The sequence below is a fragment of the Dipodomys merriami genome, unplaced genomic scaffold (genome assembly GCF_024711535.1).
Source record: "Dipodomys merriami isolate MVZ:Mamm:240054 unplaced genomic scaffold, mDipMer1.0.p SCAF_2, whole genome shotgun sequence".
NCBI classification, from domain to species: domain Eukaryota; kingdom Metazoa; phylum Chordata; class Mammalia; order Rodentia; family Heteromyidae; genus Dipodomys; species Dipodomys merriami.
The window spans coordinates 90,059,684-90,131,772 of record NW_027203381.1 but is presented as its reverse complement, the minus strand read 5'-3'; the positions used below and the strand labels follow the sequence as shown (position 1 = coordinate 90,131,772).

The 72,089-nt window shown below is 34.9% G+C and overlaps 6 protein-coding genes across 9 annotated transcripts; 5 read left to right on the top strand and 1 right to left on the bottom strand.

The window, feature by feature from the left end:
- Positions 1 to 2,517: 2,517 nt before the first annotated feature.
- Positions 2,518 to 3,465, top strand: LOC138831865 (olfactory receptor 5K1-like). Its single transcript, XM_070028882.1, has one exon. It carries the CDS (start codon positions 2,518 to 2,520, stop codon positions 3,463 to 3,465), a length of 948 nt encoding a protein of 315 aa, XP_069884983.1.
- A 5,747-nt stretch (positions 3,466 to 9,212) lies between these two features.
- Positions 9,213 to 10,151, top strand: LOC138831864 (olfactory receptor 5K3-like). Its single transcript, XM_070028881.1, has one exon. The coding sequence runs from the start codon at positions 9,213 to 9,215 to the stop codon at positions 10,149 to 10,151; it is 939 nt and encodes a 312-aa protein (XP_069884982.1).
- Positions 10,152 to 17,009: 6,858 nt separating this feature from the next.
- On the top strand, positions 17,010 to 17,948 carry LOC138831863 (olfactory receptor 5K3-like). The gene has a single exon (XM_070028880.1). The coding sequence runs from the start codon at positions 17,010 to 17,012 to the stop codon at positions 17,946 to 17,948; it is 939 nt and encodes a 312-aa protein (XP_069884981.1).
- Positions 17,949 to 24,856: 6,908 nt separating this feature from the next.
- On the top strand, positions 24,857 to 25,804 carry LOC138831862 (olfactory receptor 5K3-like). The gene has a single exon (XM_070028879.1). The coding sequence runs from the start codon at positions 24,857 to 24,859 to the stop codon at positions 25,802 to 25,804; it is 948 nt and encodes a 315-aa protein (XP_069884980.1).
- Positions 25,805 to 50,108: 24,304 nt separating this feature from the next.
- LOC138831698 (olfactory receptor 5K1-like) lies at positions 50,109 to 51,032 on the top strand. The gene has a single exon (XM_070028746.1). It carries the CDS (start codon positions 50,109 to 50,111, stop codon positions 51,030 to 51,032), a length of 924 nt encoding a protein of 307 aa, XP_069884847.1.
- Positions 51,033 to 62,273: 11,241 nt separating this feature from the next.
- Cldnd1 (claudin domain containing 1) lies at positions 62,274 to 68,931 on the bottom strand. Of its 4 annotated transcripts, XM_070030404.1 has the most exons (6): positions 68,852 to 68,911; positions 67,666 to 67,716; positions 67,128 to 67,437; positions 65,041 to 65,151; positions 63,795 to 63,932; positions 62,274 to 63,650 (listed from the first exon to the last, which is right to left on the bottom strand). In XM_070030404.1, the coding sequence occupies exons 3-6, from the start codon at positions 67,417 to 67,419 to the stop codon at positions 63,430 to 63,432; spliced, it is 762 nt and encodes a 253-aa protein (XP_069886505.1). In that variant the 5' UTR covers positions 67,420 to 67,437; positions 67,666 to 67,716; positions 68,852 to 68,911; the 3' UTR covers positions 62,274 to 63,429. The 4 variants fall into 4 exon arrangements, with proteins under 4 accessions (XP_069886505.1, XP_069886502.1, XP_069886504.1 ...); XM_070030401.1 differs by lacking the exon at positions 67,666 to 67,716 and having other exon boundaries at positions 68,852 to 68,931; XM_070030403.1 differs by lacking the exon at positions 67,666 to 67,716 and having other exon boundaries at positions 67,128 to 67,432; positions 68,852 to 68,892.
- Positions 68,932 to 72,089: the final 3,158 nt, after the last annotated feature.

Genomic DNA, 72,089 nt, shown 5'->3' with positions numbered 1-72,089 from the left:
CTTCATCACTTCAGCTTGCAGAATGATCTCTCTCAGAATTATCCAAAAACAAACCTGAAGACATTTATAAGAATAAGAAAATGATTTCTACATATTTAACAATAAACTAGTGCAAATTTAATCAAAGAAAATTACAATGTTGACTTTTGGTTCCTTTTCTAAAAAATAAATCTTAGAATTGTCCTGAACTTAGAAGATACAATCCATAAACCAGAAAATGGAATTGGTGTGTGTTAGAACACAACTTTATTACAGAGTATTGTGCCTGACTATGCCCCTACAAAGAGGAAGTGATGGCATTTGTTAGAAAGACAGAAAGGAAGAAAGAAGGAAGAAAGCAAGCAGCAAGGAAGAGGAAGGAAGGAAGGAAGGAAGGACCAGGAAGGAAGGAAAAAAAACTGAGAAAGAAAGAGTGAAAGAGAGAGAGAGGAAGTTGACGGGTAAAAGTCAGGATCGAGAAGAGTGATGAAGGAGAGGAGAGGAAAGAAGAAGAGAAGAAAGGAGAGGAGAAAGAAAGAAGACAGATAGGAAAAGATAGAAGAAAGACAAGAAAGAACGAAGCAAGACATAAACGAAAGCAAAGCTATGAAGGCAGAAAGAAGTTGCAAGAAAGCAGGAAGAGGAAGCAAGGACGGAAGGAAAGCTAGCAATAGAAGACGAAAACAGGCTGGCAGCAGTGTCTCACTATACTTATCCTAGCTACTCAAGAGGGTGAGGTCTGCGGAATGGAATTCACAAACGTCAGCATGCAAACCCATGAAGACCTTGTTTCAATAAACTACAGAAAGCAGAATGGAGCTGTGACTGAATTGTTAGTCCAAACTTGAGCAAAAAAACGCACAGGACAATTCCCAGGTCCTTAAGCCCAACCCCAAGAAACCAGAACCCACTCCAGAGAGAGAGAGAGAGAGAGAAGAGAGAGAGGAGAGATGAAGAAGAGGAGCGAAGGTGAGAGAAGAGAAGAGAGAAGAGAGAGATAGTGAGAGAGAGAGAGGAGAGAGAGAGAGAGAGATTATAGTACATGGACTGACTCAGTACTTATAAAAATGGGGTCAAAGTGCAGAAATAGAGCAGAGGGGAAATATATGAGCATTTATTTCTCTAGCTTCCAAAGTAATATATCTTTAAGATGAATAATACCCCTTACAGTTTCTTTAACTTATATTATATCTTCAATACTTATTATAACACGTAGTCTAAAAATTGTTTCTTTTAAAGTTATTGTATTAATAAGTGATATACAGAGAGGTTACAGTTGTATAAATCGAATAGAGTACATTTCTTTTTCAACAATGTCACTTCTTCCCTCTTTCCCAGTTTTTCCCTTCTTTCCCCCACACAAGTTATATAGTTCATTCTCAACATAGTGTCTAGTGAGTACCAGTGCTGCATTTCTTTACCCATTATCCCTCCATTTCGGTGGCTTCCCTTATCCTCCCAAAGACAAATAAACAAGACAAAAAGCAAACAATACAAAAACAGCAACAAAGAAAGAAACCTCTGTTTCCATTTCATGGAGTTCATTTCCATGGATATTATGTTATATGATCAGATGCACATAGGCATTGTGCCTTTGTGTTTCTCTCCTATGAGTATCCTCCTTTGTGGGAGTGGAGGTATGGCTCAAGTGGTAGAGTGACAGCCTTGAGCAGAAAAAGACAAGCAAGTGTGGGATGCCCTGGGTTCAAGTCCCGGTACTGGCACACACATGCACATACCCCCTCCAAAACAAACAGACAGACAAACAGTATCCTCCTTTGTTCTCAGTGTGTGATTGCCTAGAGTCCTGTATAATTTACCATGTCCCTCTGTCCCCACACATTTTAGATCTAGCTTCTGCAGATGCAAAATGTCTTCTTAACTCAGAGAATATATAAAAATGGTAAACTCTGTAAAATAAAAGAGATAATAATTATGTCTAGAAAAGTTGAATATAAATTTGTCTTAGAGAATCTTCTTAAAAATGACAGTGTAATTATTTGGGAAAAGCAAACCAATTTTGTTTTCCTATATATTTATATTGTACTTTCACAAGGTTATAAAAGTGCACTTTGGGGAGCTGGGAAGGTAGCTCAGTGGTAGAGAGCTTGCCTTGCATGTATGAGTCCCTGGGTTCGATTCCTCAGCACCACATAAGCAGAAAAAGGCAGAAGTGGTGCTGTGGTTCAAGTGGTAGAGAGCTAGCCTTGAGCTGTGAGGGACAGCGCCCAGCCCGAGTTCAGGCCCCATGACCAACAACAACAAAAACAAAAAGTACCTTTTTGCTCTTTAAGCATCTTCTCAGGAATTTTCAAAGGTACCTTTGTGAAATTTAACTGTCACACTTGGAAACCATTGATACACTAAGACAACAAGTATTCAAGAAATATCTTTAGTTGTATTCCAATAAACCAGAGGATGTTGGAGGAGGGGGCAAGCAAAAAAAAAACTCTGTCATAAAAAGGAAATCGAGTAAAAGATATATATCCTTCAATTAGATTTTATGTCTTCCTACCTCCTGTCTTTAAAAACTAGGTCATGATGTCGCCAGAGAGAAACCACACCTCCACAACCGAGTTCATCCTCATCGGATTCACAGATCAGCCACACCTGAAGACCCTGATGTTCATCGTGTTCTTTGCCATCTATCTGGTCACCATGGTGGGGAATCTTGGATTGGTGGCCTTGATTTACATGGAACGCCGTCTTCACACACCAATGTACATCTTCCTGGGAAACCTGGCTCTCATGGATTCCTGTTGCTCCTGTGCCATTACTCCAAAGATGTTGGAGGACTTGATTTCAAAGGAAAGAACGATCTCTCTCTATGAATGCATGGCTCAGTTTTATTTTCTTTGTCTTGCTGAAACTGTAGACTGCTTTCTTCTGGCAGCAATGGCCTATGACCGCTACGTGGCCATTTGCAACCCATTGCAGTACCACACAAGGATGTCCAAGAAACTCTGCACACTCATGACCACCGGAGCCTATATAATTGGAAACCTGCATTCCATTGTTCACGTGGGGTTACTGTTTAGATTAACATTTTGTGGGTTCAATCAAATCAATCACTTTTTTTGTGATGTCCTTCCCTTATACAGACTCTCCTGTGTTGATCCTTATATTAATGACTTGATGATACTTATCTTGGCAGGTTTAATTCAAATCTTTACTTTGACAGTAGTCATAATATCATATTTTTATATTCTTTTCACTATATTCACAATGAAATCCAAGGGGGGTAGAAGCAAAGCCTTATCCACCTGCTCCTCCCACTTCCTCTCTGTGTCAATGTTCTATGGCTCTCTGCTCTTTGTGTATGTTCAGCCAAATTCAGTTAATGAAGGGGATAAAGACATAGCTGTTGCTGTTTTTTATACTCTAATAATTCCTCTGTTAAATCCTTTCATTTATAGTCTTAGAAATAAAGAAGTAACCAATGTTATAAGAAGAATAACAAACAATAAAAGATTTTTGACATTCTGAAATAAGTATGGTAGTTCTTGGAAAAGTGATTACAATTCACAAATACTTTTGCCTAAATGACATACAAGGACAAAGTAGAAAATTCTACTATTCAAATAGTAACTTACTAAAGCATGATAATATTTTAGTTTAATTCTACAAGAAGAGATTTTGCTCAAATACACTCAGAAATTTTTCTGAGTTGCAATTTTTGAAATAGTCATAAAATCCAAGGAATAAGAGTTTGTATATATAGAGGTAGCTGATTAAATTCTTAACATTGAAATGCAATCTTAAAGTCTCAGACACATTAGAAATTTTTAGATATTAATCTGATGTTAAAAAACAATATCCATGGTAAGTAAAGTGTATGCTCCAATTAGATTTCCATCTTGACTTTAGTATAGGAAATAGTTTTTATAATTTATATATATAAATGATATATATTATATATAATATAATATATTATAAATTTTTATATATATATATATATATTGGGTTTGGATATGAAATTTCTTACAACCTATTTTCATGTGGCTATCAAAATAAAAATCAACTTTAGCACTTAAACAAGTTTACAGATGAGCAAACAAAAAACAATGGGTAGAATGAATTCTCTCTCCTCATCATATAATCAATAGATCTCAACATTTATGTTTGCATCTGGTAAATGGTAACTGCCACATTCTTATCTCTTAATACTTCTTATATTTGTGATCCTTTATGTTCTAATGCCCATACACTAATTTAATTTCAAATAACTTTTCAGTTGTATATGTTATGATTTTTCAATATTATTAAGAAATTAAACACTTTATCATCTCTGCAAACCTACTTAAAATTTACAATTCACCAACAAAAAATAAAGATGATGCTCTTTAACTGTACTTGGGGCATTAGGATTAAATAAATGATGGCCATAAATATGATATCATACAATGTTTGGTAAAAGCATGGAAATTCATAGTGAAGTAGAAGAGACAGACACAGACAGGGTAGAGATTCAAGAGAAACATGGATCACTTACATTTTACCTGACATTAATTTCAAAATTTGGAGAAGCCAGAAAATCATGTAGTTAACTAATTTTAAACAAGATTAAAAACTGTCATACAGTTGATGACCTCATGACAATCTAGAAATAACTATTCCAACAAACATTCAAAGAGCAAAGGCATTTCCATACATAATCATGGTAGCATTATAATTATTGCCAAGAAATTTGACATCATCTAATACATACTTCATGTATTTGAGTGTATGTCCCTGCCAGTACAAAGCCATGAAGTTAAGGCTCTTTGATGCTCAGCTTTCTTGCTCATGGCTGGTGCTTTACCACTGCAGTCCAACTGCATTTGGAACTGGATCCTCATTGACTTTTCTCCCTGATCTGGCTTCAAACTCCAGCCTCCTAAGTAGCTACAATTACAGGTATAAGCCAACAATTCCCGCTTCTCTGTTGTTTTGTTTGATATTTTGCTCTTTTTAAATTTTTATTTTATTGTAAAGATGCTGTACAGAGGGGTCACCGTTACATGAGTAAGGCAATGACTACATTTCTTGTTGAGCATTGTTACTCCTCCTTTGTTGTTCTCTCACTATCCCTTCCCTCCTCCATCTCCCTCATTCCTCCTCCCTCCCCGAAGTTGTATAGTTCATTTCCAGTATAGTCTCTTGTGGGTATTATTGTTGCAATAGGCCATCCTGTGTCTGTGTTTCAGCATTTTGTTATTCCCCTTCCCCTCCCCAAATTAGACAAATATATATATATATATGTATATGTATATTTGTATATATATGTATATATATGTATATATATACAAGATGCAGGGTATCAAAATCAAGTACAATCACAGCTGGGGAAATAGCATAGAGGAAGAACATACAAAGGAAACAAAAAAATCACATAGTACATTAAAAACAACAACAACAACAGGCTTGGAAGGTGGCTCAGTGGTAGAGTGTTTGCCTTGCACGCATGAGGCTTTGGGTTCGATTCCTTGGCACCACATAAGCAGAAAAAGCTGGAAGTGGTGTTATGGCTCAAGTGGTAGAGTGTTAGCCTTGAGCTGAAGAGCTGAGCTGAGGGACAGCGCCCATGCCCAGAGTTCAGGCCCACAACCACCCAAAAAAGAAAGGAAGGAAGGAAGGAAGGAAGGAAGGAAGGAAGGAAGGAAGGAAGGAAGGAAGGAAGGAAGGAAGGAAGGAAGACCAACCTCTTGTGTCCATATCTTGAAGTTCATTTCACTTAGCATCATCTTATACTTAGTATCTTATCTTATAGCTTTTGAGCTTTTCTGCTTGTCTTGTAAGATTATCCTAGATGTATACTAGTTATGGCAAATAAGGGAAACCATGGAACCTATATTTCTTTGGGTCTGGCTTACTTCACTTAATATCATTTTTTTCAAGTCTTTCCATTTCCTAACAAATGGGGTGGTGTTATTCTTTCTGATGGAGGCATAGAATTCATATATATAGATATATAGATATATATATACATATAGATATATACATTCCACTATTCCACTATATATATATATATATATATATATATATATATTTTCATCTACTGAGGGGCTTGTTCAACCACTCAGAAAAGCAATATGGATGGAGGTACCTCAAAACACTACAAATAGAGCTCCCCTCTGACCCAGCAATCCCACTTCTGGGTATTTTGCCCTTTTAAAATTAAACTCTCTATCATTTTGTTCATTCTTTGAACAAATTGGATCCTAGTGGGTTTTTTTTTACCAGAAATATGCATTGTCAATGTTTTTTCATAGCCCATGTATTATCTTCCTAAGAAGAGAAAACCTCTGAATTGGTTTTTACAGATGTTTTCCATTTTAGTCTATCAAGCTTATCAATTCTTTCTTTAATACATTGTATTTTTCTTTAATATATTGTTTTCTATAATATATTATTATGAAAGCATGAATGAAACTTATGAGCATACAGATGAACTACTACCTTTAAAAATTAAGGTAATCTGGTCTAAGCATAACAGTCCAGAGAAAAATGCCAGTAATATACATTACAGACAAAATAAATCACATTTTGACTAAGTATTTTGTACACAGAAATGAATTGAATTCACATAATGAAGAAGTTAAGGAAACTGACTGAACCTAACATACCTGTACTTCTCTCTACAAGTATTAGTAGTTTAAATAAGCTACATTAACTCTACTTGATCCAGTGAACTGTCAAACTATCCTGAGATTTTATATATTTTATATATTTATGTTTTTATGTATAGAATATGAGGAAACAGAAAAAAACAATAATAATGCTAATACTAATAATAGCAATAATACTAAATAGGTCTAGGCACTGGTGGCTCATGCCCATAATCCTAACTTCTAACATGGGTAGGATCAGAGGATCATATTTCAAGGCTATCCAAAGCAGGAAAGCTCATGAGACTCTTATCTCCAATTAACCATAAAAATAAAATAAAAACCAGAAGTGGATTTGAGGTTACGCATTATCCTGCCCATGTAATTGTAACTCCTCTGTACAGTATGTTCACAAATAAAGTAAAATTAAATTTTAAAAAAAGAAAATAAAAAGACTAGCACTGTGTGGAGAAAAAAAAAAAAAAAAGATTTGAGGATAGTGTTCAGTCCCTGACTTAAAGCCCCAAAACCAGCACAAACAATAGGCAGATAGATAAGATGGGAGACAGGTAGGTAGATAGGAGTTGTATCAGTAGCAGCTGTTGAAGACAAATCAACGTAATGACTTCAACCAAACTCATTATCACAGGGTAGCCTTAATCCATGTAGTTCGAATTATTCAGGAATGCATATCTCCATAGAAATACACTAATGTAAGTGCAGGCAATTCCCTGAAGGATTTGATTGAACACTCTACCATATTAGTGACATGATTACTAACACTGACCTATGGGTCAGTGAGATTTTCATTTCTGTAATCCCAAGTGCATTAAGATGCAGGTTATGTATATATATAAATATAAATATATATAAAACAAACTTCTGACACCATCATCACAGTGCAAATAAGAAACTCTCTTCTCATGAAACCTAGGTAAGAAATGTCCTTTAATGTTTCCTTTCGTTATTTGGCATTTTTCATCATTCCTAAATTATTACCCTTTCTTTCTTCTTAACTCTTCTCAAAATTGAGTATCATGTGTTTCTGAGATACAACAATACAGTTCATCTGATTTTCTGAATTAAATATAAAATTTCAAATTGTACAAATAAAATATAAAAATGGATGTTAAATAATTCAGGCACATGCATTAAAAGTAATTTTGATTTAGCTAGTGAAATTTGTGGTTTATATTTAAAATTTTATGCAAAAATATGTTACTTTCTTCCTTTTGATCTTTTAATTATGGAAATTTAAACCATAGAATGTATGTGATCAGATTGCTAAGTAAATATACAGCAATAGATCACCTAGTTAATACTATGAAACAACATTATAAAGTGAAGTAAAATGCAAATTTAAAATTCTACTAGGATATAAATGTTTTTCTCTTTTTTTCAAGTGTTAAAAAAATCAAATAAAAGCCAGCCTGCTTTTATTAGTTTTTTTTTTACTTTTAGATATAATAAGGATTATCTTCTACATATTTCATAGGAAATAGAAAAAGGTACACAGAATAATCAAGATATATTTTAAAATTATAAAATTTCTTAAGATGATTGTATTTTCCCCTAAAATCTCTCCCAATATTACTAATTAAACTTTGCAGTATGAAACATGTCTGTAATGAATATTAATTAAATAAACAAAGGTTACCCATTTCTGCTCAATAGAGGAATATAGGATTAGAATGATTTCTGTCTTCTCTCTGAAGCATGCTTTACTATTATCATTGTGTGTGTGTGTGTGTGTGTGTGTGTGTGAGAGAGAGAGAGAGAGAGAGAGAGAGAGAGAGAGAGAGAGAGAGAGAGAGAGAGAGAGAGAGAGAGAGAGAGAGTATGTTTCAGGGCATTTTGCTTGCTACATAAGTATTTATTACTGAGCTACATGATCATCTCCCCTTTAGTATTTTACAGGTCCTATCTCAGAAATAGGTAAAAACAAGATATTACTAGGGTAGATCAAAGGGAGGGAGTAGATGAAAGAAGAAAGGAAGGGTAGGGAAATGCAGTCAAGGTATTTAAGGTATATTTGTAAAAATGGAACTAAAAAAATTAAAAGGTGGGTAGGGGGGTGAGAGTAAAGAAGTCAGTGACTGATAATAATTTGATAATAATCTAAGGTCACTTGATTTCATTAAACAAGTATCTATAATTAGTAGATTACTAATACATTAATTTTAGCATATATAATTTAGTATGTATTGTTTATGTTAACAAGTTTTAGCATACTTCCTAAAATGCTCCATTGTTTGAATATATAGAAGTAGTCCTCTAGGAAAATAAGATACATAATTCTAGAAAACTGGACTTAAATTTGTCCTAAAAATCTTTTTAAATCTTTTTAAAACTGACAATGAAATAATTTGAGAAGAGTGAGCCTCTTATCCTTAACTGTATAAAATGCAACGTTTCTACTTTAAGCATTCACCCTGGAATAACTATAAATTTTAACAGTGACAGCTAGAGTTCATTGGTAATTACACTAAAAGAAGAAATGTCCAGGAAGTACAGAAAGCTATATTCTATAGAAGGCAGGAGATGCTTAAAAAAGAAAATTCTGAGCTGTTATAAAAACATTTGTAAATGAAGGAAAATTATATCTTAAGTAAAATCATATCTCTCTTGAATCTTATCTCACAGAGTATGACTGAGGACAACAATTCCTCCACAACTGAATTCATCCTCATAGGATTCACAGATCAGCCACACCTGAAGACCCTGCTGTTCATTGTGTTCTTTGCCATCTACCTGGTCACCATGGTGGGGAATCTTGGATTGGTGGCCTTGATTTACATGGAACGCCGTCTTCACACACCAATGTACATCTTTCTGGGAAACCTGGCTCTCATGGATTCCTGTTGCTCCTGTGCCATTACTCCAAAGATGTTGGAGAATTTCTTTTCTGCAGACAAAAGGATTTCCTTTCTTGAATGCATGGCACAGTTTTATTTTCTTTGTCTTGCTGAAACTGTAGACTGCTTTCTTCTGGCAGCAATGGCCTATGACCGCTATGTGGCAATTTGCAGCCCACTGCAGTATCACACCAAAATGTCCAAGAAACTTTGCATTCAGATGACCACAGGAACCTACATAATTGCAAATCTGCATTCTATTGTTCAAGTAGGATTACTGTTTGGGTTAATTTTCTGTGGGTCTAATCAAATCAATCACTTTTTTTGTGATAATCTTCCCTTATACAAACTCTCCTGTGTTGATCCTTACATTAACAATTTGATTAGACTTCTTTTGGCAGGGTTAATTCAAATTGTTACTATTACAGTACTCGTAGTATCATATTTCTATATTCTTTTCACTATATTCACAATGAAATCCAAGGGGGGAAGAAGCAAAGCCTTATCTACCTGCTCCTCCCACTTCCTCTCCGTTTCAATGTTCTATGGCTCTCTGCTCTTTGTGTATGTTCAGCCACATTCGGTTAATGAAGGGGATAAAGACAAAGCTGGTGCGGTGTTTTATACTCTAATAATTCCTCTGTTAAATCCTTTCATTTATAGTCTTAGAAATAAAGAAGTAATCAATGCTATAAAAAGAATAATGAACAATAGCTTTTTTCTGAAGTAAGTATCGTCACCCTTAAAAAAGTGATTTCAATGTGAAAATACTGTTGCCTAAAGTGACATAGACAGAGAAAGTAGAAAAATTGTAATCAAATACTAACTTATTAAAACATGATGACCTTTGAGACTAATTAGTACTAAAAGAAGGGATTTTGCTCAAATATACTTGAAAATCGTGGGTAGTAAGACATACCTGCAATAAAGTAAGGAATATTTTTGTAAAAAATTTGAAATATTCATCAAAATCAAAGTTTGTATATATAAGCTTGTGCATATATATTTGTATATATGTGCATGTATATATATAAATAAATAACTGATAAATTTCTCAACATTGAAGCATAATCTTAAAGTCTCAGAAACATTAGAAATGTTTAATACTATGCATGGTAATTGAATTGTATGACCCAACTGGATGTTCATCTTGACTTTACAACATCTGGGAAGAGTTGTTTTAGAAGAAGCATTTATTAAAAAATTATCTCACTATCTGAAAGTTATGGTGATTGAATAGATAATTAGTCTATTTTCACATAGCAATCTGAATGAAAATCAAACTGTAGGCAGACACATCACTCAAACAAGGGCAAAAATGAGGAAACCACACCCACACACAGACACACAGACTCAAAATTGCTAGAATGAACCCTCCTACAGCATCAAATAATCAAGAGATCTTACTATTTGTGCTTGCTTTGCAAAAGCGTGGTATTTGTGACTGATAAATACTAACTGCTACATTTTTTGTCTCTTGCTTATTTCTTAGTTGTTCCTTTATTCTCTAATCTTCATATACTAATTTAAACTTCAAATAACAGTGTTGCCCATTTTTCTACTAATCAAAACTATTGTTTTTACATATTTTATCATTTCTATAAACTTGCCTATAATTTGCTTCATAATTTTCCATATGAGATTATAAATGGAGCCCCAAGCCATAGTTCTAAATACCATATGGGGAAGTAGGAAACTCATGGGGAAACTCATGGGGAAGTAGGAAAGACACAGGGCAGAGATTCAAAGGAAACATGGATTGATTTCATTTTGCCTGGCATTAATTCAAAACTATTTCAAAATTCAGAAAAGCCAGAAAATCACATTATTAGTATACATTAATTTTTAAACAAGATAAAAACTGTCAACAGTTGATGACCTCATGACATTTTATGAATAAATATTGCAATAAATATTCAAAGGGCAAAGAAGTTTCCATGCATAATCAGGATATCATTATTATTGCCAAGAGATTTGACATCATCTATTATCTACTTCATGTACAGATTTTTTTCAGTAAAACATAAAATGGGATCTCTACTGCTTTGTTTTTCATCCTATACTCAGTTGACTAATAAAATGCTCTGCAAAATGTACATCTTTCTGAAGACCCATGATTAGATTCAAAATAAATCGTTATGCAGATAACAGGTATGGTATCACATAATTGGGAAAATATTAGACTACAGTCACATGTATTCCAAGAACCCACAAACATCACTTCTTCAGTAGGCCTTGCTAAATTTGATAACTTGGTTAGGCATTATTTACCAAATGTTTCCATGAGGAAGATAACTTGATTCCTTTTTTATTGTAAAGACACTGTACAGAGAGATTACAGTTACATGAGTAAGGTAATGAATATATTTCCTATGGAGCATTGTTAACCCCTCCTTTATTTTCCTCCTACCATCCCTTCCTTCCCACCACCCAAACTCCTCCCTCCCTCCCCCAAAGTTGTAAAGTTCATTTTCAACACTATATCTTATACATAGCATTGTTACAATGAGTCAACCTGTATCCTTGTTACAGCATTTTATTATTTCCTTTCTCCTTCCCAAATTAGAAAAATGTATATACAAGATGCAGGTCACCAGAATCTAATAGATTGGAAACAGGGGTTGTGATCTTGTGATGAAGGGACGTCTAAAGTAGATGGATCTCCACTCAGACTCACACAAAGGTGGGTAGAGAGATCTCTGCCTTGAAACAACTAGGAAAACTACCTGGCTGGAATTCTGGCTCCCATGTACTCTAGGAGCATAGATAGCAAAGGTTCTGAAAACCCTCTTTGTTCCAAAATAAATAAGTGTCTTGCTATGATGTCTTTGTCAAGTGAATTGTTTGAAAATAAAAAGAATGTTCAGATTTACAGAAATCTACATACACACACACATAGACACACACACACATTCCCACATGCTATTGACATCTCATACTACTGCAACACTTTGATTTTAATTAGTGAGTCAAGCTAATACTGGTGTTAAGACCATTCAGATTTACATAGTATATTCCTAATTTTCTATTGTTGCAGGATACCCACCACAAGGCCTCATTACAGCTCATCAGGTTCCTCTTGGTTGTATCACTTTGTCAAGCACTCCTTTTCAAAGCCCTTGCAACTTTTGAGGAATTTTTGCAACTTTTTTAGGCATTTTGTAGAATACCCTTAAGCTAAGATTTCTTTCATTGATTTCTCATTATTTGACTTCAGCTCTGCATTTCGGAGATTGAAATGACCGAAGTGAATTGCCATTGTTATCACATTGCATCAACTTAAATACTATCATGATTACAGATAACTGTTGCTGTTAACCTTGAGCACCTGACTGAGATTGTACACGCTAGTTTCTCTCCTGTAAAGTCACTCCCTGCCTTTTTCCTACTTGTACCCTTTACAATGAAGTCATCATACACCCCACTTAAAGAGTGAGAAGTAATGAATCAAGTCATTGAAGGCAAAATGCTTCAAAAGCCACTTTGAAAATCTGAACAGCAAACATTTTTCCCAGCTTATTTCCATTATTTAAATCAGTATGGACTTCTCAATATTTAGTGTCATCCATTGTATCCAAATATCACCTTATTAACGTTTTGATCAAATCACTCCATGTATTGCAACTGGAAATTTTTTCTTTTGCTTACAATATCCCTGCTCTTTCTTATGTTATTATGTATGTGGGTTAATATATTTTTGTCTGCTCTAGGGATTAATAATTTTTTGTTATTTTTGTACTACAAGTTGATACAAGCTCAAATTGTGTATTTTGTGCTTTATTCCTAGAGGTCAGACATATCTGTAAATAACCCTAGTTAATGTTACCAGGAAATGATAGTACAAAGCAGATGTAAACAGTAGGTTTGTGCCATGTCCTTGCTTCTAGGATATCTAGAACAGTAGACTATGTGTTTTTCTCCTGCTTTACATGTCCATCAGAATTCTGTGATTTAAATATCATTGGATTTTTACCTACATTTTTCAGCATCCTTTCACTTTTTTATTTGTAGTACACTATTATAAATGACTTTAAGAATCTTTTATTTCTTTGGGCTACTAGTTTCCATTCAGTGTGTGACATTGCTAGTGAGGTGTTCTACAACTGTGCCCATTGCCAAATGAACAACTTTTTTTTATGCTTGTCATTTGTGTTCTGTGTGTGTGTGCGCGCACATGAGTGTGTGCGCGCGTGTGTGTGAGTGCAAGTGCCAGTACAAAGCCCTGAACTTAGGCCCTTACTATCCTCACCATTGCTGCTTTAATGGTGCTTTACCACTTGAACTTTGTCTACATCCCAGCATTTTGCTGATAATTGGAGGTGGAGCCTTGTACTTTTCTCCAGGTCTGAATTCAATAGTCAGCCTTTTGAGTAGCTAGGATTACAGGTATGAACCAACGACGCCTAGTTTGTATATTATTTTTGTAGATATTTATTCAGATATTTTACTCTTTGTAAATTAAATTCTCTATTTTTTGTGTTTTGGTCAGTCTTTGCACATATTGAATCCTAGATATTTTTTTCAAGAAATATGTATTATCAATGTTTTCTAATGCTCCATGTTTTATCTTCCTAAGAAGACAAAGCTTCTGAATTTCAGACATTTTCAGTTTTAGGAAACTGAATTTCAATTATAACAAACATCAATTTTTATTTATTACATCATTTTTCTTATAAATTATTCTAACATTATTATGATAACACTATAAACTATAGGCATACAGAAGACCACATACATTTAATGGTTAAGGGGATCTGTTGAAAGCATAAAAGACCAGAAAAATGTCAGTAAAATATAATACAGACAAAAATAAATAACATTTTACCTAAGTATTTTGTAGGACATAGAAACAAATTGAACTCACATAATGAAGAAGCTAATAAACCTGAATGAACCTAATATACCCTCAATTTCCTCTACAAATATTAGTATTTTGAATAACCTATATTAACTTCACTTGGTTCGGTGAACTATCAACTACCTTGATATTATTTGCTAGCAATTATATAATTTATTCATAGAACATGAAGAAAACTGTAAAAGAAATGATAATAATTGAGTTGTGTGTTGGTAGCCTTATCCTAACTTCTAAGGATCAAAGTTCAAAAACCATCCAGAACAGGAAAGTTTTTGTACTCTTATCTCCAATTAACCACCAGAAAAAAATAAATGAATAAAAATAAAAGTGGAAAAGTGTTCTAGCATTGAACAAAAAAGCATAAAATAGATGATAGATAGATAGCTCAATAGATAGATAGATAGATAGATAGATAGATAGATAGATAGATAGATAGATAGATAGATAGATAGATATTCATAGTAATAGTTGCAGTAACACAGAGATCAGCAAAATGGTCTTTCAACCGACGTTAGTAAAATTAATTTGCTTCATTCTTCTTTTCTCACAAGGCAGCTTTAATTCCATGTGGTCCGAATTATTCAGGAATACATGTCTCCACAGAAATACATTGATGTCAGTGCAAGCAATTCCCTGATGGATTTGATGGAACACTTTACAATGTCAGGGACATGATTACTAACACTGACCTATGGGTCAGTGAGATTTTCGTTTCTGTAATCCCAAGTGCATTAGACTACAAGTTATACATATTAAACTGCTGACACCATTATCAGGAAGCAAACAATGAAGTCTCAAAATTTTCTTCTCATGAAATCTAGGTAAGGAATGTACTTTAATTTTAGCAACCAAAAGTTCTCCTTTCATTATGTGTGATTTTTCAATATTCCTAAATTATAACACTTTCTTTTCTTCCATAATATTCAAAATTGAGTATTATGTAATTCCAAGATGATATACAATAATACAGTTCATCTGTTTCCTGAATAATATATAAAATTTCAAATTATACAAGTAAAATGTAAAAGTGAATGTTAAATAATTCAGGCAGGTGTGTTGAAAGTAATTTTAACTTAGCTGGTGAAATTTGTGATGTGTATTTTTATTGCAAAGATGTATTAATTCCTTTTGCCTATGGAAATATAATTCATTTTAACCAAAGCATTTATATGATCAAATTACTAAACCAATATAAAACAACACATCACCTAGATAACATGAAACAACATCTTAAAGCAAAGTAAAATGTAAACTAAAAATTCTAGTAGAATTTAAATGCTTTTCTCTTTTTTGTCAAGTGTTAAAACCTCAGAAATAAAAGACAACAAGGTTCCATTACTGTTTAAATCATTTGTTTTAGTCTTAGGAATAATGCATATTATCACACACAATTTTTATAGGAAATAGAAAAGGAGCAGAGAATAATGAAGATAAGTTAAAAATACTATAAAATTTCTTAAGATGATTGTATTGAATTTTTTTCTTAAAATCTCCCCAATATTACCAGTTAAAATGTTCAGTTTGAAATTTGTCTCTAAGAATATTAGCTGAATAAAAAAGGTTATTCATTTCTGACTGATAGCAGAATATAGGATTGGAATGATTTGTCTTCTCCCCAAAATATGATCAGTGTGTGTATGTCTGTGTGTCTGTGTGTCTGTGTATATGTGTCTGTGTGTGTGTCTGTGTCTGTGTGTCTGTGTCTCTGTGTGTGTGTGTGTATGTGTGTGTGTGTCTGTCTGTCTGTGTCTGTGTGTCTGTGTGTCTGTGTGTGTGTGTGTGTGTGTGTGTGTGTGTGTGTGTGTGTGTGTGTGTGTGTTTCAGGGCACTGTGCTTTCTACGTAAGTATTCTATCACTTGATCATCTTCCCTCTTAGTATTTTACAGGTCCCTTCTCAGAAGTATGTGAAACAAATATAAGGTATTACTAGGGTAGGTCAAGGGGAGGGAGTAGATGAAAGGAAAAGGGAAGGGTGGGGAAATGCAATCATGGTATTCAACTTATATATGAGAAAACAGAACTAGGAGGATTTAGGGGTCAATAGGGTGTTGGGAGAGATGCTATTGTGAGGAAGACAGTGACTGTTAATAATCTAAGGTCACTTGATTATTTTAATTGATTTCATTAACCAAGTAACTTTGATTATAATTAACAGATTACTCATGTATTCATTTTAACATATATAATTTAATACATATTAATAGTTTATGTTAATAAGTATTTAGCATGCATCCTAAAAATGCTCCCTTATTTGCAGAATATATAAAAGTAGTCCTTTAGAAAACTGGGCTTTCTTTCTAGAAAACTGGGCTTAAATTTGTCCTAAAAATCTTTCCAAAACTGACAGTAAAATAAATTGAGAAGAGTGAGCCTCTTATCTGTATAAATATCTGTATAAATCTCTATAAATGTATAAGAATACAGCATTCCTACTTTAAGCAGTGTCTTTGTATCTTTGGAATATCTTTGTAATTTCAGCAGTAACGGCTAGAGTTCATTGGTAATTACACTAAAGAAGAAATGTCCAGGAAGTACAGAAAGCTATATTCCATGAAACGCAGGAGATGCTTGAAAATTTAATTTTACTGTCAAAGTGATATACAGAGGGATTACAGTTGCATATGTAAGATAATGAGTACATTTTTTGTCGAACATTGTTACCCATTTCCCTCTCCCCGCGCCTTCCCCCACTTATCTCTCTGAAATCTTATCTCACAGAAGAGCTAAGGATGACTGAGAACAACTCTTCCATAACTGAGTTCATCCTCATAGGATTCACAGACCATCCGGAGCTGAAGGTCCTCCTGTTTGTGGTGTTCTTTGCCATCTATCTGGTCACCATGGTGGGGAATCTTGGATTGGTGGCCTTGATTTACATGGAACGCCGTCTTCACACACCAATGTACATCTTTCTGGGAAACCTAGCTCTCATGGATTCCTGCTGCTCCACTGCCATTACTCCAAAGATGTTAGAGAATTTCTTTTCTGCAGACAGAATGATATCTCTCCATGAATGCATGGCACAGTTTTATTTTCTTTGTTTTGCTGAAACTGCAGACTGCTTTCTTCTGGCAGCAATGGCCTATGACCGCTATGTGGCCATTTGCAGCCCTCTGCAGTACCACACTAGAATGTCCAAGAAACTCTGCATTCAAATGACCACAGGAATCTACCTAATTGGAAACCTACATTCCATTATTCATATAGGGTTATTGTTTCGGTTAACTTTCTGTGGGTCTAATCAAATCGATCACTTTTTTTGTGACATTCTTCCCTTATACAAACTCTCCTGTGTTGATCCTTACATTAACGATTTGATTAGACTTCTTTTGGCAGGGTTAATTCAAATCGTTACTATTACAGTACTCGTGGTATCATATTTCTGTATTCTTTTCACTATATTCACAATGAAATCCAAGGGGGGAAGAGGAAAAGCCTTATCTACCTGCGCATCCCATTTCCTCTCTGTGTCAATGTTCTATGGCTCTCTGCTCTTTGTGTATATTCAGCCACATTCAGTTAATGAAGGAGATAAAGACAAAGCTGGTGCGGTGTTTTATACTCTAATAATTCCTCTGTTAAATCCTTTCATTTATAGTCTTAGAAATAAAGAAGTAATCAATGTTATAACAAGAATAATTAACAATAGAATATTTTTCACTTTCTGAAAATGTCAATGGAAAAATGATTTCAGTTTGAAAATAGATTTGCCTAAAGTGACTTAGACAGAGGAAGTAGAACATTTGTAATCAAATATTAACTTTTTAAAGCATGATGACCTTTGAGACTAATTAGTTCTAAAAGAAGAGATTTTGCTCTACTGTACTTGAAAATTGTAGGTACTAAAACATACGTGCAGTAAAATAAGGGTTTTTTTCAGATACAATTTTTGTAAATAGTCTTCAAATCCAGGGTTTGAATGTATGTAGAAATTTCTATATTTATATATATAGCTCACAAATTTCTCATCATTGAAGCATAATAGAAATTTTCAATATTAATCTAGGATTAAGCTACACTATGCATTGTAACTATATGTCCCAACTGGATGTACATCTTGACTTTACAACATGGGGGGGCAGTTTAAAAGAAGTATTTATTACGTTATCTCTCTGAAAGTTATGGTGACTGAATGGGAAATCTCTCACAGACTATTTTCACATAGCCTTCTGAAGAAAACTCAATCTGGAGGCAGACACATCACTCATACAAGGATAAAAATGAGGAAAACACACACACACACACACACACACACACACACACACACACACTCAGAATGGCTATAATGAACCCTCCTGTCTCATGAAATAATCAAGAGATCTTACCATTTATGCTTGCTTTGCAAAAATGTTATATATGTGACTGATAAATATTAACTGCTACATAGTTGCCTCTTACCTATTTCTTACATATCTGTTCTTTTATTCTCTAATACTCATATGTCCACTAATTTGATTTTGAAAGACCATTCCATTTCACTACTTATCAAAACTATTTTCTACGTATTTTATCATATCTATAAACAAACTTATGATTTGCTTTGTAAGTTTCCAACTGAGACTACAGATGGAGCTCAAAAACATAGTTCTAAATGTCATACCATGAAATACTTTGTAAAAGCATAGAAACTCATGATGAAGTAGAAGAGACATATGGCAGAGATTCCAGGGAAATGTGGATCAATTACATTTTTTACTGGTATTAATTTAAAACGATGTTAATACTGTAGGAAAGCTAGAAAATCAGATCATTACTACACATACCCATTTGTTTAAACAAGATTACAAGCTGTCATAGAGTTGATAACCTCATGACAATTTAAAAATAACTATTCCAACAAATATTTCAGCAAGCACAGGAATTTTCATACATAATCATGATAACATTATTATTATTATCAAGAACTTTAACATCATCTAATTTATACTTTATGCACAAAATTTTCCAATGAAATATAAGATGGTCTCTCTACTGATTTGTTTTTCATCTTAGGCTCAGTTGCCTAATAAAATATTTTGAAAAGTGTATAGTTTTCTGAAATCTCCTCATCATCAGATTCAAAAAAAGTTATGCAAATAACAGATATGGTTTAACATAATTAGGAAAATAATAGAGTACAGCCACATGTATCCCAAGAACCCCTAACATCACTACTTCAATGGGCCATCCTAAATTTGATAACTCATTTAGGCATTCTTTACCAAATGTTACCATAAGGAAGATAACTTGATTCCTTATTAATGAACATCTAATGCATATGATGATGCAATCCTGTGTGAATTTTCCATTTCTCAGTTTGTTTCATTTTTACCAAGGCTAAATGTGGAAAACATAGAGACTTTTATTAATCAGGCAGCCACTTTGTTACTAAAGATACATCTTCAATTCCTTTTACTATCGTTTCTTTAATAATGCATGACATTTGAATTCAGTGTTAAATCTGACATAAAAATAATGGGGGTTTTCAATGGCTATCTGGCTAAATTCTGGAAAGAAGAACTAGCTACAGCCAAGAGGCCTATGACAGAAATTCTTGCTACTTGAGAGAGTAAGGGCTAGAGAATCATGGTTCTGAGCTCCCCAAACAGAAAAGTGTGAAACTATATCTCCACAAAACAAAGCTTGCACCTGCTCTTTCATACATAATTATGTGTATAAGTTAATATATTTTGTATTTTTTAGGGATTTCATAATTTTACGTTATTTTTGTACTACAAGGTGATACAAGCTTATATTGTATATTTTGTGCTGTAGTCCTAGAGTTGAGACTTTCCACAAATAATCCTAGTTACTGTTACTTGCAAATATTAGAAAACAGACTTATACAGTAGGTGTGCCCACTTTTCCTGCCATATCTTTGCTTAAAGGAAAGATCTAGAACAGTAGAGTATGTGGTTTTCTCCTGCTTTACATTTCCATCAGAATTTTGTGATTAAAATTGTATTGCTATTTAACTATTATTTTCAACATCCTTTCGTTTTCATTATTTGTAATATACTAATATAAGTTACTTTAAGAATCTTTCATTTCTTTGTGGTACTAATTTCTGCTCCATTTCTTACACTTGCTAGTCAGGTGTTCTACCTCTACATCCCAAACTGAACATATTTTTGTTATGCTTGACATTTATATGTTTTGTGTGTGTGTGTGTGTGTGTGTGTGTGTGTGTGTGTGTGTGTGTGTGTGTGATGTGATATAAAGCCCTGAACTTAGGGCCTTACTTACTATGCTCAACTTTCTTGCTCATGGCTGGTGCTTTAACACTTGATCCTTGCCTACAGCCAGCATTTTGCTGGATAATTGGAGGTGGAGCTTTACTTTTTCCTGGCCTGAATTGTTATTACTGTATGATCCAACAATACCCCACTAGAATATTATTTTTGTTAGGTATTTATTCAAATATTTTACTCTTTCTAAATTAAATTCTCTATTTTTGTGTTTTGATCATTCTTTACATGTATTAAATCCTGTTGGGATTTTTCATTATAGGAAATATGTATGGTCAGTGTTTTCTGATGCTCCATTCTTTATCTCCTTAAGATCACAAAACTTTTGAATTGTGTTTTGTTACAGATGTTTTCTATTTAAACAAACTCAAATTCAGTTGTAACAAACATCAATTTTATTCTTTAGTACATAATTTTTGTTATAAATTATTTTCTTTAACACATTATTCTGATAGCATGTATAAAACTTATGGACTTACAAAAGACCACATACATTTAATGATTATGTGGATCTTGTGTGAACATAAAAGACCAGAGAAAATATTAATTATATATAGTATAGACAAATTATATTTTTACTAAGTACTTTGTAGGACTTGGAAATAAATTGAACCCACATAATAAAGAAGCAAATAAATCTGACTGAACCTAACATACCCTCTAGTTTCCTCTATAAATATTAGTATTTTGAATAACCTATATTAACTTGGTCCAATGAACTGTCAAACTATTTTGTGATTATTTCCTGGCAATTTTATATTTTATGCACAGAATATGAAGAAACCTGTAAATAATAATAATAATAATAGTAATAGTAATAATTGGCTATGTGGTGGTAGCCTTAATCCTAGCTCCTAAGAAGGGTAAGGTCTGTGGATCAAAGCAAGAAACTTCATGACTAGCCGGGCGCTGGTGGCTCACGCCTGTAATTCTAGCTACTCAGGAGGCTGAGATCTGAGGATCGCGGTTCAAAGCCAGCCCGGGGAAGGAAAGACCGTGAGACTCCTATCTCCAATAAATCACCAGAAAACCGGAAGTGGCGCTGTAGCTCAAGTGGTAGAGCGCTCGCCTTGAGCTGAAGAGCTGAGGGACAGCGCCCAGGCCCAGAGTTCAAGACCCACGACCGACAAAAAAAAAAAAAAAAAGAAACTTCATGACACTCTTATCTTCAATTAACCACCAGGAAAAAAATAAATAAAAGTGCAAGTGGAGCTGTGGAGTGCTAGCGGTAAGCAAAAAATGCATAAGGACAGCCCCAGTCCCTGAATTCAAGCCCCAGAATCACTACAACAGTGGATAGATAGATAGATAGATAGATAGATAGATAGATAGATAGATAGATAGATAGATAGATAGATAGATAGATAGATAGATAATAAGTGTTGATAGTAATAGTAGCAGTGACACATATCATCCAGATGATCTTCCAACCAACTTTAGTGAAAGTTATTGGCATCATACTTCTTGTCTCACAGGGCGGCTTTAATTCCATATGGTTCGAATTATTCAGGAATGCATGTCTCCACAGAAATACACTGATGTCAGAACAGGCAGTTCCCTAAAGGATTTGATGGAACACTCTACCAGGTAAGGGACATGATTACCAACACTGACCTACATTTGGGTCAGTGAGATTTTCATTTCTGCAATCCCAAGTGCATTTGAATATGTTACATATACATATTGAACTTCTGACACCATCGTCAAAGAGCAAACAATGAAGTCTCAAATTTTTCTATTCATGAAATATAGGTAAGGAATGGACTTTAATATTAGCAACCAAAAGTGTTTCCTTAAATTATTTAACTTTTTATATTTCTAAATAATAACCCTTTCCTAGCTCTTCTCAAAATTGAGTATTATGTAATGCTACAGTTCATCTGATTTTCTGAATCACAGATAAAATTTCAAATTGTACAAGTAAAATATAAATAATTCAGGCATGTGCATCGAAAGTCATTTCAATTTAGCTGGTTACATATCTGTTTTGTATTTAACATTTTAGAACAAAAAATATATTACTTTCTTCCTTTGATCTTTTGATTATGGAAATAAAATTTATTTTAACCATAGAATTATGTGATTTCAGAAATGATGAGACAAAGGACATAGGGTGAACCAATGCAACACTGACATTCACAAGACACTATGTTGGAAATGAACTTTACAACTTGGGGAGGAAAGGAGTTTGGAGGGAGGGATAGCAGGAAAAAATAAGGGAGGAGGTAAGAATGTTCAACAAGACTTGTACTCATTTCCTTATTTATGTAGCTGAAACCCCTCTATATGTCACCTTTACAATTAAAGAAAGGAAAAGAGTTTACTTTCTCATGCAAAAATAAATTTCACATATAACTTTTAAAAAGAATTCATTGGGTTGATTATTAAGTCAATATATAGTAACAGATCACATTGTTAATAATATGAAACATTTTAAATCAAAATAAAATGGAAATTTTAAATTCTATTATAATGTAATTGCATTTCATTCTCTTTGTTAAGTGTTAAGAACTTACAAATAAAAACCTGTTTATATTAGCTTTTAGCATTAGAGAAAAATGCAGGGACTGGGAAGGTGGCTTAGTGGTAGAGCGCTTGCCTTGCATGCCTGAGGCCCTGGGTTCAATTTCTCAGCACCACATAAGTGGGGGGAAAAAAGAGAAAAATGCAGATTATGCAATTTTCATAGGAAATATGAAAAGAGCAATGAATAATCAAGATAGGTCAAAAAAAGCTATCATAATTCCATTAAATGATAGTACTGAAATTTTTCCTTAAAATCTCCCCAAAATAAGTAGTTAATATGTGTGATTCAAATTAAGGAAAATTAACTGACTAAAATAAGGTGGTGAGGAATATAGGATGGGAATTATTTCTGTCTTCTTCCCAAATCATACCATGTTTATTACTATCATTCTGTGTGTGTGTGTGTGTGTGTGTGTGTGTGTGTGTATGTGTGTGTGTGTGTGTGTGTGTGTGTGTGTGTGTTTCAGGGCACTGAGCTTGCTACTTAAGTATTCTATTATTTAGATACATAATTATCTCTCCTCTTAGTATTTTACAGTTCCTGTCTAAGAAGTATGTTTTTAAAAATCTAGGAGTAGATAAAAATCTGGGAGTAGATAAAAGAGAGAGGAAGAGTAGGTAAATGCAGTCACACTATTCAAGTTATATATGTAAAATGGAACAACAAATATTTGGGCATGAGAGAGATTGGGGAGAATTATGGGAGGTGTTCATAAACTGACACGTTAAATTGAAATCCCTGTACACTTACTGAAAGATAATAACAAAAATCCATTAATGAAATGATAAGGAAATGATTACATCTAGCAAAGCAATGTATACTTTATAAAATAAATTATAAATCATTCTTAGCATTAGTCAATGTGTTCTACAATTCAGAAAATAATGTTGATGTGACCTGGGGCATTTAGATGAAACTTTATTAAATAGCTCTGTCTACAAGCTATGCTTTACCAATTAAAAATGATTAAGGTCTTTGGGAAAAAAATAATGTCAATGATGAAATGATTGTTTTTGTGAAAATGATTGTTATTATAGTGGGGAAGTCACTACTAGCAATAATCTAAGATTTTTTATTATTTTAATTGAATTAATTAACCAGGTACCTTTGATTATAGTATATTAATACTATACTAATTTTAAAATACTAAATATGCATATTTTAACATATATTAATAGTTTAATTTAACAAGTGTTTATCATGCATTCTAAAAATGATCCCTTATTTGTGGACTACATAAAAATAGTTTTTTTTAAACAAGGAACATATTTCTAAGAAATTGAATTTAAATTTGTCCTTGAAATTTTTTTTCTTTTCTTTTCTTTTCTTTTTTTTTTTTTTTTTTTTTTTTTTTTTGTCAGTCGTGAGCCTGAATTCTGGTCCTGGGCACTGTCCCTTGGCTCTTTAGCTCAAGGTTAGTGCTCAATCGCTTAAGCCATAGCACCACTTCTGGCTTTTTCTGCTTATGTGGTGCTGAGGAATCAAACCCAGGGCCTCATCAAAGCAAGCACTCTACCAGTGAGCCACCTTCCTAGCACAAAATCTTTTTTAAAAATGGACAGGGAAATAATTTCAATGTATGAAAATCCAATGTTTCTACTTTAAACTCTTTACTATCTTTGTGTACTTAAACAGTTACAGCTAGAGTTCATTGGTAATTACAATGAGAGAAGAAATGTCCAGGAAGTACAAGAAGATGCAGTAAATGCTTGAAAAAGAAGCTTTCTAGCTGTTATAAAAATACTTTACATGAATGAAAACTTGCATGTGCTTAAATAGAATCTTCTGTCTCTTAAATCCTGTCTCAACAGATAAGCAAAGGATGACTGAGGACAACAATTCATTCACAACTGAGTTCATCCTCATAGGATTCACAGATCATCCGGAGCTGAAGGGCCTCCTGTTTGTGGTATTCTTTGCCATCTATCTGGTCACCATGGTGGGGAATCTTGGATTGGTGGCCTTGATTTACATTGAACATCGTCTTCACACACCAATGTACATCTTTCTGGGAAACCTGGCTCTGATGGATGCATGTTGTTCCTGTGCCATTACTCCAAAGATGCTACAGAACTTCTTTTCTGCAGACAGAATGATATCACTCTATGAATGTATGGCGCAGTTTTATTTTCTCTGTCTGGCTGAAACTACTGACTGCTTCCTTTTGGCAGCAATGGCCTATGATCGCTATGTGGCCATTTGTAACCCACTGCAGTATCACACCATGATGTCCAAGAAACTCTGCATTCTCATGACCACAGGTGCTTACATAATTGGACACCTACATTCCATTGTTCAAGTAGCATTATTGTTTAGGCTAACTTTCTGTGGGTCGAATCAAATCAATCACTTTTTTTGTGATGTTCTCCCATTATACAGACTCTCCTGTGTTGATCCTTATATCAATGATTTAATGATACTTATCTTGTCCGGGTTTGTTCAAGTGTTTTCAATTACCATCGTTCTAATATCTTATTTCTGTATTCTTTTCACTATCTTCACAATGAAGTCCAAAGAGGGAAGAGGCAAAGCCTTATCTACCTGTGCATCCCACTTCTTGTCTGTGTCAATGTTCTATGGCTCTCTTCTTTTTGTGTATATTCGGCCAAATTCATTTAAAGAAGGGGATAAAGATATACCTGTTGCCATTTTTTATACTTTAATAATCCCTTTACTAAATCCTTTTATTTATAGCCTCAGAAACAAAGAAGTAATAAATGTTATCAAAAGAATAATAAAAAATAGAAAATTATGTGCCATTCCAAATTAAGTATCAAATCTCTTGGAAAAAAACTGGTTTCTATATAATAATAGTTATTTTCTAAATTGTCATGTACTGAGAAAATAAAATATTCCACTTAACCACCAAAAAATTGCCTTATTAAATAATGATGATATTTGAGTCTAGTTCTAATAGGAGAGTTGGAAATCTAAGGTACTACCATCCATCAGAGGTGAAATAAAAATTGTTCCTGACTGTTAGAGTATAACTAGTTTTTAATAGTATCTATGAAGTGCTAAGAATAAAAGTTGATAAATATAAAGGTATTTGGAAAATTTTTCAATGTTAGAACATAACCTTAAAACCTCAGTTACATTAGATGTTTTCAAATACTGCTCTTTCCTTAAGCAACACCATCAGTGGTAAGTAAATGATATGCTCCAACTTGATTTTTATCTTGATTTTAGTTATATCAAAAGATTAGGATTGAATAGTTATTCATCCTACATAGTTAATCTCTAATCAAGAATATTTCCATATTTATGGTTAGTAATTTTATTCTCAAATTCTCTGAGCCAGAATATCTACTTCTGATATAGCAATTGGTAGTGTTAAATGATATACTTCCTAATGAAAGCCCTATGTATTTTATTTTTCATACAGTTTTCTGCAGGTTTTTTGTCATACTGTAATTGTTGAATATATGCAATAAAAAATACAACACAAGGTTTTTTTCTGCATGATAACATTATTCTTGTGTTGGTCATTAGTAGTAACAAAAACCTACACTGATTCCATTTAAAAATATTGATATGGTCATAGCATTAAGGAAATACAAAGCTTCTGTTCAAATATAAATGAGACTGAAAATAAATAAAAATACTTGCTAACCAAATACATATGCAAAATTCACTGAAAATGTATACTCTCTGCTAGATCCTAACCAAGAATTTTCATATACACTATCACCTATAAAGCTTTTTTATGCTTTCATAAATTAAAATACCATGCTTTAAAGTGGGCATTGGTGGGCTCATTCCTGTAATCCTAGCTATGCAGGAGACTGAAATCTGAGGATGGTGATTTGAACCCATCCTAAGGAGAAAAATCTATGAACCTCTTATCTCCAATTATTCACCAAGAAAGCAAGACGTAGAGCTGTAGTTCATGTAGTAAAGTGCTAGACTTGAGCATGCTATCCCAGAGAGAGGGGGAGAGGGAGAGGGAGAGGGAGAGGGAGAGGGAGGGAGAGAGGGAGAGAGAGGGAGAGACAGACAGACCGAGACAGACAGAAAGACAGGGGGGAGGGGGAGGGCGGCACAGGGGTGGGGGGCGAGAAAATTATGCTTTAAAATACCAAGTAGGTTATCCAAACTCATTCAAGTAAGCGTGGAACAACTGAAACTTGAATGTGCTTCTTTTTATCCAGATGTCACCAGAACTCAGAAAATGGAGGCTATTGCTTAAGCTGTTTCATTTCTAAATAATTTCAGAAGTAAATTTCTTTATTTCGTTAGGGAAGGGGTATTGTAATTCAGGAGTGGGGATTATATATAGTTGCAACCAGTGAACAAATATGTCATGAGGTTTAACTTGATATGGACTGAACAGATAATTCAAAGAGCCACTTTGACACAATCAAAATGAATACAGATACAGCCTACCTCAATAACGAACAATTAGGGACCAACAAACTCAGAAACAAAGGACCAGAAATTAAGAGGTATTCAGAAAAAATAGGAGGAGAAAGTAAGAGGAGAGGAATGTAGGGAAAAAAAGGAACAGACGGAAAATAATTCAGAGAAAAGAAATTCAGAGAAAGGAAAAAAAAAAGAAAAGAAAAAACAAAAAAATATATATATATACAAATAAAGAAAACAAAAACAAAAAATACATAAATATAAAGAAATAGTGATAAAATTAAAGATACTAAGATGGAGAAATAGGTAATTGAGTAATCAAAATATAGACTTAAGTATACAAACAGTGGAGGAAGAGGCCTAATTATCACTGTCAGCTATGTATCTAGTAATAAACAGAACAGCAATGAAGGAGAAAGAAAACAAAATGGGAAGAAAGAAAAAAATAAAATTAATAATAATGAAAAAAATTAAAAATAGAAAAAGATTTTAAAAAATTATATGGTTTACCTCATTTGTAATAATTAGTATAAGTCTAGAATAGTCCTAGAAGAGGATCACAATCGCTCAATAGTTAAGTACACATGACCATATAAGCAAAGTGAACCCAAGATATGGAAACAAGACTTTTTTTTCTTTGATGTTGTTGTTTTTAATGTACTATGTGAAGTTATTTCTTTTTTCTTGCGTTTTTTTCTTTTCTTCCCTATGGTTTATTCCTGTTGTCACTGTATTTGATTTTGGTACCCTATGTATTGTATAAATGTTTATCTGAATTAGAGAAGGGAAGAGGAACATCAGAATGGTGAGACAAAGGACAAAGAGCAAACCAATGCAACAGCGATACAAGACAACATGTTGGAAATGAACTTTACAACTTGGGCTGGGGAGTTGGAGGGAGGGAAATTGGGAGAAAAACAAGGGATGGGAGTTACAATGTTTGACAAGAAATGTACTCACTACCTTAAATATGTAACTGTAACCCCCCTGTACATCATCTTGACAATAAAGTTAAATTTTAAAAAGGAAGTAAAACATAAAACAAAAGGTAAAAATGTTGATAGTTTTAGCAAAACAACACTAAACATAAGATTCAATGGCTATGGAAATGAGTGTGGCACTGGGGTAGACATTTACAATGTAGTAGAGCCAAAATGCTGTCAAACTGTTGAAGAGAGGTCTTGGTGAGTAAATACAGTGTGGGTAAGTCAGGTTACTAAGAACCTTCCGTTCTACCCTTATAATGGAATTAGACACAACAGCTATTGGAATCTTTCTGGCAGCCATGTAATAAGATTGTATATTGGAAAATACTGATTTGGTCATTGATTGAAAGGGCTTGGAATGAGATAAATTTCAACATTTTACATATTAGTTGATGAGAAGAACTTAAGATAATCAAAATGAAGGGGAATACAAGAAGTCTAAGCATTTTATAATCTTTGGAAAATAATAAAGTTGTATCTTCTTCCTCTCTCAGTGATATCACATCTGATTTTGTATGAGCAGTGCTCAAACCAAACCTGATGTATTTGTGCATTCAGTAAATATAACAGACACTATATTTCAAATAAAGTCAGTCAAATAAGCACAGGTATTGTGCTTAAGAACTTTCTCTCTAACAAAAATCTTTGAAGGTAGGCCCAAGACCTTGAGGGGCACAAATGGTCTGATTTTTTTTGTGTGATAAAAATGGTTTTAGGAGAAGACATTTGGGTAACAACAGTAGCCTCTTCTCAGCATTTTCCTTGAATGCTGAATCTCTGACCTTATAAGTTGGCTGAAGGCAAAAGCAATCAGGACATTAACATTATTTTTTTAATTTATTTATTTTATTGGTATTGTCGATTTGTAGACGTAAGGTACAGAAGGATTATAATTGTACAAGTCAGGTAAAGAGTATATTTCCTTTTGTACAATGTCCTCTATTCCCTCAATCTATCCCAGTCCCTCCCTCCTATCAATTAACATTATTTTTATGGCCTGTATAAGTTAGACTGTGGGTAGAAAAATCCTGATATTGTTGGCCAACTCATTGGAATTCACATTATATAACACATTGTTAGGACAAGTGAAAACTGCTTAAAATGTGACCCTCCTGAAAAAAAAAATTTGCTTTCAAGTAGGAAGGGTGGGGGAGAGAAATAGGAAGTGAGGAAGGAAGGGAGCTGATCTCCAGGGTTACAGCTGGCTAAAGACAAGCAATAGTAGTGCTGACTCAGGAAAGCAAGGGTCAGAGTAAACTGATTTGTATGCTAGAGTCTCACTGACTCCATGGAGGTTTAATACATGTTTTGAATGAATGTTTCTTTAGTTAGTTCATTTGTATACCAAGGCATCAATTTCTAATTATATTAAGAGCTAATTTTGAGGATGCCATTCCATAAGTAGAGCTTTACTTTAGGTTTTTCACAGTTGTTTCATCAAGTTGAAAAATTCTTCTCCAGTAGCACGCATTGTAATAGCAGTGTCCAGGATATTGGAATCAATATGGACTTCAGAGCCAACACAGATTTTGACATACAATGAATAAAATAAACTCAAGCCCTTCTGGTCAATAAAATTTCAGTATGATGATGGCAGATTGCTGACAGACACTATTTCCCTGTTTCACTATCAACCAGAAGTAAAATGAGCAGTCAATGACTATAAGAAGTAGGTACAAGCTAGCCAAGAATGATAAAAATGTGCAGATAGTAATTAGAGAAACATGAATAATATTAAGCAATCTCTGAGACAAAGAAGACCAATTTGCTAGTACCATTACAAAAATCTCCTCTTCAGGGTTTCTTTTCAATTTTCTTTTTTCTTTTATTCTTCTGGTAAGTCTAAGAGCATGGACACTCCCACACACACCATGAACAAAATACTAAAACGAAGGTCTGAGTGCAGGTTCACAAGCCTTCTTAGTCAACCAGCAGCTACTGACCAACATTTGTGCCTCAATGCATGGTAAGAAAATATGGTGACAGGGAAGTGAGCCAGTGGGATTAACCATATTTATCCCTGAGAACTACTCAACAAATGTGCCAATCATGTAGAGAAGTATGTATACCATAAAAGAATCTTCCCATTAGCAGGCATACGAAAAACAACACACCCAGCCCACATGTGATAAGTGTAACCACATGAACTCTCCTATAGCCAAAGTTACCAGCGTGAGAGTCATTACAGGTCCAAGTCCAGCTCAGAAGCTGAATTCCCAAAAAGCTGTTTTCTCTAAATAAGCTAATTAGAGATCTTATAGTTGACTATAGACCTGTAAATGTGTAAATCCACTTCTTTCTCCAGCCTGTCTTGGTCTCTAAACCCAAGACTGAAGGAGGCAAGCAGGAAGCTACTGATTAGAGTAGAGCCTCTCAGATCTGGCTCTTTATCACAAAAGAAAGAGCAGGAAGCTGACATCTAGCCTCACAAAGACTGTGACACACATGTCATTCACTCTCCAAATGTACAGCTGAAGTGGAAAGGGAAAAGCTCACAACAAAAAAGGCTCTAACTTCCTGAGGGGGGTATTGATCTTCGGGAAGGGAAGAGTGATTTTGAAATTTTTCAGGACTTTATTAAAAGACAAAAACTATGCAGAACTGGCAGAGAAGTTCTAGTAATAATAGGGAATTTTGCAATTTGAAACAGAAAACAATACAGTTACAGAAGCTTTTAGGACACACCCCAAATCAGGCTATAACAGAAGCTTCTCATGACATTATAATCAAAATACTAAGTATAGAGAACAAGGAAAGAATAATGAAAGCTGCATTAATCACCACTAAATCAGCACAACAGGAAATACCCAAAGAATCTTCACTAAAAGGAAGATCAATATAATCATGAAAATAGCAGAGGAAATAAGTAGATGATGAGTAGATAAGCAAAGTAGGTGTAGGGAAACAAAACTAACACTAAAAAATAAAACAATAATAAAACAACAGTGAGATAGAAGGAAATGCTATAAAAATTCCAGTTTTAGATAGAATGTCAACTTGAATCAAAAGAAAGACCCAATCATTTGTGTGCACAAACTAAGTTTTTGTGATAAAAAACACATTGTCTAAGGATCTTCCAGGCAAATGAACCCCAAAAGTAGCTAGAAGTATCTATATCCATACCTAAAATTTACTTCAAAATTATCTGAAGTGACAAAGTGGTTAACATCACATTAATAAAAAGAACAATACACCAAGAGCATAAAACAATTGTTAAAATGTATGCCCCAAATGTCTATGTACACAATTCTGTTAAGTTATTGGACTTAAAAATACAGATAGACACTAACATAATAATAGGAGATGTACGTAACTTATTCTCACAAATAGGTCATAGGAGCAAAAACTCAACAAAGAAACCCCAGAATTAAATGATTCCATAGATTTGACAGACATCTAAAAAATATTTCATCAAAAAGTTACAGAGTACACATTCTTCTCAACAGCTTGATACAGTTACATTTATCTCGTTTGCTTTTATGATTGTGTTTTTGGATTATTCAAATTGAAATTTTGTTTACTCAAAGATCCTATTTTTTTCTATTTTCATAGTTTGAAATCTTATATTTAACCCTGTTCAAGTTTTAATAGACTTTTATAATTGATGAGAAATAGGAGTTTATTTTTCTGCATGTAAGTACTCAATGGTTCTCCCAAGAACTATGGAATCTGTGTTCATGCTGCTAATTCATGATTTCCCAATTTTAAAAATTATTAAATTTGTGATATGAAATAGGATAATTTCCACATTTAATCCTATACATCACCTTACACTTTTAATACAGGTGTTTCACAATTGCCATTTGACCAATATTCAATGCTTCTTTGACTGTTATGCATGCTTTGCCATCACATTAAGAATGTTTATGGTACTTTGACATTTCTTCCACAAACTTTTACTTTTTTATGTTAATAGCAAATTCAGCTTATTATTTTACTTGTATTTTTTATCATGAAATCTGCTGCAGGTTTTTAAAATAGAATTGGCAATCTCTTCCAATGATTTCTACATGTTAGTCTACTAGTTTCCTGGTTTTCTTGAGAATATTCTCCAAGAGACTTAAGCTCTTCCACCTGTTTTTATTGTTCTCTAGAATCATGAACAGATGTCATAAAACTTAAGTCAGAAGAAGCTACATGTTGGTTTTTCTACAAACTTCCTCAATTTTTTATTTAGTTTTTGTGGTAAATTCAAATAGTGAAAATGGGAAGTAGAATTTCATTTGGTACCAACTTAATGTGTATATCAAAAGCATTTTCAAATTTTTTTAATGTCATTTTTTTTCCTTTTGCTTATGTGGTGCTGAGGAATCGAAGCCAGGTCCTCATGCATGCAAGGCAAGCGCTCTACCACTGAGCCACCTTCCCAGCCCCTTAATGTCATATTTTTTTCTACTTGGTATAAAATTATCTTTAGAGTCTTTGGAAAAAAATACATCTTTATACTAAGCTTTATAGCATAAGATGGAAAGAATGAAAACAAAACTTTGGTAGACTGTAAAAATACACAGAAAGACATATGGAGATGTATACAAAATATGAGGTAAAACAAAATTGCCTCAAAGTGTAGCTTCAACAGAGAAATGACAATATTGTGACAATTTGCCTTCCATTTAGCTAAAAAGTTGGATCCATAGTCATATATTAAACCAAAATATATTTCTTGTTGTATAAAATTTTGTAAGATTTCAGACTTCATATAAAGAGGAAAATAATCATAGGAAATGAAAATACTATTTTAACTGAACAGCAAATCCAGATATCATTTTCAAAATAATTGAAGCATGTTATTTTCCCAATCATCTGTCTGTTTTTTCCTCTTTAATTTTTACTTCCTTGGTCTGTTTTATTAAGCAATTAAGTGTTCCCTATAAATGTTTTACCACAATGCTTTCAAATGATTTCTATGTAAGTTTTTCCAAAGAGAGTCCCGGTAAGAAATTGAAGCATGGGTAGATACAAGACAAAATATGTCTCTGAGTTTGTCTGGTATGTACAATGGATTCAGTACTAACTTCATCGCCTAGGATGTTGCAGACATGGCAGAAAACTCTTCCTATAACCGGAAATCTTGATTCTCTTCATAGCACTAGCTATTTTAGAAGTGTAGAGTCCTTGCTGATCTCTATGATGGTTTGCCATTGTTTTTCCAAACATTTGTAACCGTGTTTCCTAAGTTAGACCCTGATAGAGTCTTTTGTTTTTTGCAAAAAACAAAAAAAAGCTAAATAAAAATACAAGAAAAATATTTAAGAAATTTGTCAAAGTAAAAGATGAACCTTTAATTTATAAACTGTACTTATAAATCTATATGAAAAATACAATCATCCAATCAGAAATAGTAATATTTCTCTTTCTCATAAAAGAAATAGATGTATTAGAAGGGAAGAACTCAAATGATGTACTTCCTTAGAAGGGCCAACTCATAGTCTGAAAAAATAAACACCATGGATGTGGTTATTCAGAAATGGGAGTAGGATCAAGGGGCAAAGGATAGACAAATGACTAGAGGAAGGGAGGAAATGCAGTTAAAAAATTCAATGCATATGAAACTGCAGAGCTTCTGCATGGCAAAGGACATAGCTTGCAAGATCAATAGAAAGCCCACAGGTTGGGAGAAGATCTTCACTAGCCATACAACGGACAAGGGTCTCATATCTAAAATACACTTGGAACTCAAAAAATTAAATCCCCCAACAATAAATCCTCAAACAATTGCCCCATAAATAAGTGGGCTAAAGACTTAAAGAGAAACTTCTCTGAACAAGAAATAAGAATGGCCAATAGACACATGAAGAAATGCTCAACCTCTCTAGCCATAAAAGAAATGCAAATCAAAACAACATTGAGATTCCACCTCATGCCAGTTAGATTAGCTATAATCAATAACTCTAATAACAACAGATGCTGGAGGGGATGTGGACAGAAGGGAACCCTACTGCATTGTTGGTGGGAGTGTAAACTTGTTCAGCCACTTTGAAAAACAGTATGGAGGTTCCTCAAAAGACTCCACATAGAGCTCCCCTATGACCCAGCAATCCCACTTTTGGGCATTTATCCAAACGATCACCAACAAGACCATACTAAAGCTACCAGCATAACCATATTTATTTGCCATAGCTAAGATATGGAAATAACCCAGATGCCCCTCAGTAGATGAATGGATCAAGAAAATGTGGTATGTTTTATATATATAATGGAATTCTATGCCTCCATCAGAAAGAATGACATCCACTTGGAAAAAAAATTATATTAAGTGAAGTAAGCCAGGCCCAAAGAAACATTGGTCCCATGGTTTCCTTTGTTTGCAATAACTAGTATATATCTGGGACAAGCAGAAGAGGTCAAAAGCTATGTATATATGACCAGATAAGATGATGTTAAGCAAAATGAACCCCAAGATAGGGACACAAGTGGTTTTTTCTTTCTTGCTATTGTTTCTAACATATTTATAATGTACCATGTTGGGTTTTTTTTTGTTTCTTTGTATGTTCCTCCCCCATGGGATAACCCCTATTCTCACTGTATTTGATGTCGGTGCCCTGCATCTTGTATATACACTTCTCTAATTTGAGGAGAGGAAGGGAAAAAACAAAATGTTCAAATAGGGATACAGGTTGGCCAATTATAACAGTGAGATATACTAGGTGCTATGTTGAAAACGAACTTTACAATTTAGAGGGTAGGGGCAGTGTAGTTGTGTAGTTGTGGAGATGGGAGGGAAGGGATGGTAGGAGAAAAACAAAGGAGGCAACAATGCTTGATAGGAAATGTACTCATTACCTTGCTCATGTAACTGTAAATCCTCTGTACAGCATTTTTACAATAAAAATGTATTTTAAAAAAAACACTACAAATATCAAAGGACAGGGAGCATGGCTCAAGAGGTAGCATGCCTGCCTGTCTTGTACAGGGGTCCTGAGTTCAGTCCACAGTACTACAAATATATAGGTATGCATATATGTATATTATAATGTGTCTATGTATATATACATATACACATGTGTACATACATATGTATATATACACATTTAGGGACTAAAACATTTATATACAACATATTTCAATCATATAGCAACTATAGCCATAGAAAAGTATTGAGAAGCATAAGAAAAAATATTTCTGGGTGGAAAAATTGTAGGAAATAGTTACTTTTCTCTAATTTATATATATTTATAAAAACTTGATACCAATATGATTTTAGTAATAACTGGGAAGAAGAAGTTGATGCAAAATACAGACATCAGAATCAGTTTGTGGCCATTTTGAGATTTATAATATGAGAAAAGATTTAAAGATTAAACTGTTCTCATCTGCCTTAAAAAAATTCAATGCATATTCTACAAAATCAAGAAAATTGAGGAAAGGGGGTCCAGAAGGAATAGAATGAGGAAATCAGTGACATTGATCAGTGTCATATTCTACCTTGTGGCATGGCAACTCCTTTGCACAACTACTTAAAGATTTTAAAAAATTTAAAGGAGTGTTAAAAATCACTTAAACTTATGTAAACTTAAATAAGAACAATATTAAAGTTTTATGTATTTTATATTTCTTGTGTGAAGATAAAGAAGAGCTATTAATTTGGTAATTTTAAGAAAGATAGCAACCCATTTATTGCTAATAAAATGGATCAGAGATCTTTTTCAGACTCACATATTCTTTCTAGTTTATACCTTAACAAAATATATTATTAGTCTTTAAATTCTCACACAACCTGATTTAAATATTTCATTTCTGTTGCAGTAAAAAATGAATGAGACTATTGGGAAGGCACTGGTGATGCCTGTAATCCTAGCTACTCAAAGGTCTGAGATCTAAGGATTGCAGTGCAAAGCCAGCATAGGTAGAAAACTCTGTGAGACTCTAACCTCCAATTAACCATGAGAAAACCAGAATTGGAGCCTTGGCTCAAAGTGGTTGAGCACTAGTCTAGAGTAAAAGAGCTCAGGGATAGCTCCCAGGCCCTGAGTTCAAGCCCCAAGACTGAGAAAAAAAAAGATAACTAATGGGTCCAACTTAATTTAATAGCTATTTTATTATAGAATAAGTGAAATTTAGCTAGATATCCATCAATAGGGAAGATGGTACATAAATAATGATATATAATGTTACTTTAAATTATGTATTGGAATTTTCTTGGTGATATGGAACAATTTCTGTGATACACTAGTAAATTCTGAAGGAGTATGAGAAATGATTAAAATACATACACCAAAATGTTAATAATAATTATTATGCATCAATAAGTATGTCTATTTTGTGCTGTATTTTTCTCTTCATGCATTTCTTATTTTTATATCATTTGTTTTATTTTTCCTGTGAATGTATGTAAAATAATAACCTTATAATAAAAATAGTGCATTTTGAAAGCCATAAATTCATAAAGAATGGGTAGGCATTAGTTTTTTTTCTTCCCAATAAACTTGCATTCATTTACTAATTAATGTCATCTTTGCATAACCAGAACAAGTCAGACTAGCTTGATTCAGTGGCAATCCTTGAGTCTGAAAGCCAAGTTGAGTCAATGTGCTGGAAACTGTGTTACTCATTTGTTAGATATGTTTGCCAAGGCTAATTGTACACATGCTGCTTTACTTCTTTAAATACACTTTTATCCTAGGTCCATTCAGAACTTTAGTAGAAATGTAAAACAGTGACTAATAAGATTGAGTAATGAGTTATAATGAGACTACACATCCTTGGCATGTCTATACAAATAGAAGTGAAACTCAATAGGAGAAAAAAGGTGGAGACAAACACTAGACAGTATTATTCTAAGTAGATAGGCATAGTGAGCTTCAAAAAGTGAGCAGTAATAGAGACAGACATAGAGATAATGACGGTATATGGAAAAGAAAAGGAGCAGGAAGTGATAAATGTCATTACAACTAAGGTTGATCTCCAGAGGGATCACGTTACAGGTGAATAAATGCATAAATTTTTTATATAATGGTCTCCATGTATAAGTATTTTAACTTTTAAAAAGCCCATCAAGTGTCAGGTGCCAGTGCTCACACCTGTAATCCTGGCTCCTAAGGAGGTGCAGATCTGAGGATCCGGTTCAAAGCCAGCCCAGGCAGGAAAGACTGTGAGACTCTTATCTCCAACAAACTATTCAGAAAGAGCCTGAAGTGGTGCTGTTGCTCAAGTGATAAAGCTCCTAGCCTTGAGCACAAAGAGGCTCAGGGACAGAGCCAAAACCCTAGGACAGGGCGAGGGAGGGGATTTTAAATTGGCATAATTTAATATGTATGTCCATATAATTAGATCAGTATTTTGATATATAAACATTGATTATATGTCAATATAAAGATAAACAAAAGACTCTCATATAGAGCACTGACATAATAATACAACCAAAGAGAAGTGTTCCTTAACTGCAGAAAAGAAAACAATAAAGATTCCAATGTATGAGACTCTTGGAAAAAGAAATGCACTGTTTCCACAAATCATTGTGAGATGGTTGATTTTTAATATTAACTGGTTAGCTGGAGAGTTTACCCTAAATTAATAAAACCCAGTGGAATTCTTGGTGAAATCTAATGTCTTCACTGGAGACTTCATCAAACTGTGGCCCCTGGAGACTGGGAGTTGAACAAGTTCTATAATGGCAAATAAGTTTTCTTTCTTCACAAACAACACACAATGGGCATCATTAGGAGAGAGATAGAGAGAGGTGGTTACCTGGAAAGGTAACTGGGTGACCAAATGACTGCAGAATTTTTATTGAGCTCTCCCTTTGGGCTAGAGACCTTGTTAGGAAAAAGGGCTAGAGTGCATTCTTCCAAGAACCACACTTTCATGATTGGAAGATACAAAGAATCTTTGAAATTATTTCTAGAAGGCTAATTTCTATTTCTAATCAAAAGTTTTAATAGATCCATAGAATTAGTACATGTAGATGGCATACAATATAATATTTGAATACTTGTACACATTGTTCTAATCATAGTAAATCTATTTGTGACCTCAAGTATTATTATTTCTTTATGGAAAAAAATTCAAATTTTATTCTAGCTTTTGGAACCATGCAGAATATTATCATTATATTACTCTACTGTGCAAAAGCATACCAGATTTTTTTATTATAACTTAGTATCACTGATCAATGTACATTTTATCCTACCATCCCTCCTCTTGCTTTTCCCATTAATCTTTTTTATGCTATTATAAGTAGGTTGATAACAAGACTTTTTATTAATCGAATTATAAAAACATAATGTACGTAAATATTCCTAGTACCCTTTCCCTCAGATTGTTTCTATCAAAAGTTGCTTTTTACAAAAAAAATTCTGTATTCTTCTTTTAAAGTTTTAATACTCACAAATGAGAGAAATTAAGCAAACTGAAGAGTTGACAGGGAGGGTAATAAAATAAATAATTGTGTATATAAATACATATATGTATAATATGTACTTGTCCATGAATATGTATATTTTGGGTCTAGTTTCTACATGTGTATTAACAGACAATATTTTGTTTTTAAGCTTGGCTTGTCTCACCAAGCTTGGCTTGTCTCACCCAATATGGTGGCCCCCAAAATGCATCCATTTTCCTATGAATAACAGGATTTCATTTTTCTTTATGGTTGTGGAATATTCCACAAAATATATGTATGTATTTATATATTATATATGCATTTATGTGTGTATGTATGTATGTATGTATATATAATATCACAACTTCTTTCTCCATTCATCTGTTGTTGAGCATGTGGGATGATCCAATTGTTTGGCCATTGTGAACCGTCCTACAATAAATACGCAATAAAATGCAACCATGCAACCATATTCATCCTGATGCACTCTCCTGCTTACCTTGCCAGTAGTACTCACCCTTCTAACAGAGCCTATTTCCCACCTTGATGGGGCAGTTAAAGCACAGGAAATCTCTTTCCAGTATCAACCAGGAAATAGTACAATCAAGATCCAGAATCAAGCATTCTGGATGCAGAGCACATGGGGTTAATGTGTACAAACTGCATTTGTAGATTAAGTTTGGTCCCCAAGTAGAAGTTTTATATCTTTACTTCCCTTGACTTAATACTAGAGAAGTTGTAAGTCTACATTCATTTGAGTAGTCATTGAGTAGCCATTAATTCTGTCGCTTACGCTTTTCCCAGGTATCAGTCAAGTTTTTTTTTTACAGCAATGTTCCTGAAGTAGACTGCTTTGTGAGGTACAAAGGTTTGTTAGCTCACAATTCCAGAATTCCAATGCCCAAAGTCAGCAGCTCCAACAGTGTCCTCTAGTTAGGACCTCATTGTGGATGGCAGGAATACGTGCAAGAGGGGAAAATCTCAAAGCCAAACAAAAAAGGGGATTCAGAGATGAGATCTCTTTTATAACATTGAGCTCTCAAGACCCAGAGCTCCTCCGAGATCTGTGCGACCTTACCCTTTTGAAAGAAGCTCTTAAAGTGCTTAGATTCCCAGGTCAAATCTCTTATAGGTCCTTCAGCTCTTATATTGATTAGCTGGACACCAGCCTTCCAAGAGAAGAAACTTGGGGACACAACCAAACCACATCTAAATCATATCTTTCCCCAATCATTTAAGGGGAAGCAGTTAAGATTTCTGCTTTTATATCTTAATGATGATGCAAAGTATTGTGGAGAACCAAAAGAAAACATAACAATATAGTTGAGAAAATGATACTAAAAATAAACTTTAATTTCAAACACATGAATTTCTAAATAAACGTGAATTCCAAAAAATGAAAAAAGTCATGAACAATGACATTGAATGAATGAACAATGAACACTCATGACAATGAATGAATGAATGAATGAAGAAAAATTAAATAAATGTCCTTTCTCCAATGATGATTTCCTCTGTTGAGGCTAATTTGGTCTGTGGTTTTCTATTTCTTAATTCCTGCCTCTGCCTCAAGTCTTATAGTTCTTGCTATGCTTGTGATGGAGTAAATTATCCTATATGGTATGAAGAGAATTTCATTAGAATTCTAATCCAATTTACTGGTCTAGGAATGTGGCTTAGTGCTAGACTGCTTGCCCACATAAACAGAAAAGCTGGTACCACATAAATAGAAAAGGCTGGAAGTTATGCTGTGGCTCAAAAGAAGCTCAAGGGGGCTGGCTCAGTGGTAGAGTGCTTGCCTTGCATGCATGAGGCCCTGGGTTCGATTCCTCAGCACCACATAAGCATAAAAAGCGGGAAGAGGTACTGTGGCTCAAATGGCAGAGCACCAGCCTTGAGCTGAAGAGCTGAGGGACAGCGCCCAGGCCCAGAGTTCAGGCCCCATGACTGACAAAAAAAAAAAAAGGAAAAAAGAAAAGCTCAGGGACAGGACCCTGAGTTCAAGCCCCAGTACTAGCAAAAAAAAAAAAAAAATCCAATTTACTAAATATTTGTTCCATACAGAAGATGGCAAAGCTGTACCTATATGATTATGATTATTTCTCTAATCTGACAAAACCTTCACAAGCCTGGGATTTTATATCTCTAATACTTCATGAGTTTTCATGCCTCTACTCTTCTGTTTAAAAACTAACTCCCCAATCCTTCTTTGCTCATAATATCAATATATTTTCAAAAGTCCTCTCTCAGTTAATTTATAATACAGCATCCCTTATTATTTTGTATATGTGTTTTTATAGCAATGCATTGGCTCAATTGCAGAATATCAATATATATATATATATAATTGCACTCTTGAGGCTATAGTTAAAATGTATAGATTATAATATCTCTCAGTAGGGCTGGAAAATTCAAGTCAATCAGCCTGTAATTCTCACTGTTCAGGAGATTGAGAGGTGAGAATCATGGTTCAATGCCAGCCTGGGCAGGAAAATCCATGAGACTCTTATCTCCAATTAACCACCAGAAAACCAGAGTAGAGCTGTGGCTAAAAGTGGTGGCGCACAATTAAAGTATTACTAATAATAAATAGTACCTTTGACATGTGATTCGCTTCTTAAAAAATAGTTAGCAGGGCTGGGAAGGTGGCTTAATGGTAGAGTGCTTGCCTCACATGCATGAAGCCCTGGGTTTGAATCCTTAGTGCCACTTAAGCACCACCGGAAGTGGTGCTGTGGCTCTAATGGTAGAGCTCTAGCCTTGAGCTGAGGAGCTGAAGGACAGCGCCCAGGCCCAGAATTCAGGCACTACAACCAACAAAAAAATAAAATAAAATAAAATAAAATAACTAGCAGACTCAAAAGTCTTTCCAATACCTTCCTCACTGGTCTATGTGACGACATTCTCTCTTGAAGGGGAGAAAATGAAGAGGACTCAGCTAGCTCAGAAGCTTGGAAGTATGTCACACCGCCATGTCCTCTGTCAACTTGTGTTCTCAGTGGAGAGAAAGGGTTGGAATCACTTCTATTTGTACAACGTACATCTTGTTTCCCAAAATACAATACTGTATCTCATCTCATAAATTGTGTAATGAGGCATCCTGTGACTCTCTTGCTGCTGGAAATCACTCAGACCAGAGACAACTGGAATAGGAAAGCAATGCCTTAGTATGATCCTTGTGTGTTGGGGAATATTTCCCCAGAAGGCAAAAGAAGTAGCAGGGAAAAGACAGGAGCTACACATGGAGATTCCTTCTCTTTAGCCAACCTCAAGTGTCATTTTATTATAAAATTGTACTTTATATTATTATATTATATAAAACAATATCACAGAAATATTGCCCTTGTATAAAGTTTTTAAACGTTATCAGACAAGTTAAGTCATGCCCTATTCATTTCTCCCATAGTTCCAAATTTTACACCTGGCACTCTTAATTATATTCACACAACTGGGCTCCAAAATGCTAAGTCACAGAAAACAGAAATTTGGCCTTGGACTGCCTTGAAATACTACTCTTCATTTATCCTCAGCATCAGGTTCATCATGGTAAAAAGTACGATCACATCTTCATCAATGAACTGAATGTAATCATAAAAGAAAATTCAAATTCATCACATTGTCTGATATCTCTATGTAACACATAGATTTCTTTTTCTGAAAATCGCGTTTGATTGAAATAATATATTGACAATTTACTTACAGTTTTTAAATAAACAATATTCAGCATCCCGATTCGGCATTCCTGCTTCCCTTGGGGTAGGGAATATGTCTTATAACATCTTTGTGATTGAATTCCCCTCCCATGAGGTATTCTGAATGTTAGCCTATAACCACACAGCTGACAAGAACTCATCCCCAGACACATTTCCCTTTTCTACCTTCTTATTCTCCTTAGATGATCTAACTCAGTTCTAAGGATTTAAACTTATGTTCTAATGATGCCTATCCTTACGGCCTTGTCTTATATTTAACTATCTGTTCAATAACACCACTTTGATTATAGGTAGGCATCCTGGATTTAAGGGGAATGAAAACAAAGTAATTTCTACTTCCTCACTTCTTCACTCACCTTCAGTTCAGTAAATGCTGTCAACTTGCCCTCAGATACATAATCAAAGATTAAAAATAAACATAGCATCTAGATATTTTCATTGCCAGCTTTTCTTACCCCCTAGCAGTACCATCCCAAATTAAATCATCAATACATCCTGATAAATCAATCTTCAAGTTATAGCCCAAATCCACCAACATAATACATGAAGTACTGAAAACAGAAGTGAGTGTGTTGGAATAGAGTAACACATATGAGAAAGATATAACTGAGCATGTCTGAAGATGGAGTAGGCCTGAACTGGTAAATGGACAGATTCTGAAACTAGAAAGTAAAGGAATTATCTCTCCTATAACTTCCCTGTCTACAGCTTTATTTTAACCCACTGAATCCCACTTCTGACCTACAAATCCAGAACTATGAAATGGTAACTTAGTGTTACTTTGAGGTACTGAGTTTGTGGTAATTTTTTTTAGCAGAAACAGAAAACTAATACATCCACCCAAGGCTATCAATCTCTTAGGAAACTCAGTATTTTGTGTTACAAACCCTGTGAGATCAAATCTTCAATCCCATCACCCACCACTTCCTTCAGTCTTTTTTGTTTTTGTTTTTGTTTTTGTTTTGTCGGTCGTGGGGCTTGACCTCTGGGCCTGGGCACTATCCCTCAGCTCTTCAGCTCAGGCTAGTGCTCTACCACTTGAGCCACAGCACCACTTCCAGCTTTTTTCTGCTTTTGTGGTGCTGAGGAATCAAACCCCAGGGCCTCATGCATGCGACATAAGCACTCTCCCACTGATCCAACTTCCCAGCCCCACTTTCTTCAGTCTTAATGTCTTTCATAGTTATGCATGTATCTACCTGACTCAAAGAATTTCACCAACTATCCTTTGCCATAACCTGACACAACTCATTTCTTGATGTTCAGTATCTCAGATGAACCATTCACCTTCACGTATAGGCTTTTTCCGTTCACCTAATCTAAAATATCTCCCAGTAATTCCTTATTACAGCCCTTATTTTACCTTCAGCACAATTCCTGTTTCTTCTTCTCATTTATATCCTCCTCTATGTCTGATTTATAGTTCCATGAGAATAGAAGACTTAATTATTATAGCACACACTGTTATGCAGCATAATTGTCCAATAAATGGTAGGTGATTGTATTTTTTAAAGACAATTTTTATTGTGAAAATACTGTACAAAGGGGTTACAATTACATAGACATTGTAGCCTCCTCCTTTGTTTCCTCTTCCCATCCCTTCCCATCCTCCCCCTGCTCCCCCCAATTCTCCCCACTACCCCCCCACCAAAGTTGTAAAGTTCACTTTTCGACATAACGACTTGTACATCTCATTGTTGCAATGGGTCCACCTGTATCCTTATTTAAATGACTTGTTTTTCCTCTTCCCCTCCACAAATTATGCCGACATCAAATACAGTGAAAGCAGGGATTATACTGTGGGGAAGGAACATGCAAAGCAACTAAGAAATAATCTTATAAATGTGTTAGAAACTATCACATGAAAGAAAAAAAAACATTTGAATACATAAGGTGATTGTATTTTTTAAGATAAAGAGTTCTCAAATACCTTAAGAAAAAAAGTTTCACAAATTCGTTAGGAAATTAAGAAAATTATACAATTTCCTGAGTCCTGTAACATCTCCATGGTCCCACATTATTCTGAGAACAATAGAGTAAAATAGGGGCTAGGAATAACACTCACCTGTATCCATAGTTCCTTTGATGGAGACTCTTCAACGAATTTGACAAGCAGCTGATATTACTTAGCAGCACAGACTTGCTCCTGTATTATCACAGATATGTAGCTTTCTCTTGAAATAATCACTCTACTCTAGAATTTAAGTTCCAAAAGCAGAAATTTTATCCTACTTTGTTATTTACTTTGTGATCAAGGATAAGTCAGTGAGATATAATCAAGCTGAGAGGAAATCACACTCTTGTTCCTAATACCACTGAATGAGAGCAGTAGGACCATAGGCGTCTGAATGTGGGTAACAAGAGCTCTGGAGGTTGACAAGAAAGCGGATGTAGCTCACTTAAGGAAGACTATTATCTATTAGGGTAGAAAAAGGAACATGATGAAGATAGTAAAAGTGATTTGCCAAGTAAAAGGCACAAAATGAATAAGGAAAGTGAAATTTTCAACAAGGACAAGAAAATAAATGCTTAACTTAGGCATAACACATGGGAAGTACATGACTCAAGAAGAACTGACCTCCAGTGAGGAAGGATTAGTACTGTCAAGATAAGTAGTGCTATAGCTTGAATCTTAGCTGAACTCTAACTGCCAATGTGTTAAAGATATGTTGCCTCACATGTTGTTTTGAGGAGTGGTAAAACCTTTAAAAGGTGGGCCCTGGTATGAGGTCTTCAGATCTTGTGGAAATAGTGTTGAAGATTAGATCATACCCCTTCCAAATACTGCCATCCACCACGTGAGGTGAGAGATTTTGTAGTTAGGCTTTCTGCCATGATGTTTTACATCACCCTAGACACAAAGGAACAAGGCCAGTCAGTGATAACTAAACCTACAAAACTTTGAGCCAAAATATATCTTGTCTCTTCATAAATTGATCATCTCAAGTATTTGTGATTAGCCAACCAAATTGAGACTTGTTATTAATGGATGCTAAGAAGTCAAGAAACTTATAAATGTTGAGGATACAAATAAGAAAGGATTGTGAGAAAAGGAAGCTTTCAAGAAGCTATGTGTACATTTGCATTTAAAATTTAATTATTTTCACAAATAAGGTAGAAGATTAAAGGTATTACACTATTGAGATATTATATTTTGAGATTCTAGAAATTTCATTTTGATATAAAAATGAAATTGTTATGACTTTCCAATCTTTGTACAATACCTTCTCCTCTCTGAGTCAACTAATCATAACTCTTTCCAAATTTTTAGACTTCACCAACAAATCTTGTGGGAATTTTTTTATTATCATCTGATAGTTTAGTGACAAGAATAAAAGGTAACAACTCCAAGAAAAAATTTTTAAATCATGGTCTTTAGAATTTGTTTAGAAATGAGTGTATGACTTACTCTCCAGTTCTCAAAGGACACATTTAATTATTCTGATTTAGTTTGTCTTCCATATTCAAAAGATTGGGTCTCCCAGGCCAAGTTCTAATGTCAATGCCAAGTTATTCCCCTTAGAATTATTTTGAATATATATGATCTATTCTTTACAAATACCATGCATATCATCACTGATTGCTGTGTAAAAATAGTCTTCCAAATGATAAAGAGAATAGAGTTTTACTGCTGGACCTGCTTTAATTTCCCAAATCAGTACAACTGGCTTCTATTCAAGTCTCGTTGGGAAAAACAGGTGAGATAGAATTTACATTGTGTTTTTGCTAAAACTATTAATAAATATTCTTAAGTATTATTTCTCTAACTTGCTTAGGTGATTCAGTGTCCCTGAAATTACCAAGCTAATTTTTCAACTTTTTAGATCTTTGAAGTCATCCTTTTAATGTCTATTGTGCAAACACTAGAAAGTAATACATTATTTGTATGACTTCTGAGTTCCTGAGCTTAAATTTACCAAAGATAGATAAATAGAAAGGTAGATACATATATGATAGATAGATGGAAGCACACTTTTGGACTAATAACAAAATACATGTATAGTCTGAAACTTTTTTGCCATAAAACTTTCAACCTGATGAAATAGATTATTAGTCTCTCTAATTAAATATACATTGGGTTTTTTGTACAGGACATTCCAACTTATATATTAAACAAATTGTATGAGAATACTGTAAATTAATCAAGCTTTGGCTCATTACAATTTTAAGGAAGACTACAGTTCTTCTCTGATTCTCAGAAAAATAAAATTGCAAGGCAAAATTTGTTCCATAAATCATTATCAACTGGGAAAATTGGTGTTTTAAAGTTGTATTATGTTATATGACTTCAATACATATAGTATAAAAGTATTCAAATGACATAGATTTCATCCCCAAGTAATGTGAGATTTAAAAGTCATATATATTTTCTAGAAACAAAAAAGGCTTTTCTAGAAAGAAAAAAAAGTATGTCTCTTCCACAAATTCAAAGTATAGTTGTTCTCAATAACTCTCAGAAAATTATTAGTCTAAACATATTGGCAAGTGGCTGAATAAAACTTAAACCAGAGGGGCTGGGAAGGTGGCTCAGTGGAAGAGTGCTTGCCTTGCATGCATGAAGCCCTGGATTCGATTCCTCAGCACCACATAAGCAGAAAAAGCCAGAAGTGGTGCTATGGCTCCAGTGGTAGAGTGCTAGCCTTGAGCTGAAGAGCTGAGGGACAGCACCTAGGCCCAGAGTTCAGGCCCCACCACTGACAAACAAACAAACAATAAAAAAAAAACCCTTAAACCAGAGTAGATATTCAAAAAACTATCTGACCAGTAAGTAAATGAATCCCAAAATAAGAAAAATAGACAAATTTATATGGAAATAATATGTTCCTCAAAGTAGAAATTCTTCATCAGGCACGTGTCTAAATATAGAAAAAGGAAGATTTAAAATATTCTGAAATTCTAATAAATGTGAATAACATAAAAAGTAAGAATGTCTTGATCTTTGATATCTGAGAGTTGAAATAGAAAAAATATTTTCTTCAGAAGCAAGTAACTTCAAGAATGTATTATTATGTGTGCATATTAGTAAATGAGTTAAGATATATGCAATATTATTAGTTAATTCTCATATTTTCTAACTTATAGGACATTACCACAACAAATGCATCCTCAATAAAATCATTTTTACTTCATTCACTTTAGAACCATAAAGTGTAGAAGTATTTAGTTAGGTCAACAGTGATTACATTAATTTGTCAGACCAAACAACCTTCATTTGACTTCCTATGTCCTAATTCTAAACATAATAATCATTGTAAAGAAGGGATGGTAGGGGAAAACCAAAGGAGGGGGTAACAATGCTCCATAGGAAATGGACTTATTACCTTGCTCATGTAACTGTAACCCCTCCGTACAGTATCTTTACAATAAAATATATATTAAAAAATGTTTAAGAATTGAAATAGAAGAAAATAGAAAGAAGAAATAACCTATGGTTTTCATTACACAGAGAAAACTAGTGACATTTTGATGTTTCCATGTTATATTTATTTTATAGTTTTATATACATATATATTATAAATTAGAATTGTTCTTTACAATAAACTTTTTGTTTTTCACATATTTTATCATTGCAACATATATACTAGGTGAATATCTTTTTTTTTTCTTTTTTCTTTGTCAGTCATATGGCTTGAACTCTGGGCCAGAGCGCTGTCCCTCAGCTCTTCAACTCAAGGCTAGAGCTCTACCACTTGAGCAACAGCGCCACTTCCGGTTTTCTGGTGGTTTATTGGAGATAAGAGTCTCACGGACTTTTCCTGCCCAGGCTGGCTTTGAATCGAGATCCTCAGATCTCAGCCTCCTGAGTAGCTAGGATTACAGGCATGAGTCACCGGCGCCTCTTTGGGCATATCATTTTTAATGTTTGCACAAATATAATGTCATATATAGGTGACCATACTATTTAGGTATTTGCATTTTTCAGCATTGTTAGTAAAATTACAGTGGAAATCATTACATGTAAACCTTTACATGAGATTCTAATACTTCTCTCTGACAGATCATTATTAGTCAGTGTACAAATTTAAGAGCTTCATTAATCCAACACTAAATGATTTTTTAATTATTTAATTTAAAGCCACAGTATATTGTTTCTATTTTACTACACTGTAGAAAGCATCAAATGTAATCATTTCTTTTTAATAGAAAAAATAAATAGGCCCAAAATTGTTTTCAGTTCAAATCATTTACTTGTTTCATAGTAATTATTCTTCCTAGAAGTGTTTTTCACAGAAAGAAAATAGAGAAAATTAACATTTATTTATTTATTTATTTAATACTATTTATTAATCTCTATTTTTGTTTGGTATTTAATTTTATTCAAGATTTTGCTATCTATGTACATGTACATCTGTATACAAATTTATCCATTTTAACCCTTATGATTTCCCACATTTCTTTAATAGCATTTACATTTCTTTATACACCTGAAAGTATGAATAATGTCGTTGCTTATAGAGGCAGTATTATAGAAAGGGTTTTGCCTTTTCCTTATTCTCTTATTCTCACTGCTTCCATTCTCTGTCTGTCCCTCATGACAAATACTGCACAAGCATTCGCCCTCCTCCATAAGGCATTGATTGTTACATGTTTAGGGCCAATGCAAATATATAAAAAACTACCAATAATGTGTAAATTAAAATCATCTTTTAAGTCTTTTTCTTGTGCCAGGCATAGGACTGCAATTCCTTTGAAAGGCAGAAAAAAAAGATTGTGATTTGAGGGTAGTTTGAATACTATATAAAATTAGTGAGATTCTATCTTATCAAATAACGAGGTGCAGTATCATATCACTATAATCCCAGCCCCTGCAGAGACAGAGGTAGATGAGTTGTAGTCCAAAACCAGCAAAATTTAAGGCCCTATTTAAAAAACAAACTCAAGTAATAGAGGTTTGCAAAAAAAAAAAAAAAAAAAAAAAAAAAAAGACCCTGAATTCAAAGCCCAGGACTGCCATTTGTTTATTGCATTAGACTAGAACACAATATATTTTTATATGAATTTAATGGCATTAGATGCACTTACATTTTTCTACAAAGATCACTATTACTAATGTCATTATGTGTCAAATTTTTATTCCTTTCTTATTCAGTGAATATTTTTGCATTTTATGGGTCATACGTTATCCATTCATTTTTTTCCTTTGACATTCAGATTGTTTTCATCTCTGAGGTATTGTGTACAAGGCTGTGATGATCACAGATGGGCAACAATATTATTTCACATAGTCTTAGCCACTACATTTATAGTCATTGAACTTGTTCAGGAGTACTATAGTCATAGGTGACACCTAAATTATAAATCAGTTCAACCTAAACTCTATGGAGAAATTTTGTCCTAATATATCTCACAAAAAAAGTTTGATGTTTTCAAGACCTCCTTGCAAATATGCTTAAAAGAAAATGTATAGAGAACAAATATTATAGCCTAAGAGACTGAGGATATTGCTCATTGATAGACCAACTGTCTAGAATGCATGAGGTCCTGGGACTGATTCCCAGCATGCAAAAAAAAAAAAAAATGCAATGTTCTAAGAAGGTTGATTGTCCCTAAGAATTGAACATACACTAAATCCATGCACACTTATAGAAATGTTATAGAAGATGTTGATCTCCCCTTGAAACAGAGAGATTAATAATGTGTGGGGATGTGATATATTCCTAACTTCTCAAAAAAATTTCAGAAAATTTGAAAATGGTTGAAGAAAATCGAAGCATACAAAGCGAGTTTATCCTCACGGGGCTTACAGACCACCCAGACCTGAAGAACCTTCTGTTTATGGTGTTCTTTGTCATCTATTTGATCACCATGTTAGGGAATATTGGACTGATGATACTTATTTCAAAAGAACGGTCTCTTCACACACCAATGTACATATTTTTAGGTAACCTAGCATTTGTGGATTCCTGCTGTGCTTGTGCCATTACCCCCAAGATGTTAGAGAATTTGCTTTCTGAAGACAAAAGGATTTCATTTTATGAATGTATTGTACAATTCTATTTTCTTTGCACAGTTGAAACTGCAGACTGCTTTCTTCTGGCAGCAATGGCCTATGACCGCTATGTGGCCATTTGTAGCCCACTGCAGTACCATACCAGGATGTCTAAGAAACTCTGCACTCAGATGATCACAGGAGCCTACATAGCTGGAAATCTCCATTCTATGATTCATGTAGGACTACTATTTAGATTAGCTTTCTGTAAATCTAATCGCATCAATCACTTCTACTGTGACATTCTTCCCTTGTATAGACTCTCCTGTGTTGACCCCTACATCAATGAACTTGCGCTATTTGTCTTTTCTGGCTTAATTCAAGTCTTCACAATAGGTAGTGTTTTAATTTCTTATCTTTACATTATTTTTACAATTTTCAAAATGAAGTCCAAAGAGGGAAGGATCAAAGCCTTTTCTACCTGTGCCTCTCACTTCTTGTCTGTGTCACTATACTATGGATCTATTTTCTTCCTGTACATTAGGCCCAATTTACTAGAAGAAGGAGATAAAGACATACCTGCTGCTATTCTGTTTACAATTATAGTTCCCTTACTGAATCCTTTCATTTATAGCCTGAGAAATAAGGAAGTAAAAAATGTCTTACAAAAAATTCTGAAAGTTTAAACAAGTCATATCTTCTGTGCCTTCATGATTTAGATGCAGCAAAATGTACTATAAGAAATTACACTGGGGCTGGGAAGGTGACGCAGTGGTAGAGCGCTTACCTTGAGCTGAAGAGCTGAGGGACAGCGCCCAGGCCCAGAGTTCAGGCCCCACAACTGGACTCCCCTGCTAAAAAAAAAGAAATTACACTAATAAAATACATAAATTGCATGTCAAATATTAATGTGATATGTTACATTCAAAGCAGCAGTGCATGAAAAGAAAGTATAATGAACAGAGTCAACTATGCTAAGCTTTAACAGAAAATAGCAAAAATTAAAAACAAACTCCAAAGTCATTCAAGCAACAACTTAGTATGTTTCCAAATTCAAAGTCTTTGTCAGTGTTTCCAAATTCAAAGTGTTTGTCAGTGTCAGGAATCATCAGCACCTAAAAGACAGCAGTAAAACTTGCAGTTAGAAATATAAAGTAAGCCAGGCACCGGTGGCTCACGCCTGTAATCCTAGCACACTTATTAACGGGGTGGTTGTTTCTTTAGGATTTTTTATTGGAGGGGTTTAATTTTTTGAGCCATACTAAAGCTACCAGCACAACTATGTTCGTTGCAGCATTATTTATAATAGTTAAAATATGGAACCAACCCAGATGCCCTTCAGTAAAAGAATGGATTAAGAAAATGTGGTATACACAGACACACAGACACAGACAAATACACACACACACACACACACACACACACACACACACACATACACACACACACACACACGCTTCCACCAGAAAGAATGACATTGTCCCATTCATAAGGAAATGGAAAGACTTGGAAAAAAATCATTTTAAGTGAAGTAAGCCAGATTCAAAGAAACATAGAATCTATGGTTTCCCTTGTTTGTAATAAGTAATATATGTCTAGGATAACCCTAGCAGAGGATCACAATAGCCCAATAAGCATGTACATATGATCATATAAAATGATGCTAATTGAAATGAATTCCAAGATATGGAAACAAGGTGTCTGTTGTTGTTAATATAATTTCTTTTTTCTTTTTTTCTTTGTTTATCCACTATTTATCCATTGTTTTTTATTTTGATAACCTGTATCTTGTATATACATTTATCTGATTTGGGGAAGGGAAGAATAACAAAATGGTGAGACAAAGGACAAAGAGCAAATCAATGCAACAGTGATACAAGTTGCTATGTTGGAATGAACATTACAACTTAGGGAAAGTGGGAGAAAAAGGAGGGAGAGGGTAACAATGTTCCTTACGTATGTAACTTATTTATGTAACCGTAAGCCCTCTGTATATTACCTTTACAATAAAATTAAATTAAAAATCAGTTTTCATATCACTAGAGGGACACAGAACTTGGAAAAAATGACAAAACAGAAGTAAAGACACCTCAAGAGCTGAGTTCAGAGAACTAGTTTTCTTTGTAAAATGTTTCCTACCTCTCAATAAATGTAAGATGACTGTTAGAAAGCAAAAATAAAGCAGTGCCTCTAGGCATTCACACACAGTGACACCAAAGGAGGATAACCTTAGAATAGGAACAAAAGGCACAATGTCATATAAAATAATCCTTATCAAAATGAACTCCAGGAAATGAAAACAGGATGTGATTTGTTATGGTTTTTTTTTCTTTATATTGTTTGTTAGTGTATATGTCTTTGAGAGTATAAAGAAAGGCACAGAAATGGAGGGAGAAAGCATGAACAAATGCCACAATGATACTGGACAATACGGTGAAAATGAACTATACAACTTGTGGGTGGGGGTGGGAGGAAAAACAGGAGAGTGAGGGAAGAGGTGACATTCTGACTTATGTAACTGTAACCTCTCCTTTATAGTAACAATAAAAAAAATTTAAATAAAGCAATGAATTCAAGTGAATTTGAGTTTGGTTGTTCTATACTTGTTTGCTACTTCCTGTGCCACTCCCTAAAGCCAATGAGTAGACTTGCTTGGCTTATTTCAGTCAATGAAGACTCCAAAAGTCTCACCAGCCATCACCAGGAGTACTTGGCCTCTTACTATGTATCCATCTAGTGCCAGGCTATATAAAGATTATCTTATTTTACCTTCATTAACATCTTCCAGGAAAAAAGACTTAACATCCCATGTGACAAATGAAAAAATAAAATCCAATGTGTCTCGGTCACTTAATATATCCTTCAATAGTGCATAATGTGACGTCATGGGGGTCTAACTATAAAATCCATAGTCTCAACTATCACAAAAGAAGTCACAAAGAAATCACACAAAGGTTACAAAGAAATGTTTAATCACTGTAATGCAGAAACTAATTTCTAAGCTGTTTTGATTACTATGGCTTTGTAGTAGAGTTTGAAATTTGGTATTGATATTCCTCCAGCACTGTTCTTTCTGTTGAGGATCATTTTTGCTATTCGGGGTTTGCTATTGTTCCACATGAATTTTTGGATTGCCTCTTCTATTTCCTTGAAGAATGAGGTTGGAATATTGATAGGTATCACATTGAATTTGTAGATAGCCTTGGGAAGTATTGCCATTTTCACGATGTTGATCTTTCCAATCCAGGAGCATGGGAGTCTTTGCCACTTTCTAAGTTCTGTTTTGATTTCCTTTTTCAGGTTTTTAAAGCTTCCATCATAGAGGTTCTTCACTTCTTTGGTTAATTCCTAGGTATTTTATTTTTTGTGGGGCTATTACGAATGGAGTTGCTCAATTTTTTTTTCTTTCATGTGATTGTTTCTAACATATTTATATGATTATTTCTTTGTTGCTTTTATATGTCCCTTCCCCATGGTATAACCCCTGCTTTCACTGTATTTGATGTTGGTATAATTTGTGGAGGGGAAGGGAAAAAAACAAATCGTTTAAATAGGGATACAGGTAGACCCATTGCAACAATGAGATGTACAAGTTGTTATGTCGAAAAACGAACTTTACAACTTTGGGGGGGGGGATTGGGTAGTAGGGGGTGGGGGGATGGGAAGAGATGGGAAGGGGAAACAAAGGAGGAGGCAACAATGCTTAATAAGAAATGTACTTAATATCTTGCCCATGTAATTGTAACCCCTCTGTACAGTATTTTCACAATAAAAAAAGAAACTAATTTGTAATGTTGAAAAATCAGGAAATTTTTTAAAACACACAAATTTCAGCTTTTCTTGCAAAGTTAAGAGACCTGTAAAGATTGGGTCTTTTTATGCAAACTGCCTGGTCCCTCTGAGCACATAAATGTAGTTTACATTATTAAGAATTTTCTGTTATCACACTGTATTATTTCAGAACTTTTCTTCAGCAACCAATATTTACCAATTGCTATAAAATATATCAATTTGAGCAATATTTCACTGTTTCTGCTTATCTTTTACAATAAAATATTAAGGAAATGATACTAAAAAAAACCTCTCAGATAAAACAATCTATTAATTCTCTGACAGTCATATATAGAGTGAGTTAAGGAAAGAAAAACATGACAATAAATAAGCCAAACATATTGATATTTAAAAGAAATTCTAATACAAAGCTAAGATTATTTTCATTTTAAGCAGATTGTATAGATATGAACTAAGAAATTTGATAGAAAAAAAAGAAATATGATAGAACAAGTTCATACAATATATTTCAATTCAGTAACTCTAAATTTAATGTTTTATTTGGTTTAAATTATCTTCATTTCTTCATTTTATAATTTTGTTTCTTGTTTTTGTTGGTGAATCAATATCAGTCTCAGGTACAGAGAGAACAAAACTGGCCAGACCTGATTAAGGAGAGATGAGAAAAAGAAAGCAAAGGATAATGTGGGAAAGCATGTAGCACAAAATTAATATGATAATTTTGGAGCAATGAATCATACACTGATTTATATACTGATATATGAATCATATGCTAATATTTGTAAATATGTTTTGCTTAGTATTCCTTTTAGAAAAATCAAAGAACACATGAAAATAAAGGAAAACTGATAAAAATCCAAAATTTTCTATTGGAAGAAAAATCTACTACGAATTCTAACAACATGATTTGGGATGTGGGCATGTCTATGTAGAATTAATTCTTCACAGAAACAGAGAATGAACATGAGAAAAAGTGAACACAGCCTTTTGTCTGTGACCCCTAGGCAGATATATAAGGGTATTCTAAATGAACACAAATGAAGTTATATCTCCTTTACAAAAAAGGAAATTTAAATCACAACAGTGATATTTATACTCACCCTTATCAAAATGACCATCATCAAGAAATAGACAAATGCCAATGTGAAGGTGAGGGGGCAGGAGCCCTTATACATTGTTAATGGGAGTGTAAATTAGTGCCGCCACTATGGAAATCAGTGTGGAGGTTCTTCAAAAACTAAAACTAGAACTACTACATAATCCTGCTTTACCACTCCTGGGCATATATCTGAAGAAATGAAAATCAGTATATACACCCCTGTTGACATCAATCAGCACTATTCACAATACCCAAACTATGGAATCAGCCTTGGTGCTCAAGAAAAGGGAGTTTTATTCAATCATAAAGACAAATAAAATTATATCATTTGCTTGGATTATCATATTAAGCAAGTTAAGTCACACTCAGAAAGACAACTATTCTGAAGTTTTCAATTGTAGAGAGAGAACCTGAAAGAGAGCCAATGGGAGGGGCTGGACAGGGAGAAAGGAGAGGGTGAACATGAAAGTACATTCTATGTATGTATGAAAAGACCCTGGCCTGAGCCCTGTGAAAGAGAACTCTTAAATAACTTGAGGGTAATGTGAACCCATCAAAAAAGAGCCAGTCTGCAAGGAATGGAACCAAGAGTGCTAAGAAAACAATAGAAGGAAAGATACCAATTTCATTTATTAAAAGAACTACAATCTGAAGATCTGCAAAGGATAAATCCCTGGGAAACTCCCAATTATTCCTAAAAGAATATTCATGGACCCTCTGTGGAGCAGAGTCACATACCACAGTATCAGCCACAATTGTCTATATTTTCCCCAAATCTACTATCTTCCTGGTTTGACTAGAGAAGGATCAGAGAGAAAATGATGGAGAATAGAGAGATGCTGACCAAGCTTCTTCCCCTATTTCAGGCCTGTCAGCCAGATAAACCTAGCAAAGAGACAGGAGACTTTTACTACCGCCATTAGTTTTTATACTTAACTAATTACACTGTAATTATGATAGTCCTTTTATTGACTTCACAAAAGGGACTGAAACACCTAATTATAAAACTATGAAAAGAATGGATCTATGGAGTTTAAGAGGAGGGATGACTAACAGCATCATGTAAGTTGGACTTCCCTGACAAGTGCATTAACAACCTACTGCTGCTTTCAAGAACTTCAGAATGTTCTAGAAATATAAAAACACTAACCCAATGTTGGTAAGTGTCCAGAAAACTTAATAAAGAATATTAACATGAAAAAATAAGAGACAACTGAAAAATAAATGGGAAACTAAGGATCTAAAGTAAGAAAAAGCCATTTACAATGAAGGGAAAACAGTATTTGATACCTGTGATGTTAAAGAGTAATGTTTTAAAAACTGTGACTTCGCAACATGTTCAGGATAAAAGTTAGTGGCATAAAACCAGTATTTATTATTTATTTATATTATTTTTAGTTTACTTGGTTTCTGCTAGTTGGGACAGGTCATACGCCACTACAAAAATTAGAGGTCTTTATGTTCAAAGTACAGAAATTGTTGGTGGACAGGTAAGGCCATTTAAAGAACCTACAAACTACCTTGAGAGCAATTGGGTAAAATTAAATGTGTTTCTAAGTAATTATGAAATGCAATGTAGAAAAAAATAGAAAAAAGACAATGTAGGGGATCATTAAACTATAGATTAAACAAGAAATATATTTCAAAAAGAAATATACGTTTACTTACTAAGAATACACTCTGTCAAGATGAGCACTATTATCATCAAGATAGAATTAAACCATTTTGGTCAGATTTGGGGGGTCAGCACCTGATTGAAAATACACAGTAGTTTCCTCCTGAAGAAATATAACCTGTTAATGAATACACACCCAAAATAAAAGATGTCTTCACTAGGAGATCTGTTAAAGCACTCATGCTTTCCCCCCACATATTAAATGTGACCTGACCTAACTGTACCTGATTTCATTGTACAATCTTACTCATTTCAATATGAATGAGATAGCAGTGTTTTCTTTCTCCCTCCTTTCTTCCTCCCTCCCATACTTCAAATGTGTACACAAAAGGCAGTGGGGAGGGAGTAGATGGAGGAAGCATGAGCTGGGGAGATGGCTGGATGATTAGGAATCACAAAATTGGGTTGTTCGGTCTCAAAGTCAGTATTTGAACTCTAAAACAAAAAGGGGAGGATCATTTTAAACTTTTCATATCTTTGACCCCAGGGAATAAGAAATCTACCACTTGCCTTGTGCCTTTTCTTAAATGGATATGCATAATACACTATCAGTAGATTCAGTAGTTTTATCTATGCTCTGTGCATCTGAAATCCACTACCATCTCTAGAACTTAAAATGAAGGGTGTCCCGATCAAATTGAGTTAGACATAGTACGAGTTGGTTTTCAAAGCAAGCAAACAAACCTCAAGAGATTCTGGTCCTCCAATAGACCAGTATTCTATTTTTAAATAAAGGCAAAACCATAATTAGAATAGTTATCCCTACCAAAACTATGCTGAACCTGAATTGCCACTGTAACATTAAGAGTTGGGAACGCTGAGACATGACTACACCATGATGGCTCCACCCTCACAGCTGGGATTACTGTTCTTGCTCTTGGACTCCCAGCCAAAGCTGTTCTTTGTAAGTATCAATTGTTTATCCCACTCTTTCTGTGCCCCCCTTTACCCTCCCCAAAATGTAAACTTACAAAGAAGACAAAAGTACAGAAAACGAAAATAGCTATTTAAAAAAAAACCCTTGTAGGTGAACAAATGCAGCAAATACAGCAGTGATACTCACTAGGTACTATGTTGAAAATGAACTACAAGTTGTATGTGGGGATGGGAGGGAAAAACTGGGAAGGGGTGACACTGTTCAAAAAGAAATGTACTTTATCTGACTTAACTGTAACCCCTCTGTACATCACTTTTACAATGAAGGTGTGTGTGTGTGTGTGTGTGTGTGTGTGTGTGTGTGTGTGTGTGTGTGTGTGTGTGTGTGTGTGTGTGTGTGTGTGTGTGTGTGTGTGTGTGTGTGTGAAGTGTTCTGCTATAGTGGCAGAAAATGAACTAAGTTTTTTCTTTTTTTGAGGTGAGGGGTGGTCATTGAGGCTTGAACTCTGGGCCTGGGCACTGTCCCTGAACTCTTCAAGTCAAGGCTAGTGCTCTACCACTTTTGAGCCACAGCACCACTTCCTGAACTAAGATTTTGATGCTACTAAGCTTTACTTACCAATCAATGGTTAGCACAATCTATAAAAGGTCAAGAGTATCACACTAGTGCAGTTATGTTTGAGAAAAAGAATAAGAATGTAAACCTTCAAGGCAAAATCCTTCCACCTTGAAGTAGAAAGGCTAAAAAGCCTGAGTATTGAAGCCTGCTCTGTTTTGAAGTGAACCTGAACTAGAAACTAAAGAAAACTAGAAACTAGAAACTCCAACCCCAATGCTCTCTACTAGAGGGCAGCCACAGGGAAAGTCATAGTGGCTCTGAGTCCTTCATGCATAGTGGGTCTAACCACAGGGACTGTCCTTTCCTTCCCATGCACTGTGTTGGTCTCTGCATAATACAACCAAGCATTTACGGAGCTCTATTTCAGGATTTGTTTAAAGCACTTAAGTTATTTAGTACTCAGAGTAATCTGTTAATACAGAAGCTATCTGATTATTAAGTTTAGCTAGTGGGCCATGCTCACCTTTAATAATTTCTAACTTGTATAGAGGTTAATGTCAACCACACATGCTTTCTAGTTCTCACCCAAGGTATGAATACAGTTTATAGTCAAAATGTTCACTTTCTTTATGAAGGACAGTTACTGGATTCCTCAAAATATTAGATTGTAATTAAACCAGACTTAAGTAGCATTTTCGAGTGACTACTTTTTGCTGAACAATTGGTGTCTTCATTACAACATTCTTGAGGTAGGTATCTTCATTGTAATTGGGGAGCAGGGGGAGGTTGAAAGTTAAGAGTAGACCTAAGAATATAAAGTTAGCACTCATCTCTCAAGCTAGGTATTAATCCTTAATTAATTAATCCATGCATCTCCGGTAGAACCCTTGAATCCCAGAAATTGTGCCTATCAGATAATATGCCTTCTTTACAGGGAGAAACACTTGGAAAAACTTGAGCGTTCATTGGAGTAAGTTGTTCTTAATGACAGTATAAATTGTGAAAACTGAGGAGGACGAATAGTTTCCAAAAATTAGCTAATAGAGATTTAGAAAAAGTATGGTAGGAAATCATAAATCAACAGGGATTAGACTTATCAAATATATATATAGATATATAGATATATAATTACTGTTTGATATAAAACCAGTTTTTAGGGCTGGGAAGGTGGCTCAGTGGTAGAGTGCTTGCCTTGCATGCCTGAGGCCCTGGGTTCTATTCCTCAGCACCACATAAGCAAAAAGAAAAAAGCCGGAAGTGGCGCTGTGGCTCAAATGGTAGAGCACTAGCCTTGAGCTGAAGAGCTGAGGGACAGCGCCCAGGCCCAGAGTTTAGGCCCCGCAACATATAAATATATGTCTGAATATATATTCATATGTATTTATATAAATATATATTATAAATATTCATGCTATATAAATATATGCATGAATATATATATTCATATATATTTATAATATAAATATATATTCATATATATAAATTTGAATCAGGCATCTTTAGTATTTTGAGATTGGAAGAAAAATGGATAGTAGAGTCTATGAAATAAGGCTAAGGACTGTGAAGAAAAACACCATAGATCATGAGATTCGTAGAATCACAGATGTTTGTAATTGTACGTTGACAAGATAGGCAAAGAAAATTAAAAGAAGTCTAAGAGACTGGGAGGGACTGACAAGTTGCAGGAAAGATGAGGTTAAATTAATACCCTGAGACACCAAGGAAGTCAGTATAAAAAAGGTGGTATTACTCAGTATTTTTTGTTTTTGTCAATCATGGGGCTTGAACTCAGGGCCTGGACACTGTCCCTGACTGTGCTCTTTTGCTCAAGGCTAGTGCTCTACCACTTTGAGCCACAGTGCAACTTGACTTTGAGCCTCTCAAACTGCGAACTAAATAAATCTTTTCTGTTCACATGAAAAAAAAAAAAAAAAAGAATCTCCCGGGGAGTTTGTTGCCCCAGCTCGTTTGGACCTGCAGTCATCAGGTCTCAGCCTCCTGCAATAACCAGCTAGGATTATAGATGTGAGCCACTGGCACCTGGCAAGTCATTTTTTTTTTTTTTAAATGAAGACAAAACTGAAAAATCCTTATTTCACATTTCTAATCCTCTATAAAAGTACAGAAATATAAATTGGTTCTTACTTCATACAAGTCTGCTGAAAGCATACTAATGTTTATATAAAAAGCAACAGAACATTTGTAGTAACAGAAAAAGAATGTAGCTATATTCCCTCAATTTATTACTCTACAAGTATGAGTCATTCCCTTATGAGTAGAGGTCTGAAGGAACAAAAGATACCTCCTTATCTGTACCTGGGCAAACCAGTGTTGAGCCTGAAATAAGTTTTTATCTTGAGAACTACACAGGGCAGTATTGCAATAAGAAAACCAAATTGATTCAACAGATTTTCATTTCAAATAAAACTTTATATGATGATCAAACACTGAAATACCTTCATACTATTAACCTTATGGTCTACTGGATATGACTGGATCTATAAGCTTACAGCACTAATCTGTAATTTGGTGATGTCTACACTGAAGAAATGAACTAAATGCATTTGTGTGGTCATCTCATTCTTAATCCTGTGGCTGAATTGACTTGGGATTTATTAATCCTGTTCTCTCCAATACACATACCCTAATATTGAGGATAGGTTAAACTTTAACACAGGACTGTCAAATTTACTAAGACTCCATTGTTTTATGATTTAGGTAATAGACACAATGTTTGTGAATAAATTCTTAATTAGTCTTTTTTTTTTTTTTGACAGTCCTGGGGCTTGAACTCAGGGCTTGGGCACTGTTCCTGAGCTGCCTTTTTGCACATGGCTAATGCTCTACCATCTGAGCCACAGTTCCATATTTGGCTTTTTTTGGTAATTTGGCTTTTTTTTTTTAATTGAAGAATCTCACACTTTCCTTTCTTGGTTGGATTTCAACTGCAGTCCTCAAATCTCAGCCTTGAGTAGCTAGGATTGATTATGGGCATGAGCGACCAACACCCAGGTAGTCTGCCTTTTTATTAAAGTAAGTTTTAGTGCTTATTGCTATCTTTAAATTATGCAATTAGTCTTTTGCTAAAGCATATTGAGGATATTTATCCACATCACTTAGTTCATTTTTGGAGCCATAAAAGGGTTTTAAAGCACATTTCTTAGGTTGCCATAAAATATGTTCAGAAAAACCTAGCATGCTACTGTCTTAAAACATTACATGGAAGGAGAATAGGATTTATCTTGTCACTGATATAATGTATTAGAAACTGATCAAAATAGATGGTTATATCATGCTTTTGCTCATCTGTGGAATATAAACCTAAAGGATATATTCATAAACAGGCATATATACAAATATACATACATATACATATGTACATATATATAGAACAAGGGTGAATGAATGGGAACATGGAGAGGGAAAGAGAATAATGCAAAGTGTCTAATATCAAAATGCACTGTGTCTATGTATGAACATTGTATAAGGAATTTACTGAAAGTTGATGGGAGAGAACTATAGAGATTATTTTACTTCAGTATATTCATGTGAGACAACAGGGTGAAATCCCTTGAAACAATTAATACTTTAAAAAAACAGAAAACTACAATAGGCTCTATTGGGGGCTAGGTACAGGTGGGAGAGGGGCAAATGAAGGGTAAACCAGAGAATATGAATGATTTACACTCACAACAATATGTAGAGATCACAAAACCAGTTTGAAAAAAATATTTTCAAATTCTAAAAGATACTCTTACTTTGTAATGGAGGAATAGGTAACCACATTTTCTAGAAGATAAACCCAAACACTGGAGATAAAGACAGGCCTCTAGAGACCTCCAAGTATTTCTATGGAGAAGAGATTTCTACTAATCCCTACTCTTTATTTTAATGTGTTGGAGACATCAATCAATGCAGACACTACGCACAATTCTCATTTTTAATTTTATTTTTTTAAAAAAGACAGATTTAGGATATGGTAAGAAATTACTTAGTTACATATTTTTATATCTGTCAAATGCTACAGTAATGGAATAAATAAATAAGATTTTCAATGTTCAATGTTTATAGACATATTTATAAAAAATGACTAAATCAGAAGACATAAAATAATGTTGATACACACCAGGAAGGGAGTTAGGCAAGGAAAGGCACATCGTTTCACCACAAGAAATAAAGACCACAGTTGAAGGCTAATGGACAGCCACAGCTTTAGATCTTGTGGTAGTATTCCCAGCACTGGAGGGTCATTATATGTTAGAACCTTCTTTACGGTACTTAGCTGGAATAAAGAGAAACAGTTGGAGAATTTACTGTACGATCCTAATATAATATTTAAGAGATAGCACACTTTTAATAAGCCTGGTGTATGAAGAAGGAAGAGCAAATATTGAAAATGGTTTCTAGTGTTGAAAATTTTTACTGAGTTTTAGAAAAAAGGTAATATACTGTAACCGGATTAACTTGTTTATCTGGAGGTGTTGGAATTTTTAAGTAAACACTGTATTTTTCACTTCTTGTAGACAGACAACAGTGTAACAGCTGCCATATTTCATCTCAGATAAAGTCATGTGCCAAAGTTTAGGAAAAAGGATCTTAAATAATTTCCCCATTTTATGGAACTTAAGTCTTTGAAAATGTTACTAATACTGCTAACTGACTGGCTATCTACAACAGCAAAGTGAATATGAAGTGTTGACAATGATAAGAGGTTTCCCAAACTTAGTGTTTCTAGCTCAACATATATAGTCATCTACTTACTGGAAAATTTAACACACATGAGAACTTGTTCTGGGTCAATTTCCAACAGTTTTCTTTCAGAAATTTGTATCATTTCTAGAAATGTCTTTCTATCTAGACTTTGAACCTAGTTTCTTTGAAATATAGAATACTTCAAGAGTAAATCAAATGAATTTTAGTGGTATTAAGTCTTTAGTGGTACATAAACAAGTGGATTTTTAGGATAAAATGGTACATCTACAAAAATTAGGAATTAAATTAAAACGATGAGGAAAGCAAGGGGAAAATACCAATATTAAAAAAATATGATGGCAATTGTTTATAAAGCAAGCGGCTTCCCTTTCATGCCACACGATATGCTTTCATTAAGGTGTACTCTTTCCGGTTGGTGTGAGCAGCCCAGATGAAAAGAGCAGAAGCCATGAACTGTAAAGGAGCTGAGACACAAGCTAGGCAGAAGGACCATCCAAATTCACCAGTTACTTTCTCAGGCAGTTGTAATTTCTGATGAAGTAGTTCAATTCCAGCAACATAGCAACTTACTGAACCCAATGTACACAGACCTTGGGGAGAAATTGAGAAAACAAAACATCTCTAAATAAGAGTACAGTAGACTTTTTCGGGCAGCATTACAGGTGAATGTTTAGACATTATGACTCCCTAAGGAGACAGAAAGAAGCCAAGTTAGATAAGATGATAAGACCCACCTGCAAGGAGGTGAAGAATGCCAGTAGCAATGGTGGGATATAAGCTTCGGCAGATACAAGCACAGAGTCCAATCAATGCCCCAAAGCACATCAAACCTAGACTTACAAAAGGTAAAAGGAACTGGCAACGCCAAAGATCTGGTTTTAAAAGAGGAGAAAAATAACTACGTTACTATAATTTCAGACCATTTTACAACAAAAGAAATATTCTAATTAGACCTTACTCAAAAGGTGAAAAAGCATTTTAATACTGAATCCTTTAGCAGTTTATTGCCATTTATTCTACAAATGTTTTGTGACCTAATCCCAACAACTATTACTACTGAAAATTATTATTTCTATTTTATAATTGAAGAAACATAGACAAGAGGCCTAAATAACTTGTTCAAAGTAAAAGTAGGAAAATAAGGTTTGAAACAAAAGTAGTCTTTTTCTAAATGCAGACAGGATCAAGTCCTCACAGGATCTAAAGGCAGTAATACTATAAATGTATAGGGATTATAAATGACTAGTCTTGCATAGATTCAACATAACGGATGTGGAATACATTAGGTGCTCAATACCTGTTTTTTTATATTTTCTTATCAACATGAAAAGATGATGGCCTCACAAGTACCCCATTCCAATTTCTTATCATTTAATTATTAGTAATCCTATTCATTTCCATTGCAAAACAGAATACTATACTTATTCAACATTTCCTCTCATAATATAGTCATTTCTAGACAAGCTCAATAATACCTCTGTAGCCCTGAAAACTGATGCTGAAATTTGAAGATAGTTATTACAAGGGCAGATTAACCATCAAATAATACAATTTTTTTTTACAACTACATATACACTTTTTGGTCTACACAGATGAACATGTTTGACAAGCATGATGCATTCAGAGCTCAAACTTTTTCATGAACTTAGGCAGTGTGAGTGTTATCTCACATACAAGAGTTTATTATTATTTTACAAATGTCCTTATACTCAAAAGTAACATAAAAATGTATTTTGGAAGTCTGGATTCCATCCTAACAGGTGTTAGCTGTCTCTCTCAACTAAGTAATTTGACATTTGGTAAGTTTATTTCTACTTTTTAAAATGTATTACTAATAGAACAGAGCTCACTGGAATACGACTAGAAAACTTACTTCACATTCACATTGACCTACAATACATTGTTTTCCAAAAATAAAGTTAAGCAAACATAACTATTTCCTTTTCTGCCCAATTATTCAACTGAAATCAAAGTACTCACAGGTCCGAAGTAGATCAATTCCACTATTATGGTTTCCAGGATCAACATATTTCAGCATGAACTGCTCTGTTAGTGTGAAACTCATGCATTTTGTAACCACATCAAATGACTCTGGAACAAGAATATCTTGTTTTCATTTAAAACATTTTACAATCATCTCTTTCTGAATTACTTTCTAAAGTAAGAAGTAATAATAGAAAGATTTTTCCATGGAAATGATCAATCTCTTTTGCTGACTATCAAATGGCTTTCACCAATGCCCAACAGATAACACACAGTGATAGGATGATAATATAGACATAAGGACAAAAAAAGTGCAATGAATGACAGTACAATGAACGACAGATGAGGTATGTTAATAAATTAAAAAGGAGTCAGGCAGGAACTGACTGAATTAAATAAGAACTTTTAGCTTCTTACTCTACTATCCATGGTCTCCATTTCAGGTGATAGCACATTTCTACTCTTCCAGTTCTTCAGACTAGAAAGTTTAGAGTAATTCTTGCTCTTATATAACTCCAACAGGAAATCATAGAGGTTTAGGGTTTTGTTTTGTTTTTCAAAGTATAGTCAAATATAGCTGCCACTCAGGTGTCACTTATCAGGATTACAGGATTTGCTTCCAATTCTACCTTCTGCATGAGTATTTGTTCTCACCATATCAACTCCTACTCAATGCCCTACTCAGTGGATCTTCATTATGTTCAGATTGAGCATCAAGTCCTCATGTTTTAGGACCAGAGAGTCCTATATGATTTACCCTACTCCCAATTGCCGAACAGGACCCTAGCAGCATTTTCCCTCTCTCCCCACTCCCTCCAATCCAGTCTAGTGGCTTCTTTACTAATCCTTAAACTTTTCAATTACACTACTGTCACAGGACCATTGAAATAATAACTATTCCTTCCAACCAAAATGATTCTCCTCCAAAACCTGACTACTTATAAGTTCAATTTCTTCTTTTAATCTTTACCTATATCGAATCTTTACTCAAGTAGTATCATCTCAATGAGACCCATTCTGACTATCCTATTGGAAATCGTAATCTATACCCACCTTTAAATTGCTCTATTTTTTAATAGCATGTCATCTTTTTAACATACTGTGTAATTACTGTTTTTATCTTTGCACTTGTATTTATCATGTTTATTGTCTGGCATTCCTTACTAAGATGCTAGCTCCAAAGGAATAAGGATTTGTTCTTCAAGTTATATGAAGTCTTAGAACACACAGGAATGCAACAAATGTTGAACTAGTGATGAAATAACTCATAGAGATTCCAGTATCAATTGCTCTTTTGTCTTCATAAGTAGACCTGACCATTTAACAATGAATTTTTAACCAACTTTCTCCCCTTTCTTCACCTACTACCCCCTTTATTCATACATAAATGTTACCATCCTTTTGATACACTATAAATGAAGCTTACTGGGCTTACTGGGCTATGATTGAAATATAATACTTCCCTCTGCCAAAAGACACAACCATAAATAAAAATAAACTGCAAAGTTGTTTCTTACAGAGAGTCCTAAGGCTTTCAATTTAATATGTGGACATTAAAGTCTTATAAGCATTAAATAAAAATGCTTATAAATGTAAGGAATAACTTAGACCTTTTTTCTATAATAGAAAACTTTTAACCAATAAACTGTTGAAAACAGTTAAAACTTTTACCCAATAAGTTGTTGAAAACAGTCTCAAATAGATAGACAGATGATAGATTTAAATGCAAAATTGTTCAAATTACATCTTCTACAATATGGGGTTAAATGATATACAAAAAAGACAGCTAATCTATAAAAGGACCATCAGTTCATATCTGTTGACTTGATTTAGGATAACTGTCCCTTTGTCAGTTAACAGATAATTACACTAATGTTCTTTTTCAACTATTTCCTCATGACATGTGAGATTAATATTAGTAAATACTGTAGTAGAAGTTAAGGGGAAATAATGGCAGAATGAGACAGGTTAAGGTTTGAGGAAGGAAAAATTCACAAATGTGCTAATATACAATTTGGCAATCATCAAGACACTTGGGTTATTATTGGATAAACAGGAGGAGAGAAGTTGAAATAAAGGAATACCTGTTCTTTCTGGTGGTGCATACCAGTGTGTGTTTTTAGGTATGGTGATACACCGTCTCCATAATCCCACATTGCCATTGTACCGGAAAAGGGCATCATTGTAAGTCTTCTCATCAGTTTCATCACTAATGAAATCTTCCCAGATGCTTTTATTCAAATCACTGGAATTTTCTTGAACTGGACTTCGATATTCATACCAGAAGTCTGTGCCAATAGAGGCTGCCATGTAGATGGTAGAAATGAGGCTAAGCACACAAGCAATTACAAATGCTGTAGCAAAACGGTTATCCATTCTGGCATTCAGACTGCTCTGTTTAAAAGTTAAAAAAAAAAAAAGGAAGGGAAATTAGTGTTCAAGAATAACTATTTCACATCATGTTTAAATAAATCTCAAAAACCACACTATAACCCATCCCTTGTTTCTTTTAAAGCAATAACATAGTTATTAGGTATTTTTAAAAAAAAAAAAAAAAAAAAGCAAACGTTCAACTTAAAACAAATCTCATTCTAATGAAAGTATTTATCGAATGCCACATACCCAGGATGCTACGGAGACAGAGGTCTTGTTCTCTAGTCTATCACCTGCATACTAAAACAGACAACACTGAAATGGACATACACATTACAGATACAAACAAGACAGACCCCGAGAGCAGCGGCGTACCGTGCACACACTTTCATTTGGGAGATGACTGAATGTTTGCACAAGTTATAGAGTGTAAAGTACTCTGGGTTTGAGTGAGGAAAAGGGCACAGGCAAAAGAAGCAGTGCTTGATAAGAAACGGACTCGTTATCTTGCCCATGCAATCGTAACTCCTCTGCACTGTATTTTCACAATAATAATAATAATAATAAGCAGCAGCATTGGAAATCGACTCCTCCTCCTTTGCTCGGGAGAGGGAGACCTTCCCAAAATACAGGCAGGAGTGGGGTACACAGAGGACAGTGCCAGGTAGGCATCTCCGGGAACCCGCTGGGGCTGATCCGAGCCTTTGCCCGGACACAGCTCTTTCCCACTCCAGCTCGCTCTCCCCAGCACTTCTGGAACCTCCCCGGCCGCAACCTTGCTCTCTCCACCGAGACCGAACGACACCTCCTCCTCCCGGCCCGGCAGAGAGAACTCTGGAGCGGGGAAAATGCGAACGCTCCCCGGGCGCGGACCGGCTCCGAGGCGGCGGGAGCCGTCGACGGCCGCGCCGAACGACGCCGGGCCGACCAGCCCCGGCCCCGCGCACCCCGCGGTGCCCGCACCCCGCACCTCTCGCCCGAGGTCGGGCAGGGCGGCGGGGTTGGGGAGAAGGGAAGTGACTCGGGGAAGGCTGGGGCGATGGCAACGATCCACGACCACTCGGGGAAGTTGGGGTCCGAGGTGCCGCTCAATCCTCTCTCACTTTGGGGCTCGAATCAAACCAAATGAAACAAAATGAGCTCCCGACAAGCGGCGGCTGGCAGGTCCGAGCCCGGCGTGGGGCCGCCTCGCGGGCCGCCCCACGGGGCCGCGGCAAGGCCGGGGAAGCCCCCGGGACCCGACCAGGCCGCTCGGCCCCGGGGACGGCCCCCACCCACCCACCCCCGCGTCCCCACACGCCCCGCGGCCGCCGCTCGCCGCCGCCGACCGCCCGGCCCCGGCCGCGCACGGGAGGGAAACCCGGCCTCAAACGGCCGGAACGGCGGGCCGGCGGCGCGACCCCCCGGCCCGGCGAGGCCGGCCCCGCTCACTCACCGCCCATCCTCTCGCTCGGCCAGCCTCACCCTCCAGCTCTGACCACAGCACCCTGCTCTCCCCGCGCCTCCGCTGACGCACTTCCCTGCAGAGCCCGCCCCCTCCATAACTCCCGCGCCTCCGCCTCCGCCTCCACCCCGGGCCCGGCCGCGGCCTGGAGCCGAGGGGGGTTGTGGGAGTTGTAGGAGGGAGGGAGGGAAAGCTGTCGGACGCGGCGGTGGACATGCTTGGCTGCGCGCGGGGCATTGTGGGGAGTGTAGTTCTCTCGCGAACGCCTGGCGTTGCGTCAAGCGTAGAAGGATTCTTAGGGGAAAGGGACCAGAAAGTGAGGTTGGCCTGTCTACTGTAAACTCCATCCGATGACGGTGACTCAGGTCTGATTTTCGGTCCTGTGACCTCGTGGTCACACCACACAACCTTAAAAGTAACTTCCATATAGCTGAACTTTTGAAATGTCATTTCCCCCTCTCTTAGCGTCTCATTAGAGCAGAAAATGTGTCTGCCTGGATAGCTTATATTCAGAGTAAGAAGATTGATGAAAGGGGTGACATTGATCAAGATGCGTTGTGTATCTGACCTCGTTTGTAAAACTACTTGGAGAAGGAGGAGGAGAAAAAGGAAGAGGAGGAGGAAAGAAAACAGTATCTTTCAACAATAAGACATCATTTTGGGGGGTTCGGGAATACATATTTGTGGCTGCCTTCTTACGATAAGTGACATTTGTTCTTTATTGTAGTTTGCTTTTAAAAATAAATTTCAGTTGATTTAAAAAAAAAAACATTAAATGTTGAGAATGTTGAATAGGCCAGAATGTAAATGTTAGAGTATATTAGACTTTGCCAGAAAACTACCCAGACACACACACACACACACACACACACACACACACACACACACACACACACACACACACGGAAAAAGAAAAAGGTTTATTGATGGTAAAGGGAGAGGCAAGACCCCTTCTCACAAGAGAGGAGTGAGAAGAAGTGCTGGCTATTGTTTGAGGTGACCTATATAACCTCCTGAGGCTAGGAGGGGCTAGAAGGAGCGAGGAGGCAGATACACCAGTGTGGACTTGAGGACCAGGGTCTTCATCAAGGTGATCTAGGATTTATGGCAGTTTCCCAAGTAGTAGATAAGGGGCCCTGCAGCTGCCTAGATCTGAAGGTCACTCTAAGGGGCTCTTGCTGCCCCAGAGGAGTGCCATCTCAAGACAGTGAGGGGTTGGAGGCTGATTATTTACTGCCTTTACTAAATGGGCCTAGAATTGCCTAGAAAGGGCGCATGTTAAGCTGTGGAAAGGGGAAGGAGAGTGCTAACTTATGGAAGGGAGCTCATTGGGCTAACAGTAAATAAAAATGGGGCAATGTAATGTGAAAAGAACTGAGTTTAAAAGAACATCTGTTCCAGCAGATAAGCTCATGAACAGTATAGGACATTGCAGAACACTGTGTAGAATAGAAACAATAATTCCAAATTTGCATGCATTGCACAATAATTGACAAAAAGGAAGCAGGGGCATCTTTTAATTAGAAAGAAAGGCCATTTGCTTCTGTTCATGGTTCTGGTCTAGGATCAATGAGCTGCATCTGAAGATGGACTTCTGATGACAGTCTCAAGATGACACAGAGCCTCATATGAGGAGAGACCAGAAGCTTCAGTTACATTTTACCAATAGCAGGTGTAAACTTCCCAATGGGACCAGCAAATGGTGACTGTCTCAATAGATTCGTTAGAAGACCAGAGGCACTCTTATCCTCTACTGACACCTCACCTCTCCTCTGCTGTCTTAGAATTGATCTATTGTACTGGGAAGATGGAAGATGTTAGATGGGAAACTCAACCTGAGATCAATTCAATACTACCCTGAAATATTGGAGATACCTGTTTTTCCAATCAGAAGTTTTACTACTTTAAACTAAATTGGTAAAGTGATATTCATATCTGGTGCATAAATAAAGACAATAGTAAACTTTACCATAATGTTCAAATATTACTATATTTTTATGTATAATATCCAAACCATAAGAGTATTTTCAGTCATCAGTAAGTATGTGTGTGTATTTCAGCATATGATCTAGAGCTTAATGAAGAATCATCAAATTATTATTTGCAACTATTTTTAATAACTATAATGTTAGGATGGTATGAGCAGCCTTTTTACTCCTGGATTCATTCTGGATGCCATTTAGAAATGTGTTCTCGATTGCTTCAGCTTGTTTAATCAACCTCTCAACTGCTGTGAGTGAGTAAGAAAGACATGAGGATATCATTTCTACTGTCTTTGGTTAGCCTTCTCAAAAAATTATTAACCCTGGGATTATATCATACATAAGCCACTGTGGTATAGGAAGTAAATGTTTCTGGAGATACCTACAAAGGAGAATTACATATATACTCTCCAATTCTGAAGAATGCTTAAAAATACTGAGGGCATCACAGTCTCCAACCTAATAACTGTGTGTTTGAGGTTTTGACCATCCTGTCCCCCTCAGCATGGAAAATGTGAACTGTTTATTTATACCCATTGCCACTGACCACACAGCCTAATTCTGGTTTATCTCAGAATCTTAGGTGTTTTCTGTTTATGCCAACTTGTGTAGTTGGGGAAAAAAATTACTAACAAATTGAGCTAAAATTCTAATCAAAGCTATCCAAGAAGTATGTGAACAGTTTATTCAGTTCAAGTCTTCAAACATTTACTGGTCATCTGTTACATGCCAGATACCAAGCTTGGATGCCAGTACACTAAAATAAATAATTTTTGTGATATGTAATATAAATACAGATTAAATCTAATATAAGAAGCCTAAAGTATATTCTCCCATAATAATAATAATGTCAGATTAACCCATGCAAATGTGATATATCAAGGAAAATAATCAAAATTAAAAGGAGGGACATACTAAGTACAGTGAATGTAATCCACTTAATTTGGCATCATTTAACAATAAATATATATTGTTATAGTATAAAATTAATAATAATACGAAATTCTCAAAGTAACTGAAAATAAATTTCTAGAGTATAAACAATATTCTTAGACTAGATCTTTTTTAATTATTATATGCTTTATGACAGTCAAGTAAGAAATTCTTTTAACAAGTAAATATATTTAATCTTATTATCTGATAAGCTTAACAAGAATCAATTTACTTCATGTTCTTTTGCATTTATTCTGGGATGTACAAGCAGAAAACTTTATAGCTAGGTATTTCTGGTGTTATACACAAAGAAT

Bases quoted from the DNA above. Each gene is read 5' to 3' on its own strand.
- LOC138831865 (XM_070028882.1), top strand. From the start codon at position 2,518: ATGATGTCGCCAGAGAGAAACCACACCTCCACAACCGAGTTCATCCTC.
- LOC138831864 (XM_070028881.1), top strand. From the start codon at position 9,213: ATGACTGAGGACAACAATTCCTCCACAACTGAATTCATCCTCATAGGA.
- LOC138831863 (XM_070028880.1), top strand. From the start codon at position 17,010: ATGACTGAGAACAACTCTTCCATAACTGAGTTCATCCTCATAGGATTC.
- LOC138831862 (XM_070028879.1), top strand. From the start codon at position 24,857: ATGACTGAGGACAACAATTCATTCACAACTGAGTTCATCCTCATAGGA.
- LOC138831698 (XM_070028746.1), top strand. From the start codon at position 50,109: ATGGTTGAAGAAAATCGAAGCATACAAAGCGAGTTTATCCTCACGGGG.
- Cldnd1 (XM_070030401.1), bottom strand. From the start codon at position 67,419: ATGGATAACCGTTTTGCTACAGCATTTGTAATTGCTTGTGTGCTTAGC. The intron at 65,152-67,127 runs GTATTCCTTTAT...TTCTTGTTCCAG, and splicing joins TGCACCACCAGAAAGAACAG to AGTCATTTGATGTGGTTACA. The intron at 63,933-65,040 runs GTGAGTACTTTG...TTTTAAAACCAG, and splicing joins AATTGATCTACTTCGGACCT to ATCTTTGGCGTTGCCAGTTC.